The sequence below is a fragment of the Clytia hemisphaerica genome, unplaced genomic scaffold (genome assembly GCF_902728285.1).
Source record: "Clytia hemisphaerica strain Z4C2 unplaced genomic scaffold, Clytia hemisphaerica genome assembly, whole genome shotgun sequence".
Lineage (NCBI taxonomy): Eukaryota > Metazoa > Cnidaria > Hydrozoa > Leptothecata > Clytiidae > Clytia > Clytia hemisphaerica.
In genome coordinates, this window is record NW_027103855.1 from 85,797 (window position 1) to 157,885 (window position 72,089).

The 72,089-nt window shown below is 36.3% G+C and overlaps 2 protein-coding genes and 2 long non-coding RNA genes across 5 annotated transcripts in view; 1 reads left to right on the forward strand and 3 right to left on the reverse strand.

Annotated features, from left to right (window-relative positions):
• Positions 1 to 211, reverse strand: part of LOC136808267 (golgin subfamily A member 6-like protein 25) — a 1,467-nt gene extending 1,256 nt beyond the window's left edge. Inside the window, exon 1 of the mRNA XM_067064811.1 lies at positions 1 to 211. This exon is cut by the window's left edge and continues 645 nt beyond it. Within this exon, the coding sequence (XP_066920912.1) occupies positions 1 to 211 (211 nt within the window).
• A 13,954-nt stretch (positions 212 to 14,165) lies between these two features.
• LOC136808165 (uncharacterized) lies at positions 14,166 to 15,695 on the reverse strand. Its single transcript, XR_010846828.1, has 2 exons — positions 15,462 to 15,695; positions 14,166 to 14,631 (listed from the first exon to the last, which is right to left on the reverse strand). It is a non-coding gene; the product is annotated as an uncharacterized lncRNA (long non-coding RNA).
• A 16,290-nt stretch (positions 15,696 to 31,985) lies between these two features.
• LOC136808167 (uncharacterized) lies at positions 31,986 to 36,877 on the reverse strand. The gene is made up of 3 exons (XR_010846829.1): positions 36,644 to 36,877; positions 32,331 to 32,412; positions 31,986 to 32,117 (listed from the first exon to the last, which is right to left on the reverse strand). It is a non-coding gene; the product is annotated as an uncharacterized lncRNA (long non-coding RNA).
• LOC136808166 (uncharacterized) lies at positions 33,863 to 54,081 on the forward strand. Of its 2 annotated transcripts, XM_067064707.1 has the most exons (9): positions 33,863 to 33,913; positions 34,026 to 34,115; positions 46,759 to 46,886; positions 47,459 to 47,557; positions 48,357 to 48,437; positions 49,098 to 49,169; positions 50,186 to 50,295; positions 50,878 to 51,155; positions 52,187 to 54,081. In XM_067064707.1, exons 7-9 carry the CDS (start codon positions 50,234 to 50,236, stop codon positions 52,603 to 52,605), a joined length of 759 nt encoding a protein of 252 aa, XP_066920808.1. In that variant the 5' UTR covers positions 33,863 to 33,913; positions 34,026 to 34,115; positions 46,759 to 46,886; positions 47,459 to 47,557; positions 48,357 to 48,437; positions 49,098 to 49,169; positions 50,186 to 50,233; the 3' UTR covers positions 52,606 to 54,081. The 2 variants fall into 2 exon arrangements, with proteins under 2 accessions (XP_066920808.1, XP_066920809.1); XM_067064708.1 differs by lacking the exons at positions 33,863 to 33,913; positions 34,026 to 34,115; positions 46,759 to 46,886 and adding an exon at positions 35,648 to 35,770.
• Positions 54,082 to 72,089: the final 18,008 nt, after the last annotated feature.

The window sequence follows — 72,089 nt, forward strand, 5'->3', positions numbered from 1 at the left end:
GTTCGATTACGGCAGTTAATTGTCTGCTTGATCTCTTCAGGTATGCTCGGTTCTTTTGGACTCGATCGATCACTAGAGTAAAGGATACGGGCCTCTTGACCATTCCTCCATATGGTTTCGAGAGTCTTGAGGACTTGCATTCTTTCAACAAATGTGCTGCCACCAGCCTCTGAAGCCAACGAAGAAAGGTTTTTGCACAAGGCTGCTGCATCCCTATACCTTTCTACGTGGTTTAATGCTTTGGTGGGGCGACACGAAGATACAGTTTTAATTCCAACTGGTGGAATATAGGGTTGAGAAAATAATCGATGGCTGTCGTGAAAAAAAGACTTTGACCAACGATCGTCAGACAACAGTGGGTCATAGATCGAAAGCCCTGCTAACGATCGAGTCAGGAAAATGTGGACGACAAGGCAGGCGCATTGACTGATGAAAGCAACAATCACAGGATGTATTTGTACTGTTACGAAACACACAGTCTTCGACACAGCAGCGAGCTCTTGACACACAAAGTTCCAGCATACGAAGTCAGATGACTTCGGATAGCAGCGACGGTCGTGTTTTCTGGAACCAAAGTCTTTGACTTGAGGAATTCGTCAGCAGCGGCTTTGTCTCTTTCAGACCGTATTGCAGACAGCACGGTAAAAAGCCACGAACAAATTCATTCAGGCTGCTCCGATGGGCCTAGCAGTGATTTCAACTTGCTGTTAAAGCTTTCAAGCCGATTGTTGGTCGAATTCAAAAAGTCCCCTGATTTGGCTTTAAAGCATTTTACCATTCGTTCGATATAGGGCGCCAATTTTCTCATAGTACTCTGTAAGAGATGGACACCCTAAATCCAAAAATTTATTTTCCAAGTCGACAAAATCCTTCTCGTTCTGGGCATAACACATGCTCTCAAAAAGAGACTTTGCCTCTTCTTTGGTGGACGCTTGAAGTGAAAGTGTTGTCATCTCACGCTTAAACGCTTTAAGTGCGTGAAAGAGGCAGATTAGAATTGGTACACCAAGAATGTCACTATCCTGTTGCTCATTGATATTTTATCGCCCATGACGACCCGAAGCCGCCGTGTCATTCTCCCTAGCAAACGTTCAATTAGCCAAATTAGATTTTCTTTGGTTTCGTTGACCTTAAGGCAACAGCGACAACCTCGCTTTGGCCTAACGAATCCTCCACCAGGAAGATAACCGCTGGAATTCGTAGTTCGTTAACTTTGTACGTTGCGTCGAGAAAAAGAATCTCCGAATACGATTTGGAAACTCGTTTTCATAGCTGTATCTTGGAACATCATGCCTAAGAACGGTTTTTCCTTGTCTTGATGGACATAACGGAACAGCCTTGAAAATAAAGATACGATTTCTTCTTATTAAAATAACAACATCGCCAACCATTCCCATTCCCAAAAAGCACTACCCACAAAAACGATACTGACCTTTTTGTAAAAAAATGTAAAACTTGAATATTGAAATGAATTGAAAAAAATACCGGGTGACCCAGAAAAGAAAAGTATAAGGGTTTGATGGCTAGCTGTGTCCGGAATAATGTATACCTTTAATAAATCCTTTTGTCATTGTAAAGAGGAAAGGCAAACTTAACGCAATTCTATGCTGAAAGCCTCACATTTTCACCATTCACGACTCAATTAATGATCTCAGCTGATTTTTATCAATTATCCTAAAAAAAGTTATACCTTATCGGGGAAAACTTCGTCCGGGAAAATTCAGGGAAAATTTTCGTCGGGGAAAATATTCGTCACTTGTCCAAAATTTCGTCACTTTTCCCCGACGAAGTTTTCCCCGATAAGGTAGTGAAAAATAGAAAATCAATAATTTGAGGCATCTAAAAAAAATTAATGAACAGTTTAAAAAATGCTTCATTTTGATACCCTTTTGTGACGTGTTTTTGGACCTTTTCTAAAAAAATTTGACGTCAACAGCTATAACTTGAGAACTACTGTACAAATTTTAAAAAGCTAATGCGCCAAATTTTAAGTTTACCTTTCCTCTTGACAATTAAAAAAGAATATGGTAAAAACTCACATTATTTCGGACACAGTAACCATCAAACCTTTATACTTTTTTCTGGGTCACTCGGTATATAGCATTTAGTTTCAGGTCGTTGTTGTTATTTTTGGCACGCGCAGTTTGATTATCGGCCGACAGTGTCATTTGGGTGACTTTAAAGCGGAGTTAACGAAAGTTCACGAAAAAGTTAAAGTCAGCAAAATCTGATTTGAGTTCTCTTCAGGTAAAAAAACATCAAAAGTCTATTATTCTACCACTAGGTCACGAGAGTTCACAATAATAAGATTATAGGTAAGACGGTTGTGCTCCTGACAATGCAACAAAATGGTGAAAACTTCTGAAATCTGATGAAAAAAAAATCTTACACCGAAATTTCAACTGTCTTGCCGTGTAGGAAGTGTAGGAAGTGTTAAAGGTTTGTTTCATTATGTCTGTTCGGAGCTTCCAGCGTCCAAATACAGATTTGCCTTCAGTACAAAGCAAGGAGATTCGAATGTGCGAAATGCATCACTGTCACGCCAATACTGTTTGAAGGAAGATCAAACAAGTAAACAAGAATGACAAGCAAAAGGCAACACATACTGGGGTAAAGAGAAATATCAAAACGAGCAATGCGTTTTGGCTGTACTGGATAGTCTGGAGAAGAAATTGATAAACTTGTGAATAAAGACGACGTCGTTAGTAGATCAAAAGAACAACAGACATTCGCTAGCATCGCTAAAGATGAGCTCGACAAAAAAGACCATGATATAGACCCAAAAACAACACTAAGACATACGCTAGCGTTACTAAAGATGAGCTGAAGCAACAAGAGGTAACGATCAAGAACTTCATTAAGAGAAAGAAGAAGAACGATAGTTAAATTTAACAAAATGCAATATCATTGTTCACAACCTTGGTGAGAACAAACATGAAGACCTAGAAAAGCATTGCTGCAAACGGTTGGGTGATAAAGATTATGTGGAGAAGTTTTGTAAGAAACCAAATGGGATTTCCATTTCCGTTCCAGGGGTAAGGTTTGATATGTGGCGGTAATTTCATAGAGAGATATGAAAAAATATGTCAAAAATAGCTTTTTAAATCCTACTAAAATTCAGAATTCCAGAGCGGTTTAAACCTGAAATTGCCTGTAATTTCACGGGGTACAGTATTTCCAGCCACTGAGGAATGGACATCCTCAACAGGGGGTATACGGTTTTTTTCTGGAAAAGCCCAACTTCAAATTTTTTAAAGTTGCGTACATCCATGGGTCGCGACGCTCCGTTACGGAGTGATGGCATCTAATGGGTCAAAAAATCGAACTTGATAATGAAAGACGATATAATATAGTCTAAATTAGTCTTTCCTTTCTTCCCTTTCTCTTCTTAATGCAATAGTCTTTTCCTTGAAAAAAAAAAGTCTTCTGGTTTAAAAGTGTTCAAATCGAAATTTCTTTTACTTGACAAAACATGGGGACAGCTAAAAGAAACAAAAATGTGAAATTCCATTGACTTAGTGGATTTTTAGCCTGAGTTACAAGACTTTGCCTAGGCGCCCTTCAAAATCTGGAGGAGAAGGGGGCTAAAGTGTATCGACTGTTAGGAGTTTCTATAATAGCACCATACACAAAATCTAAAAAACTTCGAGTATGGTAAAAAATAGAATCTTTGCTTTGATAGTTTTAAACTTCTTGAAAAACTAATTGGAATATTGCGATTTGCACTATTGCACTACTTGATTAAATTACCTTTTGATCTAAACAATTGACTGACTTAAGATTTGAAAAATAAAGCAAAGGGATGGGTCGAAAGGGCTCATCTTCCACTAACCAAGGCTGGTGGTGTTCGGTGAGTCAAATTAAGCAGGAAAGGTTGACGCGTTAACACACAGTCTCGCCCCTCTACAAAATGCTGCGTGTGACGAGAGATCCTTCACGAAGTGCCGCCTATTTAAAATAGAGCAGAGCAAATCGAAAAGGAAAGCAGCCCCGCAGACATTCGTCTCAGGTTCGCCGTACTATGTTTCAGAAGCAAAGAAGACCTGTGTTATGTGTTCGTCATGTTAATAGCATAATGTTTGTAAGTTTATTTTTGTTTCGCAAAATTGTCCCCTGGCAGCCAAATCACAGTTTAAAAACAAGTGTTAGATCAGCAAAAATATATTCTAAACGATTTTTTGAAGACTTTGCTGCTTGGGACCAGTGGAAACATAAAGTCATCAGATGTATAATGATGATAAAACAAGGTAAGCAGAGCGATCAGCAGTAAAAAAGTAAAATCAAACGGTTCAAAAATTAAATTGTAAAATTTGGAATTTTTCATTCTGTTTCTTTGTGGATTCCACTTTGATGACTTTTAAGTGCCTTGACGTAAATTCGATTTATTTGTCTGCAACAGCTTCAAAAGCTTAAAGTGACGTCAAAAAAGCGTGAAAACCTGGGCTCAAAACATTCGAAAAATGTCGTAAAAGTCGAATAGACGTTACTGCGTAGAAGCTGTGATATCTGATATAGGCTACATTTTGGAGATACTGCGTAAAAAGGCTAACCTTTTGAGAACGTAAACACAACGTAAACGTAAACACTAACGAACAAACACTACAAACATGACTAACATAAATACAATCCCCACTAGAAACTAGTGTTATATCACCACCAGGGGCACTAGACTACGTAAAAAGAGGGTACCATCATAAAAAGAAATAGAGTTTGAGTTGATTGGAGATTAAAATAATGCACCACCGAACCTGCCAGATTCATGAATGAATTCGACCACAGAACTAAGAAGAGCTTGATTTAATACCTAAGTTAAGCTTCTACCCACCGTATTAGTAAAGCTAGCAAAGATGTTTATGGCTTTAGTGGATAAAGACTGGTCTTGCATGGGATTTATATAGAGGCAGTGCAAAAGGAAGTGCTGGGTGTAAATCAATGTTCATTGAGATGACTGTTCCTATCCAAAAACTATTAAAAAGACAACACCTTGATTGTCAGGAACATCAAAAACATGCAATTGTGTAGGTCTGAAATAATCAAAGGTCTGAAATAATCAAAAATTTATTTTTAAAGGTCGAAACAGCTTTTATGGTTGTCTAAGATATTCCACTGGGATATGCAAAAGGGGAAAAATGTGCTGCGAAAACGCTCAGCTCGAATATTGAGAGGATTGATTAGATTTCTCGTTCTTCCTTAGGTTAACTGGCGTTGTAACCCTTGCTGGCAGACAGCAAATCACTTTTCGAAAGAGATAACCTTACCAAATTCGTTCCTTAACAAGTCGACAACGTCTTGCAGGTTATTCCGCCCCTCGCTATCGGTTTTAGCCTTCTGTGCGAGGTTGTGCACGTCCCTCATGGTCACAACTTTACCGCTTTCAATTGCAATTTTCGACCTAACCATTTTTTTGTCTGCCTTTGCCTTCAACAGTTGTATGGCGTCAGCTTCTACGATAGTTTGCAGTTTTCTTTGTCGTGGATAGTGTCGGAATAAATTCTATAAAAACAAGAATAATTATGGTAAGGAAAGCCTTCCATTTAATATTTGAGAGATTACGAAAGGTATACCATAAGAAAAAACGTCCATGATTTATTGGATATTGGTACTATAAGATGCGTAGATGAAAATTCGAAGAGGTGCCAAATTTATCTCTAATTTGTGACATCAAAGCATTTTTCCTTTTAAAGTCTGAAGAAAGGTCCAGCTTCATAAGTATTTCTTTTTCTACAAACAACCTGTATTTTTTATACGACAATACATAACTAAATTATAGCGGAGTGTATTTCTTACTGCGTTTAGTTCGTGGTTATGTGAACGTGAATATCTTTTACTTCCAATGCTTGACGGTCTTTATCCAATCGGAACCTGATATAAAATGGACATCCTTTCTTCAAAGTCCTGTGAGAAAATAAAACAGAGGATAATTAAAATCTTTACTAATGGACTAAATTAACAATACAAGAGTATAATATTTGAAAATTGAAATAATTCAGAGACATTCCATTATTTAGGGCTTCCAGTTGGGGAGTTACATAAAATAGATTCTGGAAATACATATAATCGGGACTGAATATTTTGGTTTTCAGAGGTCAAAAAAGCTAGAGATAAAGTTTTTTTTTAATCTTAGGAAAACACCTCCTGCTTTGCAGGACCTATAGATCTACACTGACACAAAGATAACTGATTCTTCTGTTTCTTTACAGTCTGTATAATGATAAAAGGATAGATCAACTTTGCTTCAGTGATTTGAATCTAAGGAGTAAAAAATACTGAATAATCTGTTTACCTCGACTTTCTCAAACCACGCCCACGAGGTTTGCACGTGCCACTAGCCACACACACATACTTTAACTCTGAATATTTCAAAGCCTTTTCTCTTTCGTCCCCTTCAGCCAAACGCTGACCCTTGCATGCTGATTTAATAAGTCTGGAATCATCAATAGATAACTCTGTTGAGTTATCAACTTTGTATTGTTCCAACTTTTGGTAGAGTTCATCCAAGGAAGAAAACTTTTCACCGACATTGAAATCTGTTGGCATTTTTTCATTCTATTCTAAAAAAATGAAACAAATTCGCACTCCTTTTCTTGTTCTTCTGAAACACTACATGATGACAAATAATAGGGAGGGGACTTAGAAAAAAACAATTAGTGGCATATGTACAAAAGCTGCCAAATTATATAAAAAGAAGAAAAAAATCAAAAATTTTGACCGGGGACCCTTTTCAGGGTCCCCCCGGGCCCCATTTCTGCGGGGCACTCAGCGCGACCCCGGACCAAAAATAGCCTAACACCAACTTTCTTAAAACATAGTCATGTGGCATATCAAATTATCAGAAATTTTATGCTGATTCCAAAAACATTAGTAGTAGGGGTCAGAAATAAAGCTAAAAAAAGTTATAGTCATATATTGGACCAGATTTTGAGTAAATTGCATAATTCGCAAGAAGTTCGAATAGAATCTTGATGATGACTAATATTTCATGTAGTTAGTAGTTCAACTTTGGCATAATTCTGGTTAATTGAATGTAACTGTTTTCATGATATGAAGACATTTTCAGGTTTATTTAAGTTAGACAAGGATGGTGAAGCTGAGGTACTTCGAACAAGAGCAAAGATATTTTATCAAGCCAGAAATTGCAAAGTAAAAAATCAAAACAAACACAGAAATAAAAAGTTTTTCAATTGCAAAGAGCATTACCGACTGCCACATGAGTGGACAGATGAATGTAAAGATTGTAATACCTGTGTTAAGTTTGAGATGTTGGAAAAATAACCTTTGGATGTTCTACCAAATGCCAAGAAAGCGTTGGAATATCTATTCACCACTGAGATGGTCAATACAGGAAAGAATAAGAATTTTGAAAAACTGTTGCAGAGAGTTGTATTGCAATGGATTTTTTGCAATGTTTATCCAAAGAACTATTGAACAGTGGAGCACGATTTTAAAAGATTATTATTACAATTTTATAAATAATTAAAATTAATACATAAATAATTATGAATCATTAAAAAAAAGAAGCACTTCGAAGAAACCAGATGATTACTCTAGGGTACCTAATAGCTTGGGGCTTAAGGGGGGATGATACCTTCCAAAAAAGTGAAGAAGGGAGGATAAGAAATTTTCATTAAAGGGGGGATAGCAAGGAGGGGGGATCAGTTAAAAAGGGGGGCTTACGTATATTGTAGATATTCTTTCCAGCGTTGTTATGAATTTGGTCTGCATGAAAGGAAGTTTTTCTGTTTGAGTAGTCTGAGGGGATTATCGGATCACACTATACACTATATATTTTCGAAAATTTAGCCCAAAACCCTTGGGGGATAGATATTTTTAAAGGTTGGGGGGGGGTTGCCAAGAAGGGGATCAGACCCTTTCCGCACTATGCCCCCCTCTTATTCCAAACCCCCGGCTATTAGGTACCCGAGAGTACTGGCCTAAGTTTGAGAAATACAGATAGGTTAAATAATTGTTTAACATTGGTAAGATTTCTCTTTGATTATTGAATAGTCCATTGCTAGGGCAAATTCTCTCCTAGGACTGACAGTGATATCCAATTCAATTCTTTGCAATATTTGTTTAGGTATACAAGTTGAGTTTAATCCATAGACCATGATTATGGCACCTTTAAAGTTTACATTTGCAGGATGCAGAATGAGGAGGCAGAATGGCAAGAGGTTGAGTTCAAGGGGGGGTTATCAAAATGGGTTAAAAATATATTTGAAGGCGCCAGATCAGCTACCAGTATCTCAATGGCAGATCTTAAGAGCATCCTCGGTGAGTTGGAAAGTTTAAAAAAGAGTCTATCAGTGAAACTGGTACAAAACCCTTCTAGTGGGATTTGTTTTTGGTTATTGTAAAATGTCCAGTCATTTTGCCTTATTTTTACACCCAGGTTGTTTCTTGTAGCCTTACCCTTTCTTTTGAACTTTTAAATTAAATTTAGCACCAATCAATGACTGTACCCTACAATGCCTTTTCAAATGAAATGTTAACTTTAAAGGTGCCATCATGGTCTAAGGATTGAACTCAACTTGTATACCTAAACGAAAATTGCAAAGAATTGAATTGGATATCACTGTCAGTCCTAGGAGAGAATTTGCCCTAGCAATGGACTATTCAATAATCAAAGAGAAATCTTTCCAATAATGTCAAACAATTCTTTAACCTATTTGCTTAAAATCATCTGTTTTTTTTGAAGTGCTTCTTTTTTTCAATAATTCATAATTATTTAATAATGTTTTAATATCGTGCTCCGATGTTCGATAGTTCTTTGGATAAACATTGCAAAAAATCCATTGCAATACAACACCCTTTACAACAACACCCTTTTCAACAGCTTTTTCAAAATTCTCATTCTTTCCTGTATTGACCATCTTAGTGGTGAATAGATATTCCAACGCTTTCTTGGCATTTGGTAAAGAACATCCAAAGGTTATCTTTACATTCATTCTGCCCACTCATGTGGCAGTTCGTGATGCTCTTTACAATTGAAAAACTTTTTATTCCTTGATTTTTTATTTTGCAATTTCTGGCTTGATAAAATATATTTTGCTCTTGTTCAAGGTACCTCAGCTTCACACATCCATAATCCTTCTCTCTAAAGAAAACTTAAATAAACCTGAAAATGTCTTCATATCCAGTACTGTTCATATCATGAAAACAGTTACATCAATAAACCAGAATTTTGTCAAAGTTTAACTACTAACAACATAAAATGTTAGTCATAATCAAGATTCTATTCGAATTTCTTGCGAATTATGCAATTTACTCAAAATCTGGTCCAAGATATGGTCATAACTTTTTTTAGCTTTATTTCTGACCCCTACTACTAATGTTTTTTGGAATCAGCATAGAATTTCTGATAATTTGATATGCCACATGACTATGTTTTAAGAAAGTTGGTGTTAGGCTATTTTTGGTCCGGGGTCGCGCTGAGTACCCCGCAGAAATGGGGCTCGGGGGGACCCTGAAAAGGGTCCCCGGTCAAAATTTTTGATTTTTTCCTTCTTTTTATATAATTTGGCAGCTTTTGTACATATGCCACTAAATTCTTTCTAATTTTCTTTTTTTAAGTCCCCTCCCTACAAATAAAGGTTCTAAGAAAAGCAAAACAAATTAGTGCAAAACAGGGGAATTCCCATTTCAGTTTTTTGAAAAGGAAAGATTTGGTTACAACTTAGAGATTCCAAAACGATTTTTGGTAAATTAAACTTTTTTCTCTTTCAGACTTAAATGGACCATTTTTCTGTTGCCAACAAAGAACCTAATTTCTGAGATTCTGTCTAAATTTTCATCAAATTCCACCATTTTGTTAAAAAAAGTGTCAACAACGTTCATTCATCCTGATTCATCTACCCTTCCATGGGATCATGCCTATTCAATAAGCAGAAGCAAACTGTTTGGGATAATGAATGACAAAGGTCTTGGAATTTTCATCTGTATAGAGATATTCAAGCTAAAAACGCAATAGAAAAAATACATGAAAAACTTTACAAATTCACATACATAGGCCTATGTTAGTCGAGATAGTCGAAGTGTAAAAATGTACAAGAAAGTCTTCACTAGACAAGTCCACAAAATATGTACAACCTTGGATAAATGTCCTTAGAGATATATCAAAAATACCTTAGAAGAGAAAATATATACAAGAATTTCTTACAAAACATTGTCCATAGACTTATCCACAAACAATCTTGAGACCAATCTTTAAGTCAGAAGGTTGTCACCAAGAAGAAAATAAACTTGACATGAGATGATTCCAAGACATAAAAAATCACTCCTTCTCTCTCATAGACATGACTTCATGAGAATACTTTCAAATGTAAAATGAGAAAAAACCTCTCAAAAAACGTGGCGATTTGGTTTGTAAATTATCATTAAAAATCAATTATCTCCCGAGGGAGCACCAACACCAATCAAACAATTGTCACAAAGAGACCATTTGATTTTTAGTCTATAATTCTTGATACTATCATCAAAGATTCGCAAGTAGTTTTTTTTATTTTCCTTGTAAAATAATATATAAAATACATGAATAAAGTTTTCTTTTGAAAATATAATGTTTTTCTTGGAAAGGACAATTATTTCCCTTGAACAATAAAAGAATGATATTCCTTAAAAATACGAATGATTTTTCTTGATAAATACAAGTTATAAATACAAGTTAAATACAAGGAGTTATTTTCCTCCAAAAATACATACACATTTAAATAATCTTCCTTGGAAATTACATAAATAACTATCTTTGGGAAATATTTCCTTTGAACTAATGATAAATTTCCTTAAAAAAAACAAGAATGATTTTTCCTTGATACAAGAATCGTTAGATTCTCTTGATTCTCTTATTAGGAAAAATAGATACATAATCATTATAAAATTCAGAAAAATAAATAATTTACACTTTGAAGAACGTAATCTCAAACAAAAGATTTTTTAATTTGTTGTTCTACGGGCCCGACTGACCCTATTTTTACTAAAATCAAAAAAATAATAATATCGAATTTCCACTACAATATATTTTACACACTAGTTATTTGTAAGAATTAAACTTGAATAAAGCTGAAAATTAATTCAAGAAATTGAAAAATCATAAAAAGCATTCCATACACTAAAATTTTATTATGATCTTCATCGAAGATAAAAAACAAAGTGAATTTTTGATCCAGATACTTTTTGGAAAATTTTCTTGGTACCCTGATAAATGAAAAATTTATTCTTATTTTGTCGACCGACCGACCCATATTCTTCTAACAATCTGTCCATAGAACAACAAATTAAATTGGTCTTGCCTTACCTTACAAACATATTGGATTGGGGACTCAAGTAAAAGTATATATAATACATATTTACTATCTGAGTCACTGAAAAGATGGATACGGCAGCTTGAATTTGAAAATCAGGGAAGTGTGGGGTAGATCTTTATTTATACAGGCTAATTATAACACTTTTTAAATTAAACTTTTCGGGACTGTCCCGAATCGGCCTGCAAAAATGTTGCATTTGGGACAGTCCCGAATTGGCCTATAAAAAGATTGGATTCGGGACTCAAGTAAAAGTATAAATACTCTCGGGTACCTAATAGCCGTCCCCCTCGCTAATTAATTTTTCGGAGAATATTTTTGAAAGTTCCCTCTTTTGTCCTAATTCAGCTGTATTAGCCTCCTTTTCAAACATTTTTCACCCAAGACATTTTTATTCCAACCCCCCAGCTTATTAAGTTTTGAGATTATTTCCAATCCAAGTATATATAGCAACGAGAAACTTTTAGTCCCGATTTACCTTACGTTTACGAACATATTGGATTCGGGACTCAATTAAAACTAAATATAGCAACGAGACATTCTTAGTCCCGATTTTCCTTATTTCAAAATTTCTAAAGAAGGCGAAATACTATATTGGAACAAAAAATACATTTTTGAATGTTTCTTTAAAGAAGACGGAATACACTACTATGGACTTACTGCCCTAACATAGTATTCCACCTTCTTTAAAAAATACCCTTTCAAATGTTTCTAAAGAAGGCGGAATACACTTCTTTGGACTTACTGCCTTAATATAGTATCCCGCCTTCTTTAAAAAAATACCCTTTCAAATGTTTGTAAAGAAGGCGGAATACACTTCTTTGGACTTACTGCACTGCCCTAAGATAGTATTCCGCCTTCTTTAAAAAGAATAGGCTATCAAATGTTTCTAAAGAAAGCAGAATACACTACCTGGCCATATTTTAGAAAAATTTAGAGATTTCAGGAGGGGCAGCGTCCGATGACCGGACGCTAAAAGGACATGAAAAATGGCCTGACTACTATGGAAAAATATGTTTTCGAGTGTTTCTAAAGAAGGCGGAATACACTATAGTAATTTTCCGGGCGTGTTACAATGGCGATGAAATCGGTTTCCAGCAAATTAGAATGGACTTATTTTAAAGGGACATAACAATACTTGCGAAATTTGTAAACAAACTGTATGCAGCGGATACAAAATCAAAACAAATGTCACATGTCAAAATAAAAAATCAAACCAAGTGTGGCTAATTTTGATTGTTCAATTGTTTTACAAGTTTGTTTCGGACACGTGATTTTAATTGTTCTCTTTAAAAATGACACGTGGTTTGCGCAATGTTTACATTTTACTACATTTTTATGTCCCTTTAAACGCATAGTGACGGAGAGAAGAGGAAGAGAATCGATTCCAAAGAAAACCCAAAAAGGTATAGACATGAATGATTTATGGTTAAGTATAAAATTGACGAAAATCCTTTGTCTGAAAAGTCGAATCCCACTCGGGACTCGAGTCCAATTAGGCCGCTTGTTTGAGTTTTTTCTTGGTGCTTTCTATAGCGCAATTAATTTCAAATTTTACATCATTTATAGCTTCATATTATTGTCATCTGTCCATTTGTATATTCTTTCAAGACTTTTGACTTCTTTTGTAATTGTAGCACGAATGTCATCAGCGAAAAACTTAACAAAGCTGTGCACCACTTCCTTGTCAATATCCCCAATTAGCACGAGGAAAATCAGAGGCCCCAACACACACTACCTTGAGGGACTCATGAAACAACATGCTGTAATTCAGAAGTCAGAATCAATATTATCGACCGTATATATACTGTACAGAGGTTTTTCCAAGCACTGAGCAATGCCCCCGTTTGGAGTGCCAAATTGAGTTTCCAAAAAGGCGTAAGCGGAAATATCTAGCCAAAGGCTGGAAATTTGAGGCTCAAAGTCATCAAGGGGGCGCCTTAAATCTCCCCCCAGTATTTCAAACAGCTTTCTTAGAAGTTTATCTATTTTACAGTAAAAACAAATTTAAAACAAGACCAGATATGCATAGTGTCCTCCCCCCCCTTTATAAAGGGGGGGGATTCTGATTTTGGCCCTTTTTTCAAAGTATGGGGGAAAATGAAAAATTTGAAATTTGCTGGGGGAAAATAAAGAGGGGGGAAAACCATAGATTTAGGAGATTTTGACTTGGGGAACTTCACTGATCTCAAGGTGATCTTGTTGCAAAACCTGTTTAAGCAATAAAATCAGCAAATCTTTTGGGATAAACCAACTTTTCAATACAATTTCATTTTTCCAGCACTTTCAAGGCTATTTTTTCAAGCTTTCCAAAATTTCAAACTTGATTTAAGGCATTTTTATGTTAACCATATGGGGGAACCGCAAAATCTTCAAATAGCTGGGGGAATTCAAAAAAGAGGGGGGAACCGAAAAATTTTGAAATATGGTGGGGGAAATAAAAGAGGGGGGAATGGAGAAAAATTTTGATTTTTAGCGGGGGGAACCAACCCAGGAGGACACTATGATATGTTGAGAATTAGACATGGTATGACAGCATCACACAAAGTTTTCTTATCGATAAAAATTGATTATCAATGAGTAATCCATAATAACGGATACACCGCAAAGTTGATGTCAATCGAACTGTTTGATTATCGAACTAATCAAACCTAATTGGACAGTAATCGAACGATGGGTGTTTGATTACAGAACCAAATCAATCAAGAACAACAATCTAACCAAGAAATTTCAGTTAAAGTTTGATGACTGTTGATCTGTTACCTTTGATTGCGATATGATTATAGTTCGATAGGTTCACTTGTAGTTTGATAGGTTTGATCTTACTGTAGTTAGACATTCATTCAATAAGTGTCTGGTTTTTTTCTGGGCCATTTTCGCAACAGTATACCCAAGAAAAATAGAGGAATGATTCTGGAAAAGTACCAAGATACTACTCAAACACTCGTTGAACAGCAACTCAAACATACTGTTAGTTGGTCTTATGTCGACATCCCTCTTCTGATTTTGACATCCTTCTTTAGAGACAATAGGAAAGTCAATATCACTGATGGACTCCTCAACTTATAATTGCAAAGCAAAGAAAATAAGTTCCAATCACAGCTATTTTAAATCAGCTATTAGTGTAAATTGAACAACACCAAACTGAGTTTTAATTAAACTAATCAAGATACCGTGTAATTTTTTAACGATGCATAGTTTTGTTCTTGGGCTTCCTCTTACGCACCAGTTGAATCCTTTATTGTTATTGTTTTTATTTGAGTTTCTTCGCTTGTTTGTGCATCTCCTTGATCTTTTTCCGTTCGTTGATTGTGAAATCTTCCGTTATACTTACCTGAAAGAAACAAGTTTCTTTTAGCATATGTAAATTCTTCATGACATGATAAGATCTTTATCATGTTGACTTTGCAGGGTGACTTTCAGAGGACGGCCATTCCTTGTTTTTCTGTCTCCTAATCTGTGGTGTGTAACATTTATTTCTGGAACATTGATGTCATCTAGGAGTTCTCGGAACCGAAATATGTCTATGTTTTCCCATTTTCTTCTTCTTCCTTTTCTGGGCCTGAATATTCGAGAAACCCGTGAACGATCATATTCAGTAGGTATCCTTTCCATTATATAAGTTCGATTGAGTTGGAGCGATGGTTCGATTAAGAAAATTGGTTTGATTTCGATAGGATTTGGTTGACATCATCCCCTGGACCTTAGCTACCTTAATTCCAAGTTGAATTGAAATTACATCATCCGGGGTTCCAATTTATACCGTTAAGACAAGTTGCATCAGTGGAGGGAAACTTGCATAGCCGTCAAATGACTGAACTATCCTCTGTTCGACCGCATTCAAAAAACCTCTCATACCTTTCCCTTTCCCCATCCCCCCTATGATTTGTAGCTAATATAGCATCCATTGGCATTGAAACATTTTGTAAATAAAATTATCACAAATTGAGATGCTTCTTTTAACTAATTTTGCTGTAAAGTTACTTGTCCATTTCATTTGAAAGTTTTTCTACATTATACATTCTTTTTCTACTTTAGAATGTAAAGATCTGTCTTCATCTTTTTTTTCCATCTCATTAAAAAGCATTAGATATTAGCTATTCAGAAGTTTATAAATCCATTTGGCTGACTGTACTGTGTCAATCAGAGGTTCTTGTATCTTACCTGCATCTTTTGATTTGTTTTTTGATCCATTTCTAAGACTAATTTCCTGTTGTGTTGATCCATTTCTAAGACTAATTTCCTGTTTATTTATTGTCATGTTTGTGTCTCTGTAGCACTGAAAATGCGAAAATGGAAGCATTGTGCTATAAGATCTCTCTCCAGCTTTTTGAAAACTTGTGACTTTCCTGGGGTTCGAACTCACACTTGTAAAAACAGTAACAAGCTTGTGCTAGCTCTATATCCCCTGTGCCACCGACGCTGCAAACAATTCGTAATTTGATAAGATTTATAATTCAATCTGCCGTGGACCTAACCTCGTCTATATAGATGTGGTTACGTCCACGGCAGTCTAAAAATAATCTGCCGTGGTAGTAGTCACTTCGATTTTATTATTGCCGATTTTTTGCGAGCGATTTCTAGCGCATTCGCGGCATTTTGACTTTGTTTATCATTACAGTGTTCAAAGGTCATAATTTGAAACCACCCGTAACACGCGGTCGTTTTGGCTGCTGGCTGGCAGTTTCCTTCAAGAATACACTCCAAACAAATGGATGATTAAGGTCGGACAAGAAGAAGAAATTCACTGGGTCCAATTTTAAGAAAACCCGAACATTTTTACGACCGACCGACCGACCGACTCACTTTTTCGACTCAACGAGGACGCGAAATGAAGATATTTGTGATTGCCGCCTTATGATTTTTTTGATTGCGGCCGCGTACAGGAACTCGCCAAATGTTCCTAACTGCCCAATATTTGTATTTTAGATTCCTTACTTTAGCAAACAAATATAAAGATCTTCATCTTTATTCAAATATATATTGTTAAAATATAAAAGTTAATCATCTATTTTCCAATTAAGTTAGGAAAATTATTAAAAAGAATGATTTGAATCTTACATAATATGGTCCTCTTTTTATTCTTTATCACGTTCCCTTTTCTCGTGGTCTTCTCCTATTCGAAGCAGAAATTTTCTGGATCGTTTTTTGTACTGTTATACAACTTTGTGAATCAAACTGGTATTGGAACTTTGAATTTGTCTAATGAAAATATTTAACAATGGATGATGATAAACCAGGAAAGGTAAAGCAAATCCGTATCAATTGTAAATACATGGCCCGAACATGGTCCGAACAAAATGTTCGGGCCGATTCAATAATACTTTTTTGTGGCCCGAGCATGGTCCGAACAGGCCCGAACATGTTCGGGCCATGCCGTGGAGCAGTTGACGGTAGGTGGGTCCAGCTATTCTGATAAAAGATAGATTTATATCAAATGGAAAGTCGAAACTCTTTACATACCTTAAACCAATTATATCAACATAAAAGGGGTTGCGGAACGACCGTTCCGTTTTCGCAAAGCGAAGAAATTTCGACACTAACAAATTATTTTTATAAGTCAAACTTTTATTGATAATGTTTTCCAACTCAACTCTTTCTTTTTTATAAGAATTTTATAAGAACAATGCGAGGCTCAAAAATTAAATACGTCGGGTTTTGAGCAATTCAAAAACAATTTCAGGCTCAAAGTGCAAAAAAGGACAGCCAAACTTTAAAAAATATTTACTGGTTCTTATAAAAAAAAATGCAAGTGACAAAAAAGAACACACATGTTTCTTGTGCAATGGCTGAATGACCAACAACAAAGATATTACATTAGGCTTTAGGCTGGTACCTAGTTTATCTGAATAAATTGAAAGACTTTTATCCCATCTTTTTCTCTTTTTGTGACTTTTTGAAACAATTACTTAGCTCTCTATAAAACTTTTACAAAGACAAATTTATCAACAATTCAAAAATTATATTATACATTTCCCTTCAAAATTTAAAAGAAAATAGTGCGTAGTTTGAAAGATGATCTTGAGCTTTTCAGCCATTAGAACCTAGTATACAATCTCTCAAAATGTGCTACCTCTTTATGATATCATTCACTTTAAATGTATCAATTTTCCGAAAAGGAATCAGCAGCCTAGCAATAATTTCCAGTAACTTATCAAGACTAGTGAGATTTTTTGCGTGATGAAATTTTGTCTTTTTGTGAGTCTATTTTTGCGATATTGTGTGTTCGGCAAAAAGATGTTCCCAATGTTTCATTTATAAAATCAATCCAAACCAGTCCAAACTAATTTTTTCAAGAACCTTGCCTTGCAGAATAAAATTCAAAATTTTCTATTATTCATATAAGTATATTAAAGTAATGCCATTACTATTTATTAGGTGGTAATAATAACAAGCGTTATCTACAATCTCACGTCAAAGAGTTTATAAAAATATAAGTTGATTCGCCAGTAAAAAACACGTTTTTGTGAAAGATATCTTGTTTGAAAATATATTCGAGCTAGCAGCAAAAGTAACATATAGGTACTTTTATCATTTAAGTTGTCTTTTGGGCTAAAGTCATCAATCATGCTTTTGTTATCACTTTATCGTACAAATATAAATCGGCATTATTCTAATTGATGATGATCAAGCTCCAATGTTAAACAAAAATCTCTCAAAAGTCAAGCAAGCGATAATGGACTCAACAATCAATCAAGCCAAATCAAAATGATTCCATTATCAAATAAATATTGATCAGAAATCTTCAATGACGAAAATAGCAACTAGTAATTATCATTTTGATTCTGCTTTCCAGTACAGTCTTCTCTTTTGTCTCGTAAACATTGCACGGAATAACATGATATTTTACATGAGAAAAATTCACTTTTCATCGCTCTAACTGAGACGTGGGTGGCTTGCTGATCACAAGGATGCAGAAGTTGAAATTAACGACTACTTCATAATTAGAGCAGATAGATCACGAACCAAAAAGAAATATGGTCGACACAGTGGAGGAGTAGCACTTTACATTAGAAACGACATCAGTTCAACCTTTAAACCAGTGTTGCAGTATTCAAACGGTGTGAATGAACTGCTAATTGTTCACTCCAAGAAATTAAACATATTGATATCTGTTATTTATCGACAACCAGATGACTCATCTCACGGTCATCCATCAACCTCGAAAGAATTTTCTGAAATATTAAAAAAGATGAGAGATACTTTTAATACTTTTGCGGAAAATACCTTACCAGACATATTCTTGCTAGGAGATTTTAACCTTCCACATGCATCCTGGCCTTGTGGGAGTTCTACAAAAGGAGCTTCTAGTGATGAGAAGCAATGTTTATATCTGTTAAGTGAACTTGCAAATGAATTTACGTTACAACAGTGTATCCTTAAGGAAACACACAAAGATGGCAATATACTTGACTTAGTATGGACAAACAACCGTGAATTAGTACATAGCTACTCATGCATCCCAACGAACCCAAACATAACGCACCATTCATCTGTAAATATTAACATTCATAAAACTATAGAAGCAGTAACTGAAACAAACGACAGAATTCCAAGTAACTCATTTGAAAAATTCAATTTCTATCACGAAGAAATTGCCTGGGAATCTGTAAAAAATTGACTCAAATTGACTGGGACAATGAATTTTATGAATTAAAATCTGTAGAAAAATTTGAAAAACTGTTAAAAATATGCGAAAAAATCGTAGAAAAATTTGTTCCAATTAGGAAACCTAATAAACGAACAAAAATAAAATAATTCCGAGAGAAAGGAGGATTCTAATGAGGAGGCGTTCTAAGCTAGAAAAAAGATTCATCTCGGCAAGAAACTGTTTTCAGATCAAAAAAATCAAAACCCAACTTGTTGATATTGAAAAACAATTACAAACCTCATACAGGAAGAGTACTACAACTGCAGAAAAGAAAGCTTGTGAGGCGATCAAACTAAATCCAAAATATTTCTTTTCTTATGCGAAAAGACATAGTAAGACCAAAGCTAGAATTGGTCCTTTGATAGATAAAACAACAAACAACTATGTGTCTGACAGTAAAAAAATGGCAGACATTCTTCAAAAACAGTACCAATCAGTCTTCAGTACACCACTCGAAAACGCAAAATATAATGATAAAGACAGTGATTTTGTTTTGACTGATATTGATTTTACGAAAGAGGACTTTGTTGAGGAGATTGGAACAATATCCAAAAATGCAGCACCAGGACCTGATGCTTTTTCTGCTCTCTTTCTCAAAAATTGTAGTCAAGAACTAGCAACTCCTTTTTGTTCAATCTGGAGAGAGTGTTTTGATAACGGGGAAACACCACATCTCTTCAAAGACAGTCATATCATTCCTATTTACAAAGGTGGGGACCAAGGTGAAGCCCAAAATTATCGGCCAGTGTCACTAACCTCGCACATAATGAAAACCTTTGAAAAGATTGTGCGAAAAAACATTGTTAATTATCTAGAAGAGAATAACATTTTTAATGACTCCCAACATGGCTTTCGACAAGGTAGATCTTGTTTGAGTCAACTCCTTGAACATTATGATACAATACTATCATACCTTGAGAGAGGTATTAATGTCGACACAATTTATTTGGACTTCAGTAAGGCATTCGACAAAGTTGATCATGCAATTTTGTTACACAAATTGTCACAGCTCGGGATCAAAGGAAAGCTATTGCGATGGATTGAATCGTTTTTGAAAGGCAGAAAACAATCTGTTGTTGTAAATGGTTTCAAATCCGAAAGTGCCCCTGTCATATCAGGAGTACCTCAAGGAACAGTACTTGGGCCAATTTTGTTTCTTCTGATGATTTCTGATATTGATGATAATATCAGGTATTCAATCCTTGCAAGCTTTGCTGACGATACTAGAATGCTTAAAGAAATCCAAGGAATAATTGACACGTTCAAGTTGCAACATGATCTCAACATAGTTTATGATTGGACTGAGAACAATAACATGAAACTAAATAGTTGTAAATTCGAACACTTGAAATACGGTAAAGATACTGAATCAAAAAGTTTATCAACCTATTTCACTAATAACAAAACTATAATTGAAAACAAAAACTCTGTCAAAGATCTTGGAGTGTGGATGAGTAGTGACTGCTCATTCACTGATCACATCAATAAAATGATAGCAAAAGCTAAGGACATTTCTAGTTGGATTTTGAGAACATTCAACAACAGAAGCAGTTATGTTATGATAACGTTGTGGAAATCCTTAGTTCTCCCTCACCTCGACTACTGTTCTCAGCTTTGGTCACCAAACAGCATCCACCTAATTGAACAGATTGAATCAGTACAAAAGAACTTCTTCAATAAAATCAAAGGCCTTAGCGCTTTCGATTACTGGGAACAATTGAAAATGTTGAAAATGTATTCTCTACACCTATACCAGGTTACGAAAAGTTTTTTACACCAACTGAATCTTCTAAAGGTGGAGTAGCCTTATATATTTCACACTCTTTCTCTTACAAACCTAGGACAGACCTAGACCAAGTTTGCTATTCTTCATGTAGTCTTGAATCATGCTTTGCTGAAATTATCCTACCAAACAGTACCAATATCATTGTTGGTACTATATATCGCCATCCAAAAATGGTTGGCTTCAATCAAGATTTTCTAAAACCTCTGCTTAGTAAAATTTCTTCTGAGAAAAAGCAACTCCTCCTTCTTGGAGACTTCAATCTTAATCTTTTAAAATGCGAGGATGATTCAGAAATAATGTCCTTCATGGATATCCTCGATTCTAATCTTATACTTCCACAGATCCTTTTACCAACAAGAATAACTGAGGACTCAAGGACTCTCATTGATAATATTATTTCTAGCCCATCTGATAATGGAACTGTATCTGGCAACATATGCTTTTCCATATCAGATCATCTCCCCCAGTTTTGTCTCTTTCCATCATTTGAAGGTAAGTTTCCCGGTGAAGATAATACTTTTTTTCAGCAAGACTGGTCTCGTTTCAACCGAGAAGAATTTATTCTGGATTTTCTTGAAGTTGATTGGGACACCCTTTTTTTGAGATTTGGTCATAATCCAGACTCCTGTTTCAATATTTTTAATGACAGAATGAAAGTACTTGTAGAGAGACATCTACCCACAGTCAAACTTACCAAACGTCAAGTTAGATCAAAAACAAAACCATGGATAACACCAGGAATTTTGAAGTCAATAAAAAAACGTGACCACTACCAAACAAAACACGCTAAGGCTAAAACTAAGGAGTCCAAAGATCGACTCTATGAATTATATCGTAGGTATCGAAATATGATAGTCACTTTGACTAGACGTAGTAAAAAAAACCACTACATCAGATATTTTGATTTCCATTCTAAAAACTCTAGAAAAGTCTGGTCTGGTGTTCGCGATATAATCTCAACAAGGGCTAACTCAGAATCACCCATTTCAATCATCACAGGTGACTCTTTGACATCAGATCCTGAGAAAGTAGCCAATTCCTTCAATGATTTCTTCACTACTATAGCTGATTCTATTCGTGAAAAAATGCCGCCTTCTTACAATCACTTCAGCAGTTTCATGAAAGATCCAAATCTGCATTCCATCCTCTTAGCACCAACCACTAATCAAGAAATTGCGAAGGTGATTGGCTCTTTCTCATTAAATAAAGCAAGTGGTCCTCATAGTATTCCTATAAAAATCCTTAAACTTTTAAGACTTGATATTTCTGTGCCAATATCGGCGCTGATAAACTACTCCTTTCTCAGTGGTATTTTTCCCTCTACTCTCAAAATATCCAAAGTTGTGCCTGTCTTCAAACACAAAGGTTCTCCCCTTGAAGTCTCTAATTATAGGCCAATTTCACTCTTATCTAACATTGAAAAAATTTTTGAGAAAGTGATGTACTCACGTCTTTCTGATTTTCTTGAAAACCATAATCAAATCTACTCTCGACAATTTGGTTTTCGTAAGGCTCACTCTACTGAGCATACACTCATTAATATTGTCGAACGTATCCGAAACTATCTTGACAATGGTGGGTTTGCCTGTGGTGTATTTGTCGATCTACAAAAGGCTTTCGACACAGTTGATCACGAAATCTTACTTGAAAAACTTGATCACTACGGAGTCAGAGGCATTGTTAATGACTGGTTCCGATCTTACCTCACTAACCGCTCCCAGTATGTTTCTCTTTCAGGCTCAAATTCCCTTTTAAAATCTATTAATCATGGAGTTCCTCAGGGTTCAGTCTTGGGTCCTCTGCTGTTCTTGTTGTATATAAACGATCTTCACCGCTGTATAAGAACCTCTGAAACATATCATTTTGCTGATGATACTCATTTACTAAATTTTTCAAAAACTGTATGGAGTCTTTGTGGGAGGGTTAATGCTGATCTCAGAGTTTTAGTCAGCTGGCTTAATGCCAACAAAATTTCTTTGAATGCTAGCAAAACTGAGTTTGTTATTTTTCGTTCCCCTTGGAGACAGATGGACTGTATTCCAAGAATTAAGCTTTGCGGGAAAATTCTATCACCAAGTAAGAGTGTGAAGTATTTGGGTGTTCACCTTGACAATCATCTAAACTGGAAGGTTCATACTTCTTTCGTTGCTGCTACATTGAGAAGGGCAAATGGGGCAATATCCAAACTTCGTCACTATGTTCCAATTCACATCCTTCTAAACATTTATCATGCAATTTTTGCTTCTCATGTTCGCTATGCTAGTCAACTCTGGGGACTGTGTGACAATACTGTCACACATAGAATTCTTACTCTTCAAAACACTGCACTAAGACTCATGACCTTTAGTGAACCAAGAACTTCTGCCACTCCCCTGTTTGCTGAACTTAAATTACTCAAAATCTTTGATCAGGTGAAAGTAATGAATATCTTATTTATTCAAAAATACCTCCAGGGTAATCTTCCATCTGATGTCCTATCAACACTTAATTTTGATGAAATTGATCACAAAACTGGCACCAGGGGCAAAGCTATTAAACTACTAAAACTTTCAACGGTCAAAACCACAAATTTTGGACTTAACTCTTTCTCTCGTCTTTCGTCAAAACAATGGAATGAGTTACTAATAAATCATCCTGACACTGATTTTCACAACCTTGATACTGATGAACTAAAATCTTTAGCTACAAAATTCTATTTAGACAAATACAAAGCTGAAAACGAATAATCTTTGTGTGTGTGTGTGTGTGTGTGTGTGTGTGTGTGTGCGTAATTGTGTGTGCATGAGCTTAGTGTGTTTTCCCAGGGTGGGAGGGGGTGGGTCGTGTAACAGGAAGAACTTTATAGATAAAACTACTCAAAGAAATTTTCATAAAATAAAAGTAAAAATATTTCTTATATTCATTATTTTGTGTCACTATTAATATTTTGATAATCGTTTATTCATTTGTTCTTTAGTTCTGTAATAATTTTTCAGTTTCTTCTAGGTTCCCCATTGTATTAGAGAAATCTATTTTTTTTTGTAAGGGGTTATCCTGCTGTGTTGCAGCGAAAATATATTCAATTCAATTCAATTCAATACAAAGGAGGAGAGAGAGATACAGAATTATTTATATTTGGTCGATACTAGAGGGTATAGTACCAAATTTCAGCCACACTGAAGGAGATGGCACTGTAAAAGGTGGTGTCTCGTCTTCAACTACAAGCCGTCATGGTCGAAAATGCGAACTACGAACAATCGAACGAAGTAGCTTTCGCAAATTTATTATATTTAATATATTCACACTACGTCGCGACAAACAAGATTGGCTGAATCAAATGCTCTTGTCGATCAAATAATACGTGTTGGGCTCAACGAGCTGGACAGATGAATTATCATCAAATCAAACTGAAGTATACTGAAGTAAGTATACATGGAACTGGCACAATTTATATTCAGTAGGACCATTTTATTATTCTCCATCAATCACAATCTGTTCATACAGTCATAATGCTATGTATATTTTGGTTTTATGCTGCTTCTTTGTTGTGCACATTCATCCACCAAAACTCTGAAACACTGCACTGCTGATTCAGCCAGTCGGCTAGTCCAGGAGCTGGAGCTCAACTACTTTTTGCCTTTGAAAATCTGATGGTGGAAAAAGTAGATCGCAGCGCTATCATTCAAATCAAAAAGCGAAGATATACGGCGGATTCTCTGACTACCAGTCGGCTGATCGGTAGTTAAAAGTCACCCATCAATCAAGCTCCTTTTCACCTGAACCCTGAAGACAGAAGAGATGAAAATAATTAGAGTAAAATGGAATAAACGCACGACCCATATGAATAAAAATAAGCCTGTGGAAAGAAAACATGGCCATATGATATCCATGAAACACATGGCCTGACGATCTCAATCGAACGGAATCGACGATCGAACCAGTCGAACCAAATCGAACGCAATCGACCGATTGAATTTCGATTGTCGAACGCAATCGAATTTCAATCGAATATTACCGCAATTTTCAGATTCGATTGATATTCGATTGCGTTCGATTGATGTTCGATTGCGTTCGATCGTCGATTCATTGATCCCGGATTGTTCATCGCATAATTTCTACGGGAAATCGAAAGTAATTTCATTTGGCTTGTGATGTTTGAGAGCTTGGATGTTGGAAAGCTGCAAGAATAAAGCCAGACGATCTCAATCGAACGGAATCGACGATCGAACCAGTCGAACAACAATCGAACCAATCGAATATTACCCAGAATTTTGACGTTCGATTGAGATTCGATTGCGTTCGACAATCGAATTTCAATCGGTCGATTGCGTTCGATTTGGTTCGACTGGTTCGATCGTCGATTCCGTTCGATCGAGATCGTCTGGACATGGATGGCCGAGAAAAAAAAACATTTATAGTTTTGTGAGATGAAATCCAATTTAATACAAAAAAGTAAACACAAAGAAAAAGTACTAATGTAACATTCCAAAGGTAGTTGAAACTATAAAGGTGAAAAAAAATGAAGATTTACCTTTCAATGGGCCATAATCAGTCCAAAAGTTAATAATGCATGCACCTCAAAAATCGAAGAGATTCGTTGGTTTTCAGAACCATCTTTGTTGTTTTGAAAATGAAACGCAGAAAAAAAGACTGGGCCCAGACATCTGGAAGAAGCGGGAAAAAAGCAAAGGAGATAAAGTTTTGGTACTATTACTATTATTTGTACAAAAGTTGCATTTTCATAAAAGATCTTACATTATAATACTCAAAACATAGATTATATTCTATTAAAATAAGTAATTTATGAAACAAATACTTCAAATAGTGCTAAACTAATTTTAACCCCATCCAACACGAAGCAAAGTCGATATTTCGCCATCCCACCGGCTCATTTTTTGAAATTTTCGTACATATACAGATTTTTTTACGCCACGCGCAGATCTAGAGAAAGGATGCTACACTCCCTATTCGGGCGCTTCGCGCCCTCAAAACGGTCGTTCCGCAAACATGAATTATTTTGCTGTGATTACTCCTTCTAAAAATCATTCAGCCACTAAAATTTCTTAGCAACGTGAGAATCTGTGAGAAGGTAAAAACTAGTTTCAATCAGCAATTCCGCCCCTTCAATTTTTTTCGTTCTTTCTAGTCCGTGGTAATTTTCCGGGGGTCAGGATTCGATTATCAGTTAGGGTCAGGGTTGCTAGTAACGGCTTGTCACTGTGCCGGGTGCATACTCGGCGCCTTGGGCCCCGCAGGGTTGCTAGTAACGGCTCGAATTTCAGTCAGGTTTAAAAAGGGGTACTTTTACCCATATTATAATAACATTACCCCCGTCTTTTGCCAGTTTGGTATAATATGTTATGAATTGCGTGATTTTGCTGTGCGACGATAGCTCAAGTGGTAAGGCGTCGGGTTTGGAAACCGAGGTTGCTTGCATTTGGTGGTTCGAACCGAGGTGTGGGAGTATAGTTTCAGAATTAGCAAAATAGCTTCAAATAGTCAAATTCAGAAAAAACTAAGTCCAGAAATCAGAAAAAACAGAGTTAGAGATAGGAAATAGAGAGAAAGAGGAGAAGGGCGGAATTGGTGATTGAAACTAGATCTTTCCCTGTGAGAATGATAAAAAAGTCGGATTTTTTTTTTGCAAAATCAAAACAAATACTATGTATATTGCCGAACGCGATGAGCATAAACTGCACTTTCATAATAAAGAGTTCTGCTAATTAGCTTAAGTAGTTGATATTTCGTGCTTTCGTGTTTCTGTGACATGAAGATTTTCGAAGGTCAAAATGGCGGATACTCCAAATTCGACATTTGGCTTTAAAGGGGAAAGTATAATTACAAGGTCTCAAAAGAAGGTTGTCTACTGCTCATTCCGACATTTTAAATTTTCCGGGGGTTTTGTTGTTTGGAATTGATTAGGTAACAGTTAGGTAGGGTCAGGGTTGCTAGTAACTAGAGAACTATTAGAGACATTACATTTGTGATTTATCATTTCTTTTATATCTTTTAGTTCCAACATTGAAATATTTACAAAAAGTATATTCAAATGATCTCGGATCTATTTATGTTGGAACTTTTGGTTTAAATATGCCGTCTGTTAACTGCCCCGTCCCTGACCCTGGGTGCACAACTATGCCACCCCAGACACAGAGGCAGTCATTGTTCGCCCACGCCAATTCGACACATAACGGTCCAGCCCAAGCAGGTCAAGGCACAACCAAGGTGGAGAAAGTCAAGCGCCCAACAATCGTATCTCCAACACCACCTGCTCGCTTGACTGAGCAGACACATCCATCAAAGAACCCCTCCGCAGCACCTTCTTTCGACGGACCAACATCAACTTTGGATCCAACACCTACAACCAACGCGCAAGCTCCAGCTGAGCTCCAGCCTTACGACAAGATCAAGTCGTATTCGTAAACCTCCAAGCTACCTTAATGACTTTCAAACATGAACTTTCGTTTGAACACTGTTGATTTACTTGAGAAACTTTCAAACACAAGTTTTCGTTGAACACTGTTTATTTATGTACGTCAAAGACTTTCAGACACAAGCTTTTGTTTGTACATTATGGAACTACATCCAGAAACTTTCAACCAGCCTCTCATTTGAAGGCTTGCGCACACGTGTATATATTATCGTCATTCCCTTCAGTAATGACTGGGGGGAGATAGAGAACTATTAGAGACATTACATTTGTGATTTATCATTTCTTTTATATCTTTTAGTTCCAACATTGAAATATTTACAAAAAGTATATTCAAATGATCTCGGATCTATTTAGTAACGGCTTGTCACTGTGCCGGGTGCATACTCGGCACCTTGGGCCCCGCAGGGTTGCTAGTAACGGCTCGAATTTCAGTCAGGTTAAAAGTCGATGTCGGAATGAGCAATAGACAACCTTCTTTTGAGACCTTGTAATTATTGCTTCCCTGGCTAAAGCTTCAGATGCATCCGGCTGGACTTAGAATATTTTTCAAGTTGAATAGTGACCAAAGGGGGTCTCGAACCGGGAACCTATAGGTTCCGAAACCAATGCCCTATCCACTAGGCCAAACCGGCTGCCGAAAATATGTTATTTGGGGTAGTCCAGGGTCTGGAGCTCAACTATTTTTTGCCTTTGATAATCTGATGGTGGAAAAAATAGAGAGTCCAGTGGAACCCACAAATTATGTAACTGAAACTATTAACTGTCACACCAAATTTGAATTTAAAACCAATCAGAATTCCCTCTTTTTTAAATTTATAACTAAGGTCTTCGCATAATTAGAGGGGCTGACACCATAATTATTCATTCTAAAATGGCAGAAAAAAAACATAAAAGTTTAACATAAACTTTTACTTTTAAAAAGCAGAAGAGAAATCACTATTTTATAAGTGTTTTTTCTTTTCCTGTTGTATATAAAACATAATGAACAACAATGTCTTCCTCGCTTGTGTTTTCAGATGTAAAAACCAAAAGATTTTGTTCAAAAAGTGTAAAATTAATCACCCAATTTGAAAATAAACAAGCATCTTTTACCACCCACTGATCAGATCTTCGTTCATTTCTACCGTATCTTATCTACCATTTTGCCTTCGACTTCTCGAAGGTTTATTTACATCCCCTTGGTTGTATCAACTAAAGATCTATATCTCAAACAAAATCAAGATATTGAGAGGGTATTTTAAAAAAGCCGTGCGACCACGAAACTCTCTCTATTTTGTTTTTAACACAGGGAATGAGAGAGCATTCTATTCAATATACTTTCTGCCGTATTAGCGTAGAAATTGCACTCCAACGTAGATAAAAGATAAAGTAGATAATTATAGGAGGACAGCCGTATGAAAAAGAAAGTGAGTAAACATATTAGCAACAGCATCGAATATTACTTTTTCTTAAAGGGAATAGCGCTATACTTATAGTAGGGGTCGGAGTTGCTGGTAGTTCCATGGTATACTCTGAAATACATGCTGATGTCAGCCCGAAAGCTGATTGGCTTAACCGACAGTTATACGTGGTTTGAGAGTATAGCTAAAACTTTGTTATGTTTTCAACAGTAAACGAAAGTGAATGAAGACAAAATGTAAACAAAAAGATTGCAAAGAAGTTTTCGAATAAATTCACAATAGAATGTCTTCATTTAAAAATAGAAACACTCGATTTCATTCAAAAGAAAAAGACATTCTTTTTTTCTTTCAGTTTTATGTAAGTCTTTTTGTGTTGTTGTTGAACATTATAGTAAATTATATTCACTTTTTTGAATATATTTTTTGGAATAAAGTCACTTTTGGTTTTTGTTATGATCCAGCACTCCTAAATACTCCTCCGTATGGGTGTTTGTGCCAATGCTAGATCAGCATTTCATAAATATACCATGCGTCGTTCCCTTTAATGGCAAAAGGAAAGACTTCCATTATTTTCTCAATGTGATCAGATTGGTTTTCTTCTTTAAGATCTTCACTGTAGAATTGCTTCGTAAACTTTTAGATTCTCGGAATTAGATTTTGTTTTGAATGGCAGTTAGTCAAAATCAATAATTAAGCTGTGGTTTTCCTCACTAAGATAAAAACATTATTTAAAGACAAACAATACGGGCATTTTATTTTTAATCAAACAACCACAGATATTGCGCAATTTAGAATTATTTTCAAAAGTTGACGCATGCGTCGACCGAAAACGGTCGAGGGGTTCCCTCTGACGTTCTATCGCAGCGCCATCATTCAAATCAGAAAGCGAAGATAGTATACGGCAGACTTTCTGACTATATTTGGGGTTACTTATACAAAGGTCTAAATAAGTCATAGTCAGGCAGCTGAGGTCACATAAAAAAGTGCAGTAGCTACAAAGTTTGCGAGCAAACTTTAAACAGTTGTTTTCAATAGATACGACCTTTCTGAACACAAAATCATCAACCGGACAGTTTGAAAATAATTACCGGACGCGTCCGAAAATATTTTCGTATTTGATGACGTCACAAGCAAAATGAAAATTTTTATGAAAAAAAACATAGACATATTATATACCAATCGACGCGTTTTTTGACGTAGATTAAGAAAAAGGTCAGTAACTATGTCTGAAAGTTTGAAAATAAAAAGTTAAAAGCTTCCGAAGTTTTGATGACGTCATATTTACACTTTCTTTAGGATCGATTTTCTCGAGTTAGGTTGAGAAATCATATATATCCACTTAAAAGTCTTCTATATCGATTTTTGAGAGCTTTCGAATGGCGGTCTTAGATTTCAATTTTGATAAGTTTGAATTTTTGATTTTTTTTTCGTCTCGGGCAGGTAAAATTGACGTTACGGACATAAAGGAAAAGCGTTCTAACTTTTTATAGCAAAATTTTCAGATATGGTTACTGACCATTTTCTTAATCTACGTTAAAAAACGCTTCAATTGGTATATAATATGTCTATGTTGGTTCTCAAAATTTTTTCAGTTAGCCTATGGGCACGCATGACGTCATCAGGTACTAAAATATTACCCGACACGTCCGGTAAGTAATTTCAACAACTCCGGTTGATGGTTTCTAGATATTTAGGTTGTATATTTTCAATTAAAAGTGGTTTGGGATTGTTCGCACCCCGTCCAATTTTTTTGTGACCTCAGCTGCCTGTCTACAGACGGTACTAATCGAATGTTCCGAACGTTCGATTGTAATCGAATATAATCGAACGTCATCGAATGATGACTTATCGATTACGGCGAAATTTTGAAATAATCGAATACTCACCAGCCTCAGAATATCTGCATCTTCTTCGATTACCGTTCGATGAATGTTCGATGACCCTTCGATGACTCTTCGATTAATTCGATTACTATTCGATTAAATTCGATTACTATCGGTTTGTAAGATTTATTAGATTACTTCGATTACCATCTGATTACTCCGACTAGTCATCGAAGGCTTCGATCTCTTTATTCCCTCGTTTATTTCAACAGCAAATTTTAATCGAACCAGGCCGTACATTGTACTGTGCACACGGGAGAGCCTGCTGGGTAGGGCTAATAATTTTTCGAAGCTCGTTTTTTAACTACCCGGAGTTCTGGTCTTTCACAGGAATCTTCTTCTTAGTGTGGGAAACTGAAAGGAAATATGTAAAACGAATACGTAATACACTGTATTACTTCGAATAAACGCCCCCTCGAATAAACGCCTGTCCTAAAATAAATGGAAAATTATTCAATAGACGCCCCCTCAAATAAACGCCCCTTTGAATAAATGTTCCTCCTAAAATCGAAAAAGTTAAATAAACGCCACGGGCGTTTGTTCGAAGTAATACGGTACAGTTGAATGTAGCATATAGGGTAGTCGAAGAAAGATTGTCGAAGGGTCGTCGAACAGTCAGGCAAATATCCTTGCATTTGCACGGAGTCCGCTACGTTGCATTTGCAACGGGTCGAAATCGAAAGAAGCGCGAAAACCCGGTGCAAATACACTGGGTTTTTGGAACTCTGTGCATTTGCACAGGGTGGAAAATTTAAGATTTTGCAATGCATGGTTTTACAATCAATTAACACCATTCTTTTTGTTTAGAATCAATATCAAGAAGATGAATCAAATTCAATAAGATATACCAGGTAATCCTTCTTTATTGTCTTTGTATTTTGATTTGGAAAACAAGAATTGTTCCTTCTTATGCTGGCGTGAGGCTGTAGCGAAGGAGTTTATCCGCGCGGCCATACTTTCGATTTTCGAATGCGGAACATACGAAACTTAGAATACGGGTATTGTGAGGTAACGGTGTTTCAGAATCCCAATCCCGCCACTCCATACTTATTTTTAGTCCTCCAGTGGTCAAGATAGGATGAATTACAACAATTCTTCTCTCGCCGTTTCTTCTTTTTCTTTTTTATTTCAGTTTTCATTTTTTATGGGAACACAATTGCGATCATATATCCAGGTGAGACGTGTATTTTCCACATTTTCCAACGTTGTAGTAATATCATAATGATACACATTCATTGGCGAGGGCGAGAATATGATTGAAACCCTCTGGAGAATACCCTTGTGTCAGAGATCCGGTGGAGCCCCCCGCCCCACTACTAGAAAACTTAGCTGAAAATCGTCTGGACACTACGATTAGATAGAAATTTTCATCCACACTGAAGGAAAAAGCTCCACCGGGGCGGCACAGAGACAGTGGTGTATGTGCGTGAGAGAATGAAAACAACGCCCATAAAGAAAAGAAAGACCAACGAAGTTACAGTCTATACTGATTGTAATGATCAATGGCCTCATTTTTATTTTTGGCCACTTTTTTTAATGTTGTATTTATTTCGTAACGTATATCATTTTATAAATTGTTAACTTTAATAAAAAAGATGGTTCTTATTTTCTTCTTCACGACTCTCAAGCAACACGCTCTCCCTGAACAGCTCATAATGGTAACAATCGGTAACATTGGTGGCGGCACACTAAATAAAGAATGAAAATTGAAGTTATGACTGTGGAAGATCCGTGGTACGAAACTAGAAAAAGAGATTGTCGCTCAAAAGTCTGTGGATAAACTGCCGAAGTTACGGTAACAAGTAACGCACACTAGTTGATGGGAAGCACAAAAATCGATCTAGAATTCAACATAGATCTAGATGAGATCATTGTTTCATACATACAACAATGTAACTTACGCTGTCTCTTGAGTTTAGTGAAAGCAGTCCGTAATGATTGTGATATTGACAAATCGTCTCCGCTTCATTTGATCCATCTCTCCTGAATAAAAAGAAAAGTAAAAACTTTATTTGAGCTTGAACTTTCAACAAAGTATTGAAATAATCGGATCAGTCGTTTTTGTTTGCAGTGAAGCTAAGTCTAATGTTTGGGAAGAAAATATGGATATGATTCTGATGCAGGGGTGTATTTTTAGGAGTGTTAGGTATCACTGAATAGTGTATTCTATATCGACCTAACGCAAATACGAAAATTGCATTTTAACGATCCTCAAGGCCGTTCGCATCATAAAGAAAGCCGGTGTCAAATTAACGGGGGGGGGGTTCGAATAAACGGGGGGGGGGTTGGAACATTTTCGAAATTTCAATAAACGGGGGGGACCTAATTGCCGGGGGGTTGAAAACCCAAAAATAAGGTAAAATATAGGCTAAAATCAGGCTCTTTGGAGCAAAATAAGGGGACTTCTTTTAGCCAACTGAAAATATTCTTAAAAATTAATAAACGGGGGGGGGGGGTCCTAATAAGGTCTGGGGGGGTTGGAAAATTTTCGAAAAATTAACAAGCGGGGGGGGGGGCGTTTAATTGGCACCTAAGAGTAAGGACAGGTTCCGTATGCAAATTTTTCGAGTAGCGAACTCGCATGATCTAGACGCGGGCGTTTAAAAATACTCAAATTTACCAAAAATATTTTGCTTGATTAAAAAAGATTGAATGGGTGGAATCTTTTTTCAATGGAAACAATTCTTTATTAATGAATGAAGAATCTCGTAAAGAAAAAATGAAAGCCCCGTTCATCTTCATTTTCCCCCGTTTTCACTTTAAAGTTGAAATTGACGTATTTGCCTGACGCGTTCTAGCTCATTTGCACAGGGTCGAGAAAACCCGTTGCAAATGCACACCCCGTGCAAATGCAAGGATTTGCCTGACTGTCGAAGATAATCGAATAATTTGCAATAATCAAAGTCATTGAAGGGTTATCGAACGTCATCGAAGCGTTATCGAAGTCATCGAAGGGTTTTCGAACGTCATCGAAGGGTTATCGAAGTCATCGAAGGGTTATCGAAGTCATCGAAGGGTTATCGAACGTTATCGAAGGGTCATTGAAAAGTAATCGAACGGGTAATCGAATACTCACCCAGTTTATTAAATTTCAGTGATCGAATACATTCGATTTTTGTAATCGAATGCGTTCGATTACCTGTCATCGAAAGCAGTAATCGATAAATAATCATTTGATTACTTCGATTATCTTCGATTACTTCCGTAATCGAAGCGTTCGATTAGTACCGTCTGGCTGTTATGATCGCCATTACTCCGAAGAAGCCACCACACGTTTGCACCACCGGGTGGGTGCACCACCGGCCGGGTGAGGGGTTAGGGATGTGCACCAGGGTGGCTTCGCCACCCTGGTGCAAATCCCTAACCCTATGCTACGCGCGGTATATGCGCGCGTCCCGCGCGGCCGGATGCATCTGAAGCATTATAGCCGAATCTCAAATTCGATTTCTGAGATTCCTCAAGATGTTTTACAAGATTTGTGCAGGTAATTTGGCTTTTCTACTATTTTTTTTTTTCGTTTTTTGAATACTTATGTTTATGATAAGTTTTTAATCATTAATGGAATTTATTTCATCACTAAATTGCTTCCATTTTAGTCGTTTTTTGATCAACATTCCTGACAATGAAAAAAATGACATGGTCCGTATATGTTTTCAAATCGAGCAGGCTCCTTGGTATGAACATGAGTATCCTTTCAGAATTATTTCTATTGGTATAAAGCTTCACAGTAGGGAGGTCGGGCCTTTACGACGCCTGTGGCAGTAACAAAACATAGATTTTCGAAAAAAAATATTCAAGCTTACATACCTCAAGGAAGGAAACCTCTTTTAACATAAGTATTTTTTCCAAAGTGTAGAGAATTTATTCAGCTTTCTTTTGCAGAAAAAATCAGCACATCATGTCTTCATTTTCCTTCAAAATTTGAAAATGAGTACTCGCGGGTGAGTTTTTTCAAACTTCTTGTTCGCGGCACGGCAAAATTTTTTATCCAGGGGTTCTAAAATCCAAAGCGCTAGCCACCCGAAACAGCTATCAACCTGGAATTTTTTGCATCGTTCCCCCCAATAGTTTAGCTTTTGAGACGTACCACGTTTGTTGTTTGGAGCAACGTATATTTTTCAGGAAGTCAAATTATGTACTTAAAATGCGTTTTCTTCATTGAAAAAATCAAATCTTTTTATCGAACGTGAATTTTTTAGAAAGAACAATGTTTTTTCTTTCCAAATGTGAAAAAAGTAAGAATCAAGCTGTTTCTGGTGGCAAGCGCTAAGGGAAAGAATATGGTGTAATTACCCCCGTTTCAGCTACATCTACGGAAAATAAAACTCGCACCAAACCTCCCGCGCGGAATTTTTCATAAAACACTTTCGCTTTTGGTGCCGTAATGAAGGTACAAAATGGCTGGCGATGCGTGCACGAAAATGCTTGAAAAATTGAACTTCAAAATGGAATATCTTTGGAACTTTAAAGAATTGGAAGGTAAATGACCCCTCATTTTTCTTCTGATGGTTATGGCTTTCCATTAAACTTGGTTTGGTATTCTGCAAGTAAGTTTGAAATTTCCTCTGACCACCCTATAAAATCACAGTTGAGTTAGGGATGTCGGACCTTAGGCATGCGGCAGTAACAAAACATAGATTTTCGAAAAAAAATATTCAAGCTTACATATCTCAAGGAAGGAAACCTCTTTTAACATTAGTATTTTTTCCAAAGTGTAGAGAATTTATTCAGCTTTCTTTTGCAGAAAAAATCAGCACATCATGTCTTCATGTTCCTTCAAAATTTGAAAATGAGTCCTCGCGGGTGAGTTTTTTTAAACTTCTTGTTCGCGGCACGGCAAAATTCTTTATCCGGGGGTTCTAAAATCCAAAGCGCTAGCCACCCGAAACAGCTATCGATCTGGAATTTTTTGCATCGTTCCCCGCAATAGTTTAGCTTTTGAGACGTACCACGTTCGTTGGTTGGAGCAACGTATATTTTTCAGGAAGTCAAATTGTGTACTTAAAATGCGTTTTTTTCATTGAAAAAATCAAATTTTGTTATCGAACGTGAAATTTTTAGAAAGAACAATGTTTTTTCTTTCCAAATGTGAAAAAAGTAAGAATCAAGCTGTTTCCGGTGGCAAGCGCTAAGGGAAAGATTATGGTGTAATTACCCCCGTTTCAGCTACATCTACGGAAAATAAAACTCGCACCAAACCTCTCGCGCGGATTTTTTCATAAAACACTTTCGCTTTTGGTGCCGTAATGAAGGTACAAAATGGCTGGCGATGCGTGCACGAAAATGCTTGAAAAACTGAACTTCAAAATGTAATATCTTTGGAACTTTAAAGAATTGGAAGGTAAATGACCCCTCATTTTTCTTCTGATGGTTATGGCTTTCCATTAAACTTGGTTTGGTATTCTGCAATTAAGTTTGAAATTTCCTCTGACCACCCTAGTTGAGTTGTCGGAAAAGTCAGTTAGGAAAATAGCAAAAGAACAAAGAAATTACAGATTCGGCTAATGCACCCACCTGGCGGTGCACACGTGTGGTGGCTTCTTCGGAGTAATGGCGATCATGACAGTTAGCCTAACTCGTCAGTCAGACTTATTTATACATAGTACTTAGACCTTCGTATAATAAGAGGACCCTGCCGACGCACCGGACTTAACGAACACCGGACAAGCGAAAGTCCGGTGTAAAATGAGAATTTTTTTTACCACCGGACAATTTCTACACCGGACTTAAGGAAGTCGGATGTCCGGTGTCGGAGAAGGATTTTTTTCCACCGGACAATCAAAACACCGGACATGACCAGTCCAGTGCGTCCGGTGTTTCTTAATTTTTTGTTTCATAAATGTCCGGCGTCCAAAATTCCCTGCATGCAACACCGGACTGACACCGGACTTATTGCGTCCGGTGTAGCGAAATGATACTTTTTGCCACCGGGCAAATACACCGGACAGTCCGGTGCGTCGACAGGGTCCTCGTATAAGTAATCCCAAATAACGAATTTTCGGCAGCCGGTTTGGCCTAGTGGATAGGGCATTGGTTTCGGAACCTATAGGTTCCCGGTTCGAGACCCCCTTTGGTCACTATTTAACTTGAAAAAAATTCTAAGTCCAGCCGGATGCATCTGAAGCTTTAGCCAAATGTGAAATTACCTATAGCTACCATTTTGCAACCACGGGGGATTGGGATTTTACGGAAATGGAAATCCTCATATACTTACTTTTGGTTACTTTTGGTTGTCTTCGAGCTTCATGCTCTGGCAAGAAACTTTCTGCTTCACACCACAATGCTGCATCCATCAAACCTGAATAAGGAAGGATGTCAGCAGCTAAACAGTTTTCATGTCAAGAATGGAGTTAGAGTCGGCTCTCCTGCACCCTGTGTAACCATGAATCTGTGGCTCGTCTGGGGCCAAATTGAAAAGTGGTCAACCAAAACACAAAATCAAAAATCTTACAAACAAAATAAGTAGCTGTGATTTTTTTTAAAAATAACCCTTAAATTTTCCAATTTCAACTTTTAAATCAACTGAGTCGCACTTTTAGTCTCTGTAATCAGGTGATTATATCGAAACACAACTAGTGAGGTTTGTCACGGAAGGACAAGTGTCAAAATATAATGGACCTTATTTTGAAAAATAAATGATTAATCAAAAATGAAATGTTGTTTTAAAACAAGTACATACCCTAGTTAGTTTAATAGGTTTGTTCATTTTGAAATAAGTCAAACAACAAAAAAGTACTGCAAGCAGAAACTTTTTTCAAATATCGAATTCCTTCCGTGACAATTTCAAGACAAAAAGTTTTTTCACCAGTTTAGTGCAAGTACACTATTCTTGATATTATTGCAAGTTCTAACTATTGGTACCCCCTAACAAAAAATGAAATTACATTCCAAAGCAACCTCCTTCATATTCACTTACAAGGTCTGAAATTATTGTCCTTCCGTGACACTTTCACCTTGTCCTTCCGTGACGGATTAAAAATATCTTGTTATTTTTAGAAATCTTGGACTTCAATGGGTCTAATTTATTGCAGGAGAGTGTCCTACGAGGTTTAGAACCATTGGGAACCAGCTCAACCCTGTATGGAGCTCAGAATAAGCTTAACTAAGGCTTCAGTACAGCGCTGTAAGCTTACAGCGTAAGCCCAGGCGGCTCTGGAGGCCTAAAAAACGGTTTTCTGGCAAAACTACTGTTCCCAGCGGGTTCTAAACGCTCAAAATCGCTTCAGCACCATGGAAATATGCTAATTAGAGCCTTTGGAAGTAGCTCGGTTGCTTGCAAGGTTGCGTTTTTACGTTTTTTGCTAAAAAAAGCCTTAAAAACACTTAAATAGAGCTTTTTAAGCTTTTTTAAGCTATTTTGGTGAAAATTTGTCGGTTCTGCCCCCTCCGCTGGACTTCAATGGGTCTAGTCCATTGCAGGGGAGTGTCCTTCAAGGTTTATGACCATTGGGAACCAGCTCAGCCCTGTATGGAGCTCAGAATAAGCTTAAAACTAAGGCTCTGGTACAGCGCTGTAAGCTCACAGCGTAAAGCCCAGGTGGCTCTGGAGGCCTAAAAACCGGTTTTCTGGCAAAACTACTGTTCCTAGCTGGTTCTAAATCCTCTAAATCGCTTCAGCACCATGGAAATATGCTAATTAGAGCCTTTGGAAGTAGCTCACTGGCTTGCAAGGTCGCGTTTTTATGTTTTTTTGCTTAAAAAATATAATCTTTCCTGTAAAATTTCCTAATTATTATCACCATTATAATTGAACAATAAAAATACAGTTCAAAGGTTTTGAAATGAGCTGACTAGTAAAATTGGCTATGATTCATGATATGATGTGTCACTTCACTAGTTTCAGTCAACATTTCTTACGCTATTGCTGATTTTGAAAAATAGGAATTTTTTCCTTCCGTGACGGTGTCCTTCCGTGACACTGACCTTTCTCAGTTGCAAAGGCCTGTAGCCATTGAAATTAATTTTTTTTACTCAGTTCTTTTTTCAATGACAAGCAGATAGACATAAGTTTCTTCTGGTGGTATTTTGGTTTTAAAATTCTCTTTAAATTCACAGGAATCTGAATCAGCATACTTTTGTCTTTTTTAATGTCTTTGCTGCGTTCCTTCCGTGACAGAACCTTCAAAGTTCAATTATTCAACGAGGAAAATTTTTTATGAAATTTATTTTGGTTTGGAAGTAGTAGTACTATGAAGGCTTTAATTCAGGACTAATACTAATTTCATTAAGTTTACCATTTTTCAAAAATAGACCAAAAAAGGCTCTGATTTCCTTCCGTGACAGAAACGGGACTTTTCAATTTGGCCCTCCCAGATGGGATCGAACTGAGGTGTCTGTCTAGAGAGTTTTTGAACTTTTCGACTGTAACATTCTTCATATCTCTAATACTCTTGGGCATTGAATTGAATAATTTAGCACCTTGCACAACAAGCGTGCTATCACGTAGTTTTGAACTATGGGTGCGAACACACATCCTTCCCAATCTTGGGAGTTCCTTGAATTGAAATTTATTGTTGATGTTTGGAACCAGATTTTCAGCTATTTTCCATGTATACAGGATCCGATATCTCTCCCTTCTTCTTTGAAGTGAGTAAAGTTTTAGCTTTTTCAGACAATCCCAATAGTTTTTTGGAGTGCCAGTTATTCTTTTGAGAAATGATTTTTGGATTTCTTCTAATCTTTGGGTAGAACTGACAGCACTTGGACTCCATAGGACTGAGCAATATTCAATGACTGGAATAACCAATGATTTGTAAAGAGTAAGCATTAGTTGGGGTAAACGCGAAGAGAAAGTCTGCAGAATCCAGGAAATCAAGTTTTTTGCTTTCTCAATAACTGAATTTATTTGATGTGTAAAGACAGCATCATCTGACATTAGTACTCCCAGGTCCTTCACAAATTTCTTCCTTTCGATATTTTCTCCTGAAGGGGATTTGTAGTGAGTTTGGTTTTTTATTTCTTCATCTGGACCATAGCGTAGAAGTTCAAACTTTGTGTCATTTAGTTTCATGTTGTTTTCTTCAGTCCAGTCATAGACTTTTTCTAGTTCTTTTTGAAGAATTTCAACATCCTTTGTGTTTTTGATTGATTTGGTGGCACGTGTATCATCAGCAAATGATTTCAATATACAGTACAGTACTTTTTCATCAATGTCACCAATCAATATTAGAAATATAAGAGGTCCCAATACACTGCCTTGAGGGACTCCTGAAATTACTTTCTGGGCTTTGGACTTGACACCATTTACTATTACTGTTTGATATCTTTCAGTAAGGAATGATTCAATCCATCTGTGGATTGGTCCGGATATACCCAATTGCTTTAATTTCCCAAGTACAACTGCATGATCGACTTTGTCGAAAGCCTTTGAGAAATCAAGGTAAACAACATCTGCATTCAAACCCTCATCTAATATGTCAAGAATGAGGTCGTGTTGCTCGAGAAGCTGACTAAGGCAGGATCTCCCACTTCTGAAACCATGTTGGTTTGGATTGAAAAGGTCATTGTTGTTCATGTGATTTACAATATGATTTCTCAATATTTTCTCGAAAATTTTTATCACATGCGAGGTGAGTGCAACAGGTCTGTAGTTGGCAGCCAGAGATCTGCTTCCTCCTTTGTGAATTGGTGTTATGGTGCATTTTTTCAGTTCAGTTGGAACAAGACCTATTTCTAGGCTTTTCTTCCAGAGTAAACACAGTGGAACGGATAACTCATCTTTGCATTTTTTGAGAAACATAGCTGGAAATCCATCAGGTCCTGCAGAAGATGATGGAGACAGCTCATTTATTGCTTTAACGATGGAGTCTTCTGTTATGTTAATCTCATCAATCTTGACGTTTGTTTTGTCTTGGTTAGGTTGTGGTTGTGGTTGCTTTGGTTTACTGAACACTTTAGCATATTGGTCGGCTAAGAGATCAGCCATTTCTTTGCTTCTTTGTGTAAGTTCTTCATTGCAATTCAATAGGGGTCCGATATTAGACCGAATTTTCGATTTCTTTTTTGCATAGGTAAAGAAATATTTTGAATTCTTTTTAATTGAGTCAATCACTTTGCTTTCCACGTGACGCTTTGACTCATTAAAAGATTTTTGAAGTTTTTTCTCAATTTGTAAAAGTTCATCTTTTATCTTGTCTTTCTTGGATTTGGAGTTGGTGTGTAAAAGTTTTTTTGTAATTTTTCTTCTTCTTTTTGTAAGAGAGTGACGGTATCTCTCAGCTTTTGATTTCGTTTTTGATGTGGTCTTGGCCTTCACGGGAACTCTGCTTTCGCATATTCTGTAGCATATGTTGTTGAAGGTTTCCAAAATAACATCTGGGTCTTCAGTATCGAACTCACTTGGCCAGTTGACATATTTGAGATCATCTTTAATAGTTTCCCAATCAATGTCATCAGCAAAATAATTCAGTGTGTTGAATTTTGTGCGTGGCTCTTGTTGATCGTCGTCCAGAAAGGAGTTTTGAACTTTCAGAGTTGTTGATACTAGTACAATTTCGTGATGTGATGTGCTTTGCAATACAGGTACTGTTGTGTAGCTGTGTATTATTTGTTCATTGTTAGTGAAAACAAGGTCTAATGTATTTCCGTCCTTGTGTGTTGGCAAATCGATATATTGTGACATGAAGAATTCGTTGCAAAACTGATTCAAAGAGTTTAGAATAAGACGGTCGTTGATAGTACATCCTGATTTTGGAAGGCCCTCAGGCCAAGTTGCTTTTGGAAGGTTGAAATCACCTCCAAAAATGATATTTGGTACGGTTTCTAACTTTGAAAGTGCATTTTTTACACCATTGATAGGAATGATAAAATCATTTGCGGTTGAAGGATTACCATTTGCTTTGTCGTCAGGTTGTCGGTAGACTACCAGGATAGCCAGATTTTCGATGCTTGAGTATAGGCAAAGAAGTTGTACACTGGGCGAGGAGTGAGAATAGATTTTTTCGCATGAAGCTGCAATATCATCCCTGACATAAAAACAAACTCCACCAGTAAATCTGCCTCTAGATTTCTTCTTTCTTGTTGAATCACATCGGAAGGGAGTGAAACCTTCTACTTTAAGTTCTGCGTCTTTATGGTTATATAACCAAGTTTCTGACAATCCAACAAAAAGTTGGTTTTCATTACAAACATTATCTTTAATAAAGGGAACTTTGCTGGGTACTGTTTGTGGACAAAGCCCTTGTATGTTAAAAAATGCAAAGCTATTTACTACAGGAATGTTTGCATTGGGTTGAATGGTAGTTGAGGGATTTGGAATGGTGGTCTGAGCGGTAGTCCTTGTGGAGGTATTTGGTGAGTCTGTTGTGGAGGTATTTGGTGAGTCTGTTGTTGAGGTAATTGATGAGTCTGTTGTAGGTTTTGTACTTGAAATTGAATGTCTTGGATTTTCTGTCCCAGTGTTTCCAGAATTTCTTCCTTCAACAGACGAATCATATCTAAAAAATGACCAGGCTCTTGTTTGTTATTGTTTGATTGTTTGTTATTGTGCGCTACACTACTTTTCACAGTTGGAGGTTGTCTTTTTGTTCCTTTTACATGAGCAAAACGACAGGATTCTGAAAAGCATTCTCCTTTCCGAAGGGAATCTAAACACATTTTTGGATGAAAGTCCTTGCATTTAGTTCCAAGGTTACATCCTCTTGGTTGCCTTGTTCCATGTTGTGTGAACTTGCGACACATTTTAGGGTGAGTGTAGTTGCATTCCTTTCCTTTTAGGCCATGCTTGCATGTTCCACTTTTGTAAAATTTGCAGATTTGGGATTTCTTTTCATTATCTTTGATTTCGCCTCTTCTTGTTTTGTTTGTTTCGTCATCTTCACTTTGTTTACCAGCAGAGAAATTATAATCAGATGACTGGTCAATGTCGACAACATCAACATCAGTTGTTGAATTGGTTGTGACTGTAAGGGTTGTATCCTGAGCTTCAGTATTTATTGGATGATGGTTGTTCTGAGTTTGGGATGTACTTTTTGTACGTTTTTTACGCTTACTATTCCCTTCTTCATCACTTGGAATGGTAGTAACTTTACAGGGATCGCAAATGTAAAACATTCCTGGTAGATTTAGAGGGTTGACCAAGGTTTTGAAGACATCCGCATCTACAGGTTGGTTGAAATCATTTGTAGCAATTGATGCAAGATTTAACCAACAAGGTTTGTGGACCCCTTGGCCACAAATGGCACATTCGAGAATCGGACAGTCATGAAGGCTGATACGATACCTTCTTTTGCAAACTGAACAATTGTCTGGAAGAAGGTTTTGGATTTTACAGGTTATCAGGTGTGATAACGCCTTCTTTGTTTTATCCTCGAAATGCTGTATTTTTAAAAATTCTGCAGTCTCTTTCAGCAATTCAACCTTCTCTTTGTATATGTCCTTTTCAATCTGTGCTACACTTTTGCCAAATTGATACTTTATCGAATAAAGCATCTTCTGAAAATTTCGTTCATACATTGAAAATGAAAAACAAAGAAACTTTCATTTTCTAATTGTCTTTTTAATCTGCCATGAAGTGTTATAGAATTCCTTATCGAATGACACGTTCTCCTTCTAAGAGGTTTAAAAATGAGGTAGAAACAAGAAACTGTGGAAATCGATTGCAAATCCTAAGTCACAACCACATAGTGGTGACTTTTAGTTTTAATAACTTGTTCTCATTTGTTTGGTTTCCGTAATAAAAAGAAAGTTGGTATTGTGGACTTTAAACATGTTTTAAATGGAGGTATTTCCACTAACTGAAGGTGTATCACACCAGACGTAATTAATATCGTATCAATCGAACGGTATTTTTAATCAAACTTTGTTGAACTTAAGCGAACTTTTTTGTCCCATTAATGTTATGACTAAGTTCGACTAATGGAGTACCGTAGGACGGGGTGAATCGGATACCCGGGGTGAATCGGATAATTTGTTTAATCGCCTCTCATACTTCACTGACGATGTCTTTTTCCATTCTGTTTTCAGATCACGTTCACTGATTGATCAAGCTATCGGAAAAATATGACTTCGAAGATTTGGAACATGTTCTTCGAAAATTGAAGAAGAAAACCTTCTGATTTTCGGACCGTCTTTTGAAATGCCGAATAAGAAATAATGAAGCGACCGTGATTGGAGATTCCTTTGGCATTGTGTTCTAAGAAAGCCAGTTGTATACCGTGAGAGGTCCTAAAGCCGACAGCCCAGCCTAAAGCCGATGGGGTCTTTCAAAGATACAAACTAAAATAAAAACAAACCTTTCGCTGTGACGCAACGAAGATACCAAAGTGTCAACTAAACTGAGAGATTTGATACATTGAACCAATTGAACCAAATAACAATAATTGCTTCTTATAACAAAACATATTTTTTATTGCAATATGCACAACGTCATAAATGACAACAGTAGTAACAGCATCATAAAAAGTAACGAGATGTTTTGATCTTCCAAAGCACACGAAAATATAAAAGAGGTCTGTGTATGAGCGTGCTCATTTTGAAACGTTACGTAATCAAGCCTGGTTTCTATTACTTTACACTGGCACTTGCCTTGCTTGCGGGGCTAGGACTTTGTGTAAGGATACATATAGACGACGTATATTACATTATATTATATATTACATGATAAGAATACAAATAGACGATGTATATTACAATTATTATGTATTACATGACACCTTGCTCCTATTCTAGTAAAGATAATATATGTCGTCAAAGAGTACACTTAAATGAAGAGCTATCCGATTGCGGGCCTTCCGTAAATAAACATCCGGACTTATAGGTGGGGCCAAAAAAAAAAGTAGTTTTGTTTCCGGAAATGCGGGTGACGAAAAAAAATCTCACCCGGGCGGCCGGAAAATATTTTTTTTTTTCAATTTTCCTAGAAAAACTCTAATTGAAAAAAATAATCCAGGTTCGATGTCTCTTTACTTGAAAAAACGAAATTTTAAGAAGAAGCTGTACTCTAAGGTAATTCTATTCACAACTCCTGTCTCGTCTGATCTATTTTTGTCAGTGAATTTCGATAAAAACAAAAACATTCGAATAACCCAAACATTCCATTGATTTCTTTTTCGAACATTCTAACGTTCGAATCAATGAAAACATTCGAATGTCACACACACAAAAACAAAAACAAAAGTCAAACCCGAAGTAAACGCGTTGCGTACAATTTACTAAATAATGTTGAGAAAACGTTTTGCGTTCTTTAGCTTACTTGTCTAAAATATTCAGTTTGAAAAAAAGTTTTTTTTCTTCGATTGCACAAAAAAAAAGTTTTTTTCTATTTGCGGCCGGGTGAGATATATTTTTTTCCAAAAAAAAGTTCACCCGGCCGATTTCCGGAAACAAGACTACTTTTTTTTTTGGCCTGGTAAAGAGGGCGTTGATAGTTGCCGCCTCATTGATTCGATGTTTGTTATACAAATTAGTGCTACCGCATCCGCCCTTTTTTCAACTTCGCGCCATTTTTACAATTTAGTCTGTTTGTTTCTTGATGGAAACCAGTCCAAGTTGTTTCGTATTTTTCCCGCACAAGTCACTTTTATTACAAAACTGTTATCGTTTTAAACATGAGCAACTGATCCAGAATAAAAGGTAATTATTTTTACAACTCACACTTTTTAATTACATTAATTGACATCTTGACATTACAGCTATCTTGTTAGATGTTTTGTTTCGAGAGTTCTAGCAATAGTTTATCGTTCAACTTGGAGAGGGAATGTTTGTAAACATAGAATTTTTTTTCATAACAGTTATTTGGGGGGTCGGAATTAGGCTGGGCTGTCGGCTTTAGGACCTCTCACGGTACAATCTTTTGTTCACTAAACGAAAAACAATGTCTATTCTTCGTATTTTCATTCTAAAGTTAGGGCGGAAAATTGTTCGCGTTAAAACGCGAATCGCCCATTTGCGCCCCAAGTTGAAGGCGTTGTTAAGTGATACGGAGCCGAGAAATGGAAAGGAGTTAATTATTGAATAATTAAAAAATATCAAATACCGTCATCATGTCATTTTTAATTACTGCCACACTATCCCAAGAGGCTTGTTAGTGTTCAGAGTAGCTAGGAATAAATGTTCAAATGTTAATAGTCACTCATTGTTCATGTGAATACAATGTCTTTGTATATTTTGTATAGTGATAATTTAGGAGTTTATATGTTATTATTTTCCAGAAGAAAATAGTATAACATGTGTTTGATGACTCTATCGATCGATGCTTCAATGAAAATTTGATATTTTCGTAAGTTGTCCAGTTTCTCTAATGCTCTTCTTTTTTAATCATTTATTTACTTCTCCCTTTTCATTTTCTACTCTGGAACGAAACGCAAGCGTTAGATAAAAGAAACAAACTTGGATTTAGCTAGTGTAGTCAGACCTTTCAGAGACGTTTCATTTTCTTACATTGCACTTTCTATCGTGCATTCAACCAACACTTTTCACAGCGCACACTAATCAAAATTTTATTATCAATGATACTAAACGTACTACCCAAATATATATCCCTTAGGTATTACATTTTTATGACGCTCCATCTAATGAATAATTATATTGTGAGAATTGCATAAATTCAAATTATAACTTCGGCAAAACGTAATTTTTGAAAAATGGTATTGCTCCACCACAAAATATAGAGAGTGTTTGTTTATGTTTCGAATGGCGCCCCGTCAAATTCTATCCACTTCACCCCGAAACGAGTGACTCGATTTTCTTGTATTCGATTGAAGATTGTTCCTCGTAGAAGAAACTTTTGAAAATGAAATTTTCTAAACTCGCGAATTAGACCCCACTCGTCAAGTTCTGCGGTATAATTGGGTGGTAGGTCTTGTCTGGAAGAGGCATTTTGCCCAAAACCTTCCAATTCTATCCGATTCACCCCGTCCTACGGTAGATAAACGAGTGAATAAAGTTGCAAGTTATAAAGCAATATATAAACGAGTGAATAAAGTAGCGAAGTGGCAAGTAGATAAAGTAATAGATAAACGAATGAAGAAAGTTGCGGAGTAGCGAGTTTATAAAGCAATAGATAAATGAATGAAGAAAGTTGCGAGTTTATAAAGCAATAGGTAAACGAATGAAGAAAAAGTTGCGAGGTTGCAAGTTGATAAAGCAATAGATAAACAAATGAAAGAAGTAGCAAAATATATAGGTGTTTTCTTATAATTTTTTAACTTCGCATTTTTGAGTTAGGAAATCTCTTTGGGTCACTAAATCTAAAATTCACTTTGCATTTTGCGAAGTGTGAATCTATTATTCGAACCCTGATATACAAGTCTTTAAGCTTGAAACTGTTAAGAGGTATGTGTCTTGATCCTGAAATTCCTGGACAATGTTTTTTCCTTAACAAAATATTAGTTTTTTCACGATTTGAATTTTTGAATAAGACTGGGCAATCTGTATCTGCTATTTATGAAGAGTAGAGAAAATACAAAATCAGAGTTCCTGTGTTTGGTGCAATCCTCATTGATGATACTTTAGAGCAGGTATTCTAACATATTTTCAATTTTATTTATCCAAGAGGTGTTTTTTTATTTTATTGAACATGATTTGGACAACAATTTTTCAATTTTTTTTTCTCAAAATATATTTCGAGACCATCCCTAAGAATCTTTAATTTTTTAAATATCTAAAAACAAAATATTAAAACAGTTTAATCCTTTCCGTGCCACCATAATTGCAAAAAAGTTTTCATCTTTTTAAAATTATGAGTTGTTAGTTGCCAGGCAGAATGCTAAATATACCCGACAATCGTTTCTAAATTTAAATTTAAAAAGTTTAAAGTACAATAGTGTGGCTTGTCTGTTTTTGAACTTTGGCATTGGACATTGACATGAAAAGTAACGAGTTCTTTGAAAATTTATTCCAATCACTGATTTTTTACAAAACATGAAGTTGCCAGTATTGAAAGAATAATTTTCATATGCTCTCAAAATCAATCTAACACAGTACATTTGTATTTACACTGCTATCTCAATAGGCCTCAAAATAGGTGAAAATGTAAAATTTAAATAATTAGATGTTAAATAAATTAAGTAATAAGTAATTCCTTTTTCAGATTTTGTTGGTTCAAGGTTTCCACAACAAAGCAAGTTGGGGATTTCCCAAAGGAAAAGTAAACAAAGATGAAGAAGGCTTGACTTGTGCTATCAGAGAGGTACAGTTTTTTGAAATCTGTTCATCAAGAACGCATACATAACTAGAATTCGTCGTAGAATTCGCATTTGGAAACTGGAACTCTTACTTTATAAAAATAAGGACCTATTGCCCAATTTAAAGGAATTTTAAATTTGTTCTGTATCTTCTTAGATTTATTTGAAATGTTTATTTTGTGGCACATAATTATTTAAATGGAAAATCCTTTTTTCCTCTACCAATTTGTAAAACATGTTTTTATACTTATATCAACCATTGACTTTAAAGCCCGAAGGTCTAGAGTGGAGTAGAATCTCTAACCTTTCCCAGGCAAGAAAAAGTGAAGCCACTTATTTTCCATCCAAAATAGGGATAGATTTTAGTTTCAATTCGGCGTTTGTGTAAAAACCACGTGCAGGTGTTCTGGATGGGAAATAAGTGGTTTCATTTCCCATCCAGGAGTCTCGAGTCTCGAGTCTAGCTCTTCAGTTGGAAGTCAATGACTAATACCAAGTTTTGCTTTTAACATGTCCCCAATTAAAATTCATTGCTAAAATATATCGTCAGAATCTTACATGAAAACAATATGAATTCACTTGTCTTCACCCAAAAATGATGCTATTTTTTCAGCGAATAGAAAATACAGCATATTAAGATTGTTTCCTTAAGATAAAAACAGGACTGCAAAGTTTTCAAAATATAGCGTAAGCAACTTTTATTTCTCAGATAAACCCGCTTGGTAACATAATTTGTAAAGGGAAGAATAGCTGGTTGCTCTTCTGTCTTTCTGTCAGAGATTTTTCTAACCTTATGCCTTTTAGGTTTGGGAAGAAGTTGGTTTCGATATTTCAAAGTTAGCAAAAGAAAGTGATTTTATCGAGAACAATTTTCATGACCATCAGGTGAGAAGATATAACTTTCTTTTTTTCGTGAATCTTTTTTACAACACGTTTTTAATGAGAACAAACTATAGAAGAACATAAAGCTTCGCTGGTCCAATTATTAAGAACAAGTGAAGAATATTTGAAGGTTTTGCCGACTCTAAGACATGGGATTTCTTAAGAAATTATAAAAACACCATAAAATGATGAAAATAAAGCCGATGTTTTAAAAACATTCTTAGGGTTAATCTCAAAAGTTAAGTTAACATCTCAAGGCTTTAAAATTTTGGACTTTCTTATAAAGAAAAAACGTGTATTCAATTCAAAGACATAAATTGGTTTGAATCTTAACCCTTCAAGTATCTTGGGAGAGGGTAAAGAGCCCCCTCAAAACGAAATTTGGATTTATTGATGACGCCATCTCCACCTGATGACCTCACCATTATTTGAAAATATCCCCTCTACCTAAATACTGTATCGAGTGATTGGAAAATACTATTGACTTAAAATTTTGACAAGTTTTAGGTTTTGATAATACAAGCTTTTAACCAAATTTAAACTAAATCATACCAGGGGTTATGTCAAAAGTGAGCATTTTAGGTAAAATACGGACCGGTCTGTAAAATACCAACCAGTGGCCATGTGACTAAATTGAAATTTAGTTTTGATTTCTGTTTGCAGATTCGGTTATACATAGTACCAGGAGTTGACAAGACGTTCGATTTCAAACCAAACACTCGAGGTGAAATCAAAGTAAGACACCTCATCCATCCATTCATTCATTTATCTTTTTTTACAAAATGTCAGTGTTTTTAAGACCAACTTTGTCATTGAACAATATTTTTTGATACTTTAATGGGATTAAATTTCGCAGGGGTTAAGTTTCACGGTTCAGCTCATCCATGAAATTTTAATATTTTGTGGGGACTGAATTTCGAAGATGGCTTCATTGGGTGACAATATTTTCATGATTTTGTGCCTTTTACCGTCAAATCATGAATGTTGGTTGTTGAAATACGCATTCTTAGCGCCACTTCGATGCCAGTAAATATTCAAAAAGTTTTTATTTGACATTTTTCGTGTTTTGTTTAGAAATATTTTGCGGATAAGGACTTTCTAAATTCCCATTGGGGCTTAATTTCCCGGATGACACCCGAATCCGCGAAAATCCACGAAATTTAATCCCCCCGAATATTTATCCCATTAAAGTATCCTGTCTAATACACCTATCAACCCTTGTTTTAAAGGTAGCCTACGAATGTCGTGCTCCGAGAAAGATTTCTCCTTGTATATCCATTTCCAGTCCCTTTAAAGCCGACTGCGCTGCGGTATATCAGTATGAGCAAACTTCCAAGCTTTAGTAGTTGCTTGGTTACTAGGGAGCCAACTTTCAAGCTTTTGTAGTTGCTTGGTTACTAGGGTTTTCAAGAAGTGAGAAAAGAAGAAAATGGTCATTTTTCTCCCTCCCAAAAATTCCCAAAGTTAACCAAATTTATTACACCCATTCTTTCAGCAGTATTTTAGCAAAAAAACAATCAGTTCCTTTTCTTTCAATAAAACGGTTGAAAGGTATTATGCATTGGAAGGTTTCAAAGCTTGTTATTTATGATATGCACCATTGCAATGTCTTCTGACATTACATCATGGACCCAACAGCTGATTGGTTGTAAGTGACGTAAAATCAATCAATACGTCACTTTCAACCAATCAGCTGTTGGGTCCGTGGAAGACATTGCAATGGTGCAAATCTTGTTATTGAAATTTTTTAGGAAATTCGTTGGTTTGACTTGAGTTACCTACCAGCCCACAAACGAGATATGAAACCCAAAGAAATTGGATTCACACCTAACAACTTTTTTATGATACATCCTTTTGTTAGGTGAGAAAGTACAAGTTATCAATTCTGAAATTTGAACGGTAATTGTGGGCAATTCGCGAGACATCTTGTAAAATATCATATTTAAAGTATAATTCTAACCTTTTACATCTTTTTACAACTTTGTTTGAAAATTTCTATTTCTGCGAAAGGTTAATGCTTGCGAAAAAATATTTTTTACTTTGCGAAAGTAAATAATATCAGAAATTTTCGCGATTTTTCAACCACGTTAAAGTTTCTATTCGCAAAAGCTTTTACGGCTAAAATATTGACTTTTTATTTCCATCGAAAAATGAAACGGATCTCAGCTTCTCAAAATATGCCAGACAGTGTTGACTGTGCTACGACTTTGGAATGATTGCTGAATTTGTGGGGATTGTTGATTTTTTTTTTTTGCCCTCATAAGAAACGTTCTTCCCCATCGTTACTTTAGAGTTCGGTTTTTGCTAAACTGAAAAAAGAAACAAAGAGCAATTTTAGCTACTATTTTTTCAAACACCCTGAAGAATGATCCTTAATCGAAATTTCATTCCAAAAAGAGCAAATTGTTAACTCCTTTTCAAATCTTTTTACGATTCATCTTAGACCACTTCGAAAATGGATCCAGGACAAAAAAGAGGCCATGTCTAGTCAAAAACATTCCATACTGGAAGATTACTTCTCCGGCAGCACTTCCCAGAAATCGAATTTTCTATCAAGCGCAAGTCCACAGTCTGAAGAACGCCGTGAACATTTGAAGAAGAAACGAAAGAAGGAGCAGGAAGAACAGTATAAGCAGTTGCACATCTTGATGAATCCACTTAACCCGTTGAGAAACCACGTGGCTAATGAGAATGCGTTAAAATCAATACTCGGCGTACAAAGTTAGTGGATTTTTTATCATTCTTCGCAACGGAAGTAGCCTAGTTAGCTAAGCCCGTATTCACAAGACTCAGATGCACGGCATACGGCAATGTAGCGTTTTCTGCGCTTTAACGATTTTTTACACAGGAAAAAATTAGCAGATCACCCGGATGGGAAAAGTATTTTTGACCATTTTTTCTCAATTTAAAAGGCATGATATCCAAAACTTCACAAAATTCAATGATTTTCAATGGAATTTTCAACAGTTTAATACTGAAAGAAGACATTTTAATGTAAATTTTAGCTAATACTTACTGTTTTGAAGCCTGAATAGCGATTTTTAAAAGTTTTGGCAATATTTACGTAAGCCCAAAATTAGGCTGTGGCCGAATAAGGGCCGGCGTAAAAGGGGCCGGAGTAAAAAGGACCGGTAAGAAGGTACATAATTTTTCCCATGACTTATTTACGGATTTTGAAGTTTGCCTTGGAATACTTTTTCAGTCACGACTTACCATCAGATTTATCCCAGCGACTGAATCAAGGTGATTTCGATGAGAAAACAAACACTACGGTTTAACTTACTAAAAAAAATTTTTATTGGACAGACACAATTGATCTTTATTTATGATATGCACCATTGCAATGTCTTCTGACATTACATCACGGACCCAGCAGCTGATTGGTTGTAAGTGACGTAAAATCAGTCAATACGTCACTTGCAACCAATCAGCTGTCGGGTCCGTCGAAGACATTGCAATGATGAAATGAAAAATAGGAACATATTCTTTCCCACGTCATGACGCCAGTGGTTTAATTTACTAAAGAACAATAGTGTGTGTTCAGTAAACAAATCTTTTTAGAGAGTTTAACCATAGTTAAGCCTGATTTTTTACCTCGAATTTCCGTAACTCGAACGATTACTGATTATCCCCTTGGTGTTCCAGCACTCGACTTAAAATACACTTCCCTACTTGCTCTAACTTTAATCATCAGGTAGGTCCAATAAGCGTTCCGGCTTGTTTCATTTATACGCTTCATTTTCTAACCATAGCTTCTCAACCACAACCGGAACAACCGGAAGTTATCCGGAAACTCTTAACGGGGAATGTGCCACAATCCCCTCCAACCAATTCGTTCAAACGCTCACAAAAAGATCATTCCAAAGATTCGAAAAGACGGCCAAACTTGACTTCTTTGTTCAGTACAGAAAACGATGAAAAATCATCGAAGGGTGGCGTTGATTTACTTGGACACTCCCTCTACAGCCCTTTTGCAATGACCAGCCTTCTACCAAAAGACCAAGCTTCACCATTGAAATGGAATACGAACGTCTCTTCCCAAACAATCTCGGGAAAGAAACTTGGTAATACTAAGAGAAAGAAGAAATTAGTTTACGCAGATTTTGACTTTTCTTCACCCGCTTTCACAAATTTCCGTTTCGATTATCAGTCTATTTTAAATGAGCTATGATGGAGAAGATAGTTTCTAGTCTAAGTCTTTTGTAAATATTTTATACATTTTTGAACCTTTTAGCAAACTTTTATGCTATATTTTCTAATTTTAGCATATTTACAGTAACTCTTATTTGTCCTATATTTTTTATCTAAATATTGTCGTATTTTACGTACTAATTGACAACATAATACACCTTTTCGACTTTTCGCCAATTGACGTGCGGGCATTTTTTGTCCGTTTTACCATCCTAAAACCGTCCCAGTCTTTTTTTCGAACAAAGTGTAAAAAAAGATTGGATCGAGTTTAGGGTGTTGATTAAATATTAAAGTGGCACTCGCCTGACTTGCGACTACGGTCGAAAAGGTGTATTGGTAAGGAGACATTTAAAACACTTCTCGACCATTTTTTTACGATCTTGAAAGAAATTTTAAGCCTCTTTCGACTGCGATTTCTTCTGTTTTCACTACCTCGTTTTATTTTTGAAGTTCTCCTTTTTGTTGACCATCCACAAGCTTTAATAGTAAGTTTTAGAAACAGTATAGTATTTTATTCAGACACTAATTTGTATTTGTTTTTATTTTCACTTTTTATTAAAGTCTGTTCCAAAAAGATTGGCAGTCCGCACATTTTGATATATTGCTCTTGTATTAAAAAGATATAATTAAAAGTAATACCTCATTGAAAGGATAATCCTGAGCGGTTTTTCTCAAAATGTGCGGACTGCTAATTTTATAGAACAGACTTTCAATTGATTTTACTTTAAAGCGTGTCCGGAAAAAAATACAGAACAAAATCTGTCAAAGTATTTTGTTTTGCTGGCTTAAACTAATCACTGAACATAAATCGTTTTAAAGTTAGCATTTTCAAGATTTTCGATTTCTCAGCCCCCAAAAAACCAACGCAATGATTTTTAGTCAAAAGACGACCAAGCTTTCAGGTTATTAAATCAAAATCAATATCAAAACGATAAATGCATTAAAAATTCTGGTACCTATAAGCTCTATATTTTTCTCTTTACTTTTACGGGGTCGACAAAGCAAACTTATTATTTACAATACCTATTTTGGGTGAATCGCGCCTCGTATATGTATTTATTTGTTAATTAAAGAGTAAAGGCCGGTCTTCACTTGCGCCCGCTGCAATCGCTCTTTTTGGCTTTAACCATGGCGTTCTAAATCTATTTACGTCATAAAAATGTAGCGCGCGCTTGAAAAAAAAGTTAAACACATTTCAACTTTTTTTCAACCGTTGCGTCAGATCGCGCCATTGGAATTGCTTCATTTTTCTTTTGACCAATAGCGCGGTAGCTTTGCTCGAAAAAGTGCGCTTGCAGGCCGCGTGCAAGTGGAGACCGGCCTTAACCCCTTTACAATTATTTCATGTCATCGGATTTTACGTGGATGTCTCCAAAATTTTCATTTTTGTTTTTATTGTAGGAATATTATATTTTAACGTAGAATATGAATAAAATATAAGGGTATCACACATAGACATAGTGTTTCGAATTTCTATTTGCCTCGTTATAATATTCTATCAGTTACAAAGAACTAATAGATCCAGTTACATCCAAAATCCAAGATAAAATTTTAAAACTGCAGATGATTTAAGTACCCTGATTTACACTTGAATGTGTAGAGTTTTTGACGGTGGCATTTAATATTAGATTTAGGGTTCTCGGGATCAAAAGCTCATAAAGCCGAAAAATCTAAATAACAAATGTAATAAACTGAAAGTACTAAACTCTTGTCCGAGCTTTAGATTCTGAAAAACGTTAAAATGGCCCAAAGTTCTCAATATATTTTGAATTTGGCATTGATTATGTGGACTCGATCGTGTGCACTTTAATAAATAAAATGTGAAATGATTAACCCTTTAAGTGCCAATGTCGTATATATCAGACATGGGCTATGTAGGAGACGAAGCCCTCCTGTAATGCCCAGTTTGAGTTAAAAATGTCAGTTTTGGTCTAACTCGTAGAAATTGGATTGTGCTTAATGGTTAAGCAATAAAACAATCAAAAGTGAGTCTTTCCAGCGAAATTTTAAGCCAAAAAATCAAGAAAATGCAAAATTTTGACAAAAAATCCACTTTTTGAAGATTTTGACAATTTTTGGTCAACGAGTGATCCAAGAACCTCCAAATTTGGCCCTGCTTTACTTGATTCTGTCCTCCAGCAAATTAATTTGAAGTTTTTACCACTGGACACTTTTCTATCATTCAGGCAGGTCCGCGCAGCGAACGAAGGCACCTAAAAGAAAGAGGAGACTCTAAGCTATCCCCAACGAGCTATGAACAAGCTTCTATAACTCCTTCTAGATCGGAAATATAAACCTTTATTAAAGTTCCCGGGGGGGTACTAGGTTTGCGAGGTGACGGGTATGTCCGAGCCGAAAATCGAAAATCGACCCTTTGAGAGACAAAATTTTCGTGATTTTGGGACCCTTTGAGAGACTTTTTCCTAAATTTTGGTCCATTTTTTCCAAATTTTGGTTTGACTGTCACCAAATTTTGGTCAAAATTTTTGGAAATCGTGACCCTTTGAGAGAGAAATTTTTGATTTTCGTGATTTTGGGACCCTTTTGAATTTGTACCCCTTTGAGAGACTTTTGAGGAATGAGAAAAGATACCCTTATGGCTCGCACATACCCGGCACCCATTTTGCCTAAGTACCCCCCAGGGTTAAAGTTTGAACTAGCGATATTTTTTAAAAAACTTGGAAAAAAATGACCGTGGCACTTAAAGGGTTAATATAAAACAAAGCTTTCTAAGAACAACATTTTTTGAATTCTTTCCTTTTTCATACCCTGCGCCCTAATTATTTTGCAAAAAATGTTTGGATCAGGTGACGTTAGCGTGGTCGGTGTCGCTTAAGTGAACTTGTAAAATATACTAGTTCACTTAAACGACACCGACCACGCTAACGTCACCTGATCCAAATGTTTTAATGTCCTGTAATAATGGTTTTGTTTGCTTAAATTTAACTGGATTATTTATGGACTTACTTTAAAAATAATAAAGTAGGTCTGAAAATAATCAAAGAAATGGCTGAATACTGCGTCATGAAGGGTACCATGATGTAGTTTCTAATATGGGGTGTAACCCATCTACCCTGTTATGTTATGTTATGCGTACTCCCATACTTCCCTGGGGTTTTGTAGAGGTCTGCGATTCAGTGGATAAATTTTCGCGTGGACTTTTTTTTGCGAATCAAGAATCTAAAAATTTCGCGTGGACAAAATTTCGCGAATCAGCCTCTTTTTCACCCGATTTCTTTCATTTTCCTAGAGGTTTTGGCCAATTTTTAGATTTTAAATATTTCGCGTGGACAAAATTTCGCGAAAACGGCCAAAAATCGCGAAAACCGCGAAAACCGCGAAAATTAATCCACGCGAAATTTAATCCACTTAAGGTATATATGTTATGTGTATGTCGTCATATTATCAATTTGAATCTCGCACCCTCGAATAACTACTACCATTCTAGGATACTGTAGGATATATTTCGGTATTTTAGAAAAACGGCTCGAAAACAAAAGATTATCATCGGTTTAATTTCATACATCACGACAAAATTCTTCTATATTTTGGAGTAAATAAACTAAAGAACCCTATCAACGTTACACCACACCCCATTCCCGTCCTATCTGTAATTTATTGAATATTTAGGATAAAATAAGCATTTAAGACTCAGGTAACTTTTTTCTAAAGCCTTTGTTAGAATACAGTAGCTATTTATTTATAAGAACAAAGGAAATTTTCGGTTTTTGCTCATACTTTGGCGGGCATGATGAGTGACGTCATCAAAAAAAATTTTTTGTCAAAAGTTACCCTATGTGACAAGGATCTTGTGTGCCAAATTTCATCTAAAAAGACCCACTAGATCAAAAGTTAAGGGGTGGTACAGGAAAAGCCCCCCCCCCCCTGTACGAATTTTTTGTTTAAAAGTTATCAGGAAGAGAACCGTTTACTGTACCAGTGTCGTCCAGTTGAAATGACAATTCTTCAGGAAAAAGTGGGAAAGTCACAAAGAATAGTGCAACTCTTTGTTTTTATCAGATTGAAAAAATAAGACAATTCTAAGTTGCTTTTTTAAACCCTTGTCATAACTGGCTGCGTTTAGACCAGCCTGGCATTTTGTAAATTGTTCGGTTTGTCAAATGCCTAATGATGCCAGCGTGTTGGCATTTCGTTGGCATTTGAAATGCCATTTTGAGCAAAGGAATCCCCTTTTCTGGCATTTCAAATCAAACAACGAAACCAAAACAAAGAGAAAAAATGACATTTTTGATTTTTTAAAGTATTTGCACGTTTTTTATTCAGTTCTTTCTATAGATTGTAAAATTTGCAACATTTGCCATAGCCTAGCCCTACGGCAAAAAGTTTCAGTCTTAATGACTGCAGTTTTTGAAAGATTCCATGCTTTTCATTGTTTGATCTGTCAAAGATGAACTTGAGGGAATCACCTTTTCAGTAATGACTCTAAAAATTCCTTAAATGCCCTTAAATGCCATGACAGAAAATACAATGGAAAAGCTATTAAAATCGAATCCCTCATGAGCAAATGCCAAACTACAAATGCCAGTTGGTCTAAACGCAGCCACTTTTCAAATTTAAACATGTAAAATGACGTACACACTTTTTGAATGTTCATAATGTTTTTGCCACCGAGCGAGCACAGCGAGCATAGGTGGCTTCATAGCTTCACGAGGTTGTGCAGATGGTTTAAATTTTCGCCGTCTTTTTTTTTTTTTTTGTCGTACACAGCTAGCCCGTATTTATAGTATTCCGTACATTGGGGGATTATGGCGTGGGTGTTTGGCTGCGGGCGTACTACGGCCAATATCCTAAAGGTGGACTCACTCACAAAGATAAAAAACAGCGCTTTTCTTAATAATTAAAATACGCTAGTGTAAGAAGTGTAACCAAGCCTTTTAAACATTCATCGTGAGCATTTTTAAGGTAGGTGATAACTACTATCCGTATATTTAACACTCCTTCTACTCCTTTCCCTTTCCTATCTTTCTTCTGTATCTTTGCTTCTACTGACTGTTTGAGACTTAGTTTCTCATTTCTGACTAAGTTTTGATACCTGTCAATCATTTTTCGACCAATCAAATCATCGCACCGGGTCGGATTCGAACCACCACTAAAGAAAGACCTTCGGATTCGGAAGCCAACACGCTATCCGTTGAGCCACACTCGCACAGCAGAAGACAAAATTTGGAAATACTTATAGAATGACAAAAAAGACGGGGGTAATGTTATTATAATATGGGTAAAAGTACCCCTTTTTTAACCTGACTGAAATTCGAGCCGTTACTAGCAACCCTGCGGGGCCCAAGGCGCCGAGTATGCACCCGGCACAGTGACAAGCCGTTACTAGCAACCCTGACCCTACCTAACTGTTAATGACCCAATACCCCCTGAAAACGGAATTACGGATAGGAAAAAAAATCGTGTTAGATCTACGGATAGTATATATCACTTTCCCATTTTTAATGGCTGCTTGAAACTAGTTTTCACCGCCTTTTGAAACTTGCTGCTGTTTTTATAAATTTTTATCATATTTTCTGGTCTTTTGTAGAGTATTTAAAGAGGTTTATTATTCGTTTACTACTAAGTATTTTATGTTTGTGTAGTTAGTGAATGCACCAATAAATTGATAATGCTCAGTAAATAGTACAAAAAGAGTTAATTTTCCACAACAACTCATAGCCCTCTTCTTCACCAAAACTACAAACAGCACAGCCACAGGTATGATCTTTTACTTTTATCTGATGAAGTTTGATTGGTTTTCAACCAATGTGTTTGGTTTAAGAAAAAGTTCCAGCTTTTCCTCCCCGATGCCAGCCCAGGCGATGTCAACCGAACCCTATCAAACCGATTGTCGTATATCATATCGAACCATCAAATTTCATCGAACGAAATCAAACGGTTAGGTGTTTGATTACCGAACCTGATCGAAGAGTAAGTTTAAGAGTATGTTTTTGTAGCTCAAATGGTTCCAGTTATTGATCTTACCGCAATTTCTTGGTTCGATGACTGTTCGATTTGGTTCGGTAATCAAACAGTTCAATTGACATCGCCCGGCCGATGGGTTGATAGATATTTACCTGCTCTATAAGCTTTTTAGTGTGGGCGTCTGCTAATAAGCCGTCGGAAATGGGCAACAAGGTAATAAATGAAGCTTCAATATAGAACTTCACCGATCTTGATACCTTTTGCTAATCAGGATTTTCATTTTGAATCATTAAAAACTCCAGTGTACCGTTGTTTTGTATAAGATTCCCATTTCCGCACTAAGATTCTTGATACTTTTCTGGAATCTTTTTCCTATATATATTTTACGGGATAACCAGGAAGAAATTGGGTAGGGTTCGTTTAATGGGATGCAGTTTAAAGTAGTTATAAAGGAGTCATTGTTGTGATTTGTACTTATGTAGATTTATTGCATATAGAAAAACCGCTTAGCCCATCATTTTTATTTGGATGGATTGTTTATATTGTCATTTTTAAAACCAACCCATCATTTTTATTTATTTAGATATATTCTTTACATTGTTAAAAAATAAAATCTTCATATTATTTCTTCATGTAACCAAACCTATGCTTATATTTTATATATTATAATATATCTATATATTAATAGCCGTAGTCTGTATGTCAGTTTGTTTTTTGTTGGTTTGTTTGTTTTTTGTGTGTCACTTTCGTTTTCGCAAGCAATTTGTTCTTTTAAAAGATGACTTTTGCTTCTTGCTCCACAAATGTGTTAAATCAGATTCGCGCCGTTTTATAAATACTTTGAGTTGTTCGATAAGTTTGTTTTGATATTGATAGAGACTTTTTTTCTTTTCTTTTCTTTTCTTTTGTTTTATGTTTTCGAATGTAATTAACGACCTTATTTGATTTGAGACATTCGAATTCTTTTCAAAACAAAACAAAATAAAATCTTTTAAACAGAATCTGTTAAAGAAAAGACAAGTTTGTTAGAACAACAGCAACATTAAAAATATATTCAGAAGGCGGGAAAAACTAGAGTTCTTTCTTCATAAAAGGGACCTTTAAACATCTATGTCGATAATTATTTTGCTGTAAATCTAAGTCATTGTTGAATTTGAAAAGTTATGACGAAGTTATTTTATAAAAAGTAACATAAAATTGCGCTATCACGCTTTTTTGTCTGCGTGTCCTAACTGCCTTCCGGGGGGACTATGGTTGCGAGCTGACTTTCGGCCCTGCCCTTCGGACCCTTAGCAGAATAAAGAGAAGAAACAGGGAAATTGTGTGAATTTTAATTCACTTTTTGGGACTAATTTGACCAAATCTCCATCTTTCTGTGGGCATAAAGTTGAAATTTTCCTATTTTTCCGATTCTTAGTGGGACTGAAGTTTGATTTTCCAATTTTTTAAACTGCTATGTTTAAAAAAAGGCACCCTTAAGGCCGGCACATACCCATACCCTTCTCTTGCCTAAGTACCCCCCCCCCCGGCTGCCTTTTTTCGACGAATCTCGTGTCATGTCTATTATTTCACTCCGCCTATCTTGACGGGACAAGTTGGAGTTTTTACAAGCTTTTATTTGATTTGGTTGGTCGTTAACAAGTCATAAAACAATTTTGTTACTTTTTCTAAAGAATGACCAATTAGTGAAGTATCTTGTAAAAACTCCAGCTCATCCCATCTTGACATCAAAGTTTTCCTAAACATCAAAGAGTCAAACTTTGAAGAGAATTCTTCCCTTTAATTTTGATTTCATCGTGTTTAAGGCCACCTTCCTAACATTCAAAGGACTTTAAATGCGTTCAGCAAACAGCTAAACCGGCGTGCGACGCCGGGCACCGGCTAGTTTTATTTATTATTATTAGGTGGCACTTAGTGTAAGCTATATCTAGTTATATGAAGAAAGAGGTTGACTAATTTTCTCTTTTTGCTTTTTATCGCCTTTTGAATGCTGTCGTTGTTTGGTTTGACAAACTTTTTGACTGTTATGTTTTGATTTACATTTGAATTATTCTTTTCTATAAAAGGAATTTGTTTTGAAAAGAATTCGAATGTCATTAATAAATACGACCGTTAATTACATTCGAAAAGAATTTAAACAAAAGAAAAGAGAAAAACAAAAAACGGGCATGCCTAGGCAGAAATTAAAATTACTAAATGTAGACGGGCCTTAAATTTCAAAACAAAGGCTCAGGGTGTGAGTCAACTATCCATGCCATGCGAACAAAATTCGATCAAGAAGAATCAGAGGCCGTCCTGTTGGTCGATGCGAGCAATGCTTTCAATGCTATTAACCGAAAAGCGTTTCTTCACAATGTTGGTATCGTATGTCCACCTCTCGCCATATTCGCTCGTAACTGTTATGCCGAGAACCTGCGGCTATTCGTAATCGGTGAAGTAGAGATATCTTCGAAGGAGGGTACAACGCAAGGAGACCCAGTCGCCATGGCGATATATGCTCGTATGCTGTAGCAATAATACCCCTGATCTTCATGCTAGTCAATGCGAGCATAACAGAAAAACCACGCTACTGTATCAGCCGGTTTTGCAGACGACCTGACTGCAGCTGGAAAAATCGACGAGCTTTTGTTTTGGTGGAAGCAATTATGTTCACTTGGTCCCGATTTTGGCTATTATCCTGAGGCAACAAAGTCATGGCTCATCACCAAGCAACGATTTGAAACAGCTGCTAGAAGTACCTTTAAAGATAGCAAAGTAAATGTAACCGTTGAAGGAAAAAGACATCTCGGAGCAACGATTGGCTCGGAGGGCTATAAAAAGTCCTTCGTCCGGGAGAAAGTCAAGGAACTAATTGACCAATTAAAAGTCGAACCGCAGGCAGCATACACTTGCTTTACGGCAGGTTTCAAACAAAAGCTAACATACCTGATGCGTACGATTCCCAACATCGTAGATGAGCTAGCGGAGTTCGATTTTGTTTTGGACAACGAGTTCATACCTGCCATAATAGATGGTATTCATTGTTCCCCCATCGAGCGGCAGCTGATTTCACTCCCAACGAAAATGGGAGGTCTTGCTATCCCTATCTACACTGAGCTGTCCGACCAAGAATTTGAAAACTCGATCAAAGTCACTCGAAGTCTCTCAAATGCTATCCTTCAACGAAAGCATTTTCTTCACGAATACAACGAAAGCCACGGCATCAAAAGAGAAATCCGTTCCGAAAAATCCAAGAGACAAGAAGCCAGACGGAAAACCATCATCGAACAACTTCCGATCCACCAGCGAAAGGCCGTTGAAATAAGCTCTGAAAAAGGTGCTTCTATCTGGTTGACGACGCTACCTCTTCTTGAAGAGGGGTACAATATCCCAAAGAACGTATTTTGGGACTTGATTCGCCTTCGATACGGGTGGAATCTAAAACGTCTACCAGCCAAATTCGCCAAATGTGAGTGTGGTGAAACATTCACTCACGTGCAAGAAAGGAGGATTTGTTTCACTTCGTCATAATAATTTACGAAATTTGACGGCGAACCTTCTGAGTAACACATGCAAGGATGTTTGTGTTGAGCCAGCTCTTACACCTCTCACTGGAGAGGAGTTTAACGAACGCTCAGCTATTGTCCCAGACAGTGCACGTTTAGACATTAAAGCACGGGGTTTCTGGCAAGCAGGACAGTTGGCCTTTTTTGATATAAGGGTATTTAACCCATTTGCCAAGCGATACGCCAACCAGAGCCTCAAAAAGTGTTTTGAAATAAACGAAAAGGAGAAAAAGAAATCTTATGGTGAACGCATTCTTCAAATTGAACACGGTTCGTTTACTCCCCTTGTTTTCTCCGCTACTGGTGGAATGGGGCGAGAAACAACAAAATTTTACTCTCGTTTAGCAGAGACTCTCGGTGAGAAAAAGAACATCACCTACTCTCTAATGGTTACGTGGTTGCGAAGAAAGATTTCTTTCTCCCTAATAAGCGCTGTTGCTATGTGTATTAGAGGAAGCCGATCGTGTAGGTCGCAGAAAGAACTATTAGATTCACTAGACAAGGGTAACCCCATTGTCAGTGAAACAATTGCAAATATCTAATTTTTATTTATTTTTTATCTAATCTTATCATTTTTACCATGTTTTATCATCAAGATCCATACCGGGACAGGCTCCGGCTATAGCCTTAGCTTTTTAATTTATTGTATATTTTTCTGTAAGCTATGTAAATATTTGATTTTACTACGTATACGTTTTTGTGATAAAGACAAAGTATTTTTCCACATTCCAAAAAAAAAAAAAAAAAAAATGACATACGCGTTATACTAATCATAGTCACTAGAAATATACACATACGAAACGATCACGTGACCAAAATAAAAAAAATCTCAACCTCGGAGCTGGGACTTCCCGACCATGTATAGTATTCAATTGACATTGTACTAATAATATATAGATAGGGTTAAAATATTGAACGTGTTTGCGGAGCAAGATATGACGTCATTTAACATCAGCAAAACAAGCATGCTCTTCATCGCGGATGCTTCAAGAAACAAAATGGCGCAGTTTGTTTTGATTTTGAAAAATAAAAGTGCTTCTATTTTTCCTGCAATCCTCTGTTTCATCTGTTTTCATGCTCATCAAGATCTGTCATCCTCCAATTTTACTTGGATTACTGACTTAATGTGAACAATAAGGTTAGTCAGGTGGTCCAAAGGATTGGTATGGCAGACTTGTGGTTGTGGGGCTTTTTGGTATCTTGTATATTAAAATATATCATCAGCTATTTTCATGCATAATTGATGGAATTGATAATCCATCACATACACATCTTATCATATTTGTTGTTTCTCCATTATACAATTTCTTTCTGTGATTGTTCATACTTGTTTGACAGTTCAGCTTCTCGAACAATTTTACCAAAATGTCAAAAAACTGAGCTGTCAAACAAGTGTACTTTTGAACAAGCCTGTGGCATTGTGTGGCATCGTGGCCGTGTGCATCTAGCCAGCCGAAGCCATCCATCCTACCATCCACCATTCCAGGGGATGTCAATCGAACGTTCGATTGCCAATCGAACCAATCGAATTAATCGAATTTACTCGAATCCAATCGAATGATTGATTTTCGATTAGCCGAATTGATCGAACGCCAATCGAATTCTAATCGAAACCGAAAAACATGTGAAATTCGATTGGTTTCGATTGAGTTCGACGAGCTTCGATTAACGCTCGATCAACTTCGATTAACGTTCGATCAACTTCGATTAACGTTCGATCAACTTCGATTAACGTTCGATCAACTTCGATTAACGTTCGATCAACTTCGATTGACGTTCGATCAACTTCGATTTTACTTTAAAAAGTTTAAATTTTGCGAGGCTAAATTTGGAAGATTTTTTGTAACACCACCATGAAATTCCCTACCCGCCAAAAGAAGTTAGCGGAAGAATGTTTGCTTAATTCCTGGGGGGGGGGTACTTAGGCAAAAATGGGTGATGGGTATGTGCGGACGGTACCGTAGGACGGGGTGAATCGGAGACCCGAGATGAATCGGAAAATTTGTTTAATCGCCTCTCATACTTCACTGACGGTGTCTTTTTCCATTCTGTTTTCAGATCCCGTTCACTGATCGATCAAGCTATCGGAAAAATATGGCTTCGAAGATTTGGAACATGTTCTTCGGAAATTGAAGAAAAAAAACCTTCTGATTTTCGGACCCTTTTTTGAAATGCCGAATAAGAAATAATGAAGTGACCGTGATTGGAGATTCCTTTGGCATTGTGTTCTACGAAAGCCAGTTGTATACAATCTTTGGTTCACTAAACGAAAAACAATGTCTATTCTTCGTATTTTCATTCTAAAGTTAGGGCGGAAAATTGTTCGCGTTAAAACGCGAATCGCCAATTTGCGCCCCAAGTTGAAGGCGTTGTTAAGTGATACGGAACCGAGAAATGGAAAGGAGTTAATTATTGATTAATTAAAAAATATCAAATGCCGTCATCTTGTCATTTTTAATTACTGCCACACTATCCCAAGAGGCTTGTTAGTGTTCATTCAGAGTAGCTAGGAATAAATGGTCAAATGTTAATAGTCACTCATTGTTCATGTGAATACAATGTCTTTGTATATTTTGTATAGTGATAATTTAGGAGTTTATGTGTTATGTATTATTTTCCAGAAGAAAATAGTGGGACGGGTAAGACTACAAACACTTTACAACAAGATAAGAACATTTATTAAAGTAACGGACGCCGCGGTTTCTCGTCCTTCCTAAGAAATGTCTTTGACGAAAGGGATTATTTCTAAAGGCTTGATAATGAGACAGGGTACAGTATGAAGCAAGACATAATTTCCCGTTCGCTCATATGCTGTTCATTATCTCGGAGGTGTCGCATTCCCTGGCTTAAATCATCTCTGAGACAGGGGTGCAACTATTTCTGCAAGCGGAAATTGGAAAAAGGGGCAAGAAAGTATGACACGGTGGAGCCCCTACCTAGTGGAACAATTGGCAATAAATAATCGGCCCGGTGAGAAAATATGCCCCAGATATCTAAGAACCCGAGAAACTTTTATTTTCTATATTCCTTACCGTTTTTTTATCCTTCATTTTTCCAAAGGGTATAACAGTTCTCACCGGGCACTGAGAGAGACAATGTTATAAAGTATTTTCTTTCGCTAAGAAAAGAATTAAAAAGTACATATTTTCCAAATAAGGAGCTTAAAAAGTTTGCTGCCAACTACGAGTATACTATGCATCTGAGCATTGAATACCATATAGAATTAATACTGTCTCCTGTCTTTGTGTTCATGGCGAGTCCACGCTGGTTCTGAATTCTTTAAGTGCCACCATAATACCCCTGTCTCAGTAACTCAGTGAAAATTTGAAATCGACCATCGGAGAAGTTATGAAAAAGTAAAACTTCACACACACCGAGTCTGTAGTACGGGAAAATTCACTTTTATTAAGCATTATTCCTAGAATTCATTATTTTTTTTTTCAATTTTGACTGGGTTGACCTAGTTGTAGTATAAGTATGTCAAAATACCGACAGTACTCTAAAGGGCCATAACCTTTAAAGCAAATACTTTTTTTGCTTCGTTTTTGCATTTTTGGAATCTTCCTCAAATTCTGCGTCGATCGGTAGGCAATTTGTTGGCACTTAAAGCAGAACTAAGGCGGCTGGAGCCTCTGAAAGTCAAACCTTCGATGAAATTCAATTAGGTCAAAATTCTTAAAGTGGCTTGGCAGTGAACGTGTCAGTGTTAGGTAATTTTTTGTATTTTTTTCAACGGTTTTTATCGGCACGGATCCTTGACCGGGTCACTGAAACAGGGGTGTATCGTACGTTTTCTTATCATTTTGTCAAAAAAATCTTAGAGCCAACCAGAGCGTTATTGATAAGCTTCTCCCGTCTCTGAAGTATCTGAGATTGTTCAGTACCTGAAATAAGGAGAAAACAAAAATTTTTATCGACTCAGCTATCACACCCAGTATCACTGCGAAAGTAGAAAAAGTTAGCTTTTCACAGGGCATTTGTAGCGGTCAAATGATACTTGAGACAGGGGTATTCAATGGACGCTAAACGTCAAAACAGTGTTCATTTAAAATGTCCGTAAACAACGGGATATGAACACTGGTTTTTTTCGAGCGCAATTTCTATCAACCTAACATGGCCTGTGAAACAGGGGTGTGGGTGTGGGTGTGGGTGTGTTAGACTCTTCTGAGGTAAAAAAGAAATACGCACCTGCTGGGTGTGATAATTTTCTGCTTTTAGATTCAATGCTATCTATCGTAACCGCGGAAAATAACGAACATATATCATACATGTGTTTGATGACTCTATCGATCGATGCTTCAATGAAAATTTGATATTTTCGTAAGTGCTCTTCTTTTTTAATCATTTATTTACTTCTCCCTTTTCATTTTCTCTGGAACGAAACGCAAGCGTTAGATAAAAAAACAAACTTGGATTTAGCTAATCTAGTCAGACCTTTCAGAGACGTTTCATTTTCTTACATTGCACTTTCTATCGTGCATACACCTTTTCGACTGTAGCCGCCAATTGCCGCGCGGGCATTTTTTTGTCCGCTTTATCCCACTAAAACCGTCCTAGTCCTTTTTTGACACATTTTTCTATTGTTTATAGGTGCGAAAAAAGGACTGGGACGGTTTTAGTGGGATAAAAATGCCCGCGCGGCAGGCAATTGGCGCATAAGGTCGAAAAGGTGTATTCAATCAACACTTTTCATAGCGCACACTAATCAAAATTTTATTATCAATGATACTAAACGTACTACCCAAATATATATCCCTTAGGTATTACATTTTTATGACGCTCCATCTAATGAATAATTACTTTGTGAGAATTGCATGAATTCAAATTTGATAACTTCGGCAAAACGTAATTTTTGAAAAATGGTATTGCTCCACCACAAAATATATAGAGTGTTTGTTTATGTTCCGAATGGCGCCTCGTCAAATTCTATCCACTTCACCCCGAAACGAGTGACTCGATTTTCTTGTATTCGATTGAAGATTGTTCCTCGTAGAAGAAACTTCCAATTCTATCCGATCCACCGTCCTACGGCGGTAAGGGTCGGTATTTTTCACCTTTCAAAGTCTCTCTAGCTAAGATGGTAGAAAAAATCTCAAAAATTCATATCAGTCTCTCTAAAGGGTCGGAAAATTCAAGATTTCTAGGAAATTTTTTTGAACCGCGAAAATCGAAATTACAAAAAAACCTGAACAAAATTTGATCGAAGGCCAATCGAACATAGATGGAATCAATCGAATGCCAATCGAACATAAATCGAATTAATCGAATGCCAATCGAACGTTAATCGAAGTTGATCGAACGTTAATCGAAACTAATCGAACGTCAATCGAACACCAATCGAACGGTAATCGAATCCAATCAAAAAAAATATGTGAAATTCGATTGGCGTTCGATCAATTCGGCTAATCGAAAATCAATCATTCGATTGGCTTCGATTAAGTTCGATTGATACGGTAATCGAATTTTTCGATTGACATCCCCTGGACCATTCACTGAGTGTCAGTGATCAGGGCAGCCTAGACTAATGTTAATTTTTCTTTCAGAAAAAAGACAATAATTTGTTTACCTTTATTCCTGCAGTGCAGCTTCCCAACATCCAAGCTCTCAAACATCACAAGCCGAATGAAATTACTTTCAATTTCCCATAGAAATTATGCAATGAAAAATCCGGGGGTCGAAGAATGAAGACTTTTTATTTCCGAACAAGATATCTTTGCTTATATTATAATGAAATATTACTTTTCAATATATTTGCTAAATATAATGTTTATGATTACAAAAATGTTTTGCACTGTATTTAAAGTTTGAAAAAGTCGATTCTACTATTCTACTTGGCTCTTTGTTTTCATGTCTAACCCCCGTCTCAAAAGAAGTCCCAGAATCCCGAGATTTTTGCAGTTGGGCGTTCAAAACAAAGGCGTTTTTATTTTTCCGCCCACTTACGAATTTTTCTTTATAAGAGGCATTTAAAATATCAAATTTAAAAATAATAGTATAAAACCTTATTTTCTACCGTATAGTATTTCTTCTAAAACGAAAAAACAAAATACCGGGTGCGTCAGAAAAAACTTTGGACGTTTGGTGAGCCACTGGGACCGAGCAAAGTCTTTTTGAAACTCAAAACCACTTTTATTATAAAGAGGACATGCTAACTTAAATTTTGCGGTATAACTTTTTAAGTTTGGTCAAGTAGTTGTCAAGTTATAAGCTTTTGAAGTCAAAATTCACTTTTCGAAAAGTGTAAAAAACACGTAAAAAAAGGTGTATTAAATTTATGCAAATAATGAAAAAATAGCTCAGTATTTGACTTATTTAACGACTTTTACGACATAATTAATTGTTAAAATACTTTTAAAAGCAGTTTTCGTTTACAACATAGTCAGTTTTTAGTAAATAGTCAGTTTTTAGAAATATTTAAAAAAAATTCTTATCGAAAACGCTTAAAAATGCTTCATTTAATACCCTTTTATTACGTGTTTTTCACACTTTTCGAAAAGTGAATTTTAACTTCAAAAGCTTATAACTTGACAACTACTTGACCAAACTTAAAAAGTTATACCGCAAAATTTAAGTTAGACTATCCTCTTTCTAATAAAAATGGTTTTGAGTTCAAAAAAGACTTTGCTTGGCCTCAGTGGCTCGCCAAACGTCCAAAGATTTTTCTGACGCACCCGGTACAGTAGAAAAATAAAGAATTTACGAGTGTTATCAAGCAACCCAAAATGAACTTTCATTCGTCGCGCATCATCGAATTGTTGTATACGTCACGATCTATTGTCAACCATTGTCCAATCCCGTAAGCGATTGAAGTGCCGTCAGTAACTATCTGAGAAGAGAACAATAACATTATGACATCACACAAATAAATTACGATGGGAAAGTCCGCGAGGACAACATGCGGTCTTAACATTTTTCCCTCGCAAGTTTGGGGGGAAAACGAAAGTACTCTATATTTTACGTATGGGGAAGTGTAAGAAAGATTTACAAAATAGAAAAGTTTCGTTTTGGGGTAAAGAATCAGTATTGTGAATTTAAGCGAGTTTCTATTTTGCAATTTTTCTACAGAGCCAAATAAAGATTTTTTCTATTGTTCTTGCTCGATTGCCTCTAACGATAAGTTCCGTAGTTATGAGGTTATCGAGACAAAATGTGACGAATTTGCGCGGAAACGAAATTTAACATTAGTCTAGGCTGCAGGGGGCGCATTGAGCAATTAGGTGCACTTGCATATGCAGGGACAAATTTCCCTGCAAGACGAGTTAGTTGGACCAGACCGTAGTACAGTCTGGGAAATCCTCTCAATTGCACGCTTATGTTCCGAGGGCGTAAGCGCGCAATTGCATGGTTATAATTTACGCCCGCTCCCGCCCCGGTTGAAATTACTTAGGGATTTCAAGGGGTTCAGAATTCTCTAATTCGGGCGAAGGCATGGTTTAACGGGCAATCCATTTTTACGGAATCTTCTTCTACGATAAATTTTGTGTAAAACTGCCCTCACAAGTGTTACGCGTAAGCCAAATCGCTTATTACGAACAACCTCTAAATTGCCGAGTACAGGAGAAAAAAAATCGAAATTCAAAATGGCGGCCAAGCACACGATGATAACTATCAAAAATCTTCATTTTTCATTCAGTTATTGCAGCTCAATAAATCAATGAAATAATTTGAAATAAAAAGTAAACAAACCTTGAACCTTTCATGAATCCAAATAAATAAAAGTTTTCATCTAAAGTGAAGATTACATTTCAAAATAAAACGATTTCCAAACCAACCTAAAGTCAGTGTCTGCCAACTAAAAACTTCTCTGCGGGGTCACTGACAAGGAGTTACGACTTCAGACAGATTCCAATTCTTGTATAGGCTGCAACTACACTGCCAAATGATCTGTATTACAAAGACTTCCAATTGGGTCCATAAGTTAAGAAAATGAGATTATCTTATAGCACGGGGGTTCTGTTTTTAAAAACAGACTTCAAAATAAAATTGTTAATGAGCTTGTTACTTAAAATATCACTTACTTACATAATTCATTTATGATATAACACCCCTTTCTTAAATAAATGGCCTCTTTATATTTGCCGCAAGAAGGAAGAAAAATTTAATTTAATTCCCGCGTGTTAGTGTATAGACACAACTTTAATCCGGGGAAATGAAGCGTTTTCATTGGTCTAAAATCACGGATGGTCACGTGACCAGAATTTTTATCCAGGGAAATGCCGTGGCCGCAATGTTTTGCTTTAGTGAGATTGACCATTTTGTTGTTTAGATTTGAGCGGGCGAAATTTCTGTACAAACCAAAATATGGCTTCGTTGGAATACCGGTTGAAACACTTGTGCCCTAGGCTTTTGAAATTCAACAGAGCTTTCGAAAGGAATTGCATGTCAAAAATATAGGAAATTTTAAAGCGTGCAATTGCACGCTTACCGCAAAAGCCGTCACCTGGCCGTCACCTGGCCGTCACCCGTCAATCTTGCTTAACGCTTACCGCCCGTTTCAGAACAATTTTGATAAGCGTGTAATTACACGCTTAAAAATTCTGCCATTTTAATAACCGTGCAATTGCGCGCTTACGGCCTCGGGACATAAGCGTGCAATTGAGAGGATTTCCCAGACTGGTAGTAAACAAGGTTATAAAAAACTAGACTGTGATTGTATGAATTATTAGTTTACGGTCTGCTGGATGGATAGCCAGACGGTGTCAATCGAACAAGTTTGAACAAAAATCGCAATCAAACCAATCGAATGTATAATTAAAATCGAATAATTGCGATTCGATTGTCAAAAGCAATTGGATCTCAATCGAACGCAATTGAATCTCAATCGAATGCAATTGAATCTCAATCGAATAACCAATTGCTGGGTAATATTTGATTGCGTTCGAATTACGTTCGATTGAGATTCAATTACAGCATGTTAGTTCAATTAGTTCGATTACAATAATGTTTGATAAGATTGTGTGCAAATGATTAAATACAATCAAACGTAATTGAAGCAATCAAACGACAAATCCTGGGTAATATTTGATCACAATTCAATTGCATTCAACACTTTAGGCTTTTAGAGTCATTTTTCACTATTCAGCAAGAAAGTTCCTTGCCCATTATCAGATTTCATGTCAGCTTTCAAGATTTGAGGCTTTGGCTTTTGATCCGTTTCCTACTATTTGGCAAGCAAATTCTTGGCCTAATAGCAGACATCCGTTTTAAAACCTCACTGTCGCTTTACAGTAACATTCTATTATTTTGCAGACCCTAAATTTTCGACCAATTATTGGCAAAATCCATTAATTAGCGGACAGATGATAGGTATAGCTTAGTCCAGGGTGCAGGTGTAAAGGCCAGAACCTAGCACCTCTCAGTCTGTCAGTGGGATGTTTTAGATATAAATGGCAATTTTAAAATTTTACAAGTTTATGATGGGGTTTTGTTTTCTCCTTCCGCGACTGTGTTTCAACTTGATGCAAGATCCTTTTAGATATTGTTTTGACATTTTTCCGCTGTATTGAAAATGTTTAAAAATCGATTTGAAAATCTGAAAACTATTATTCTGATATCATTCTTTAATATTATTCAATGTTTCATGAACACCTCTGACATGTTTTCCTAATGAGGTCAACAAATTCTGCTAGAAATTGCAGTTTTCGGCAATGTTTGTCGAAAAAAGCAATAATTTGCAATTTTTATCTAAATAAGCACTCCACTACCTCTCTTTCAGCTGCAATACTGGCTTTTTCATATTTTTTGTGAACCAAAAAAGTTATCCAGGATAACTCAACATCCTGCTGACTCATCGTCTCGTCTAATGTTTTTGTCCGGTGCCAGAAAGTATATTTCAGGTCTGATGTGTCAGCAGGGTTGTAGGATATGGTAATGAGATAACTAGTCACTCATTAGACTGCTAGAATCTGCTAAACTTGTATAGGGGAAAGTGGGTATGAACAACTTTTGTGTTAGATTGGTTTGTAGGGAATTGGCAGAGGCTTGTGTGTTGTGT

Bases quoted from the DNA above. Each gene is read 5' to 3' on its own strand.
- LOC136808166 (XM_067064707.1), top strand. From the start codon at position 50,234: ATGAAACCCAAAGAAATTGGATTCACACCTAACAACTTTTTTATGATA. The intron at 50,296-50,877 runs GTGAGAAAGTAC...GATTCATCTTAG, and splicing joins ATGATACATCCTTTTGTTAG to ACCACTTCGAAAATGGATCC. The intron at 51,156-52,186 runs GTTAGTGGATTT...TTCTAACCATAG, and splicing joins ATCAATACTCGGCGTACAAA to CTTCTCAACCACAACCGGAA.